At 35.5% G+C, this 72,089-nt stretch overlaps 1 protein-coding gene, 1 long non-coding RNA gene and 1 pseudogene across 2 annotated transcripts; 1 reads left to right on the top strand and 2 right to left on the bottom strand.

Moving 5' to 3' along the window:
* Positions 1-14,265: 14,265 nt before the first annotated feature.
* Positions 14,266-17,283, bottom strand: LOC109171385 (putative receptor-like protein kinase At4g00960). Its single transcript, XM_019320469.1, has 8 exons — positions 16,925-17,283; positions 16,850-16,888; positions 16,561-16,704; positions 16,309-16,433; positions 16,002-16,212; positions 15,644-15,881; positions 15,316-15,469; positions 14,266-14,983 (listed from the first exon to the last, which is right to left on the bottom strand). Exons 1-8 carry the CDS (start codon positions 17,193-17,195, stop codon positions 14,663-14,665), a joined length of 1,503 nt encoding a protein of 500 aa, XP_019176014.1. The 5' UTR covers positions 17,196-17,283; the 3' UTR covers positions 14,266-14,662.
* Positions 17,284-26,277: 8,994 nt separating this feature from the next.
* LOC109166141 lies at positions 26,278-49,559 on the bottom strand (annotated as a pseudogene).
* A 115-nt stretch (positions 49,560-49,674) lies between these two features.
* LOC109171387 lies at positions 49,675-63,652 on the top strand. The gene is made up of 3 exons (XR_002052596.1): positions 49,675-49,797; positions 57,222-57,227; positions 63,643-63,652. It is a non-coding gene; the product is annotated as an uncharacterized LOC109171387 (long non-coding RNA).
* Positions 63,653-72,089: the final 8,437 nt, after the last annotated feature.

Here is a 72,089-nt window from a genome sequence, read left to right as displayed (position 1 = left end):
ACTTTAATTATATCAACTCTAAGTAACAAGCATCATCAAGATAAACAACTTAGAGTGTGCAGCGGAATAGGTAGCGGTATAGTGTTATGCTTAATAGTGTGGTGCTCAAAGAGAGATTCTAAACATGCAATACGTTAGAAACACTTAATGTGGTTCAAATATAATGTACGCAAAGTTTGGCTCGCATGCAAACGTGGGAACTATCAAACCCAGACAGATAAAGATACGCGATAAATCGTAATCGGGTTAGATCGTAGTTAGAATAAGCATGCACAAAATGTATGAGCAGTAAGTAAATAGAGAGAGAGATTTATAGTGGTTCAGAGGTGGTGTAATCCTCCTAGTCCACTCTTCTCCTTTCACTTCAAGGAGGAAATTCACTATTCTTCGATCACCCAGATACAATAGTGAATAAGTGTCCACCGACACTTCTCCGAGTGCTTCGCACAAAGCTACACTCCTCCAAGGTTTTTCGCAAGCTCCTCTTGTTACTCCGCCTTCCCGAGTACTTCGCACCAAGCTGTACTCCTACACCACGAGAACTACGCACAAAGCTACGTCCTCCAAGGGTTTTCACAAACTCCTCTTGTTACTCTGCCCTTCACCACGAGTGCTACGCACAAAGCTACACTCAACCAGGGTTTTTCACTCTCTCTAGCTACTCCGCCCTCTTTCTACACTCAGTAGAGAATATTACAAAGAAATAAAATTTCTCTCTCACTCAGACTTGAATTCTATCGTGTATAGCTCAATATATTGCTTCTAGGCTGATATAAATATTGCTTGCTTTTCTCTTGCTTGTATATCTCAATTTTCAGCCATGTTCAAGTCCCCTTTGTCTTCAAGTCTGCTTGGGCATTTTATAGCCAAAGAAAGCTAATTGCCCGTTGATCAACTTTCGATCTTGATCGTCCATTTTGAATTGTAGTTGATCTGATAATTTTGTCAACTTGATCTGCAATTGTAGGTAGATGTCATTTCTCCTTTTTGTCAGATGATTTGAATAAATTGCCCGTTGCCGTGTCTTGAATTTTGTAGCCTCCAAAATTTGAATAAGTTCGGCGCGGCGTGCTTGATTTTCTTCTCCTTCATAAATGCTCTGACATGTCAAGTTGATCAAATAATTTAACTGCTGATTCTTGCTTGAGTATAAAATTATTTCTCCGCAAATCAGCCTTCTTTGAGCGTCTCCGGTTCCACCGTAAAAACTTGATGTTCAGATGAAAATATATCAGATATTTTCTCCTTCATGATCCTTGTAAAATAATATACTGGAACCTCTGTAAAAACTTCACTGTTGTTCATGGTGAGATGCTCTGTTTCGAATTTCAAGCTTAGTCCACCATACTTGGTATGTTTCTCCATATGGTGCATGGCTTCTGTGAGACTTGTGCATTTCTCTTAGCTAGTCTCCACTCTAGCTAGTCTCCTTTTTAGCTAGTCTCTCCTTAGCTAGTCTCCATTTAGCTAGTCTCCTTTTCAAGCTAGTCTCCATACGGTTTTGTATACTTTGAGCTAGTCTCTCATACTTCTTCAAGCTAGTCTCCCGTACGGTTATACGGTCCAAGCTAGTCTCCCATACGATCTTCGTATACATTGAGCTAGTCTCTCATACGGTTATACGGTTCAAGCTAGTCTCCCATACGATCCAAGCTAGTCTCCAATACAGTGAAGCTAGTCTCCCATACGGTGGAGTTAGTCTCTCATACGGTCCAAGCTAGTCTCCAAAGCAAGCTTAAAAATTGCTTCACTAGAGATTTGAACTAAGGATCACTTGGTTTAGCTCACACGCATTTCTTCCAACTCCTCTAGCATGGTTCTTGGTGATTTCTCCGCAACATAATTATGTTAAGCTATAATCCCGCTTAACATCGAAAATCAAAATATGATTTTCCAGACTTGTACATGGGTTGCATGATATAGGTGCACCATACTCCGTAGACAAGGACTGACTCAAATAGAATAAAATTGGGGACTACTTGATTTTTCAAAAATACATTCGGCTCATCAAAATTTACAATATATTCCTAACAGGGATAGTACATCAAAAGTCATGTGCTTATACACCACAGCAAAATGGTGTTGTAGAGAGAAAACATCAGCATATTCTGAATGTGGCTAGAGCCTTAAGGTTTCAGTCTGGTTTACCTGTGGAATTCTGGGGGCATTGTGTGTTGCATGCCACATATTTGATCAATAGGCTGCCTACTTCTAAAATAGGTGATAAAACTCCCTTTGAAATGATCATGAGAAAAACAGTGGATTATGATCAAATCAAGACTTTTGGGTGCTTATGCTATGGCCCCACTGTGGCAAAAGGAAGAAACAAAATGGGAGCCAGAGCTAGGAAGTGCATTTTCTTAGGGGTTCCTGCCAACATTAAGGGATACATTCTTTATGACATGGCTAATCATCATGTTTTTGTTTCCAGGGATGTTCAATTCCATGAGCACATCTACCCTTTTGCACAAAATCAGTCTCCAGAAACTGATGAAGTTGAGTCTTTCAATCCTACTTTGCCTAATATATAGACTACGTACGTACATATATGCATTTTAATATATATATTAATGTCAAATGTAGTTTGGTCCAACGGAGATGCATGCAAAATGATGGTAAATATTGTTTTAGAAGAAATATTCAATTCATGCGAAGCAAATGGTGGAAGCTGACTTCGGACGTGCGGAGGAAAATTAGGAATTGTGTGGTAGAGAATAGCTTAGGTTATTTTTAGAATGCTATAAATAGAAGAAGTTTCCTATTGTAAAATGTTCATTCTTCCCTCCTCTATAGTATTCGTTGAAGTTGTTATCAATGTCCATTTGTGGCTAATTTCTAGTTGGTTTAGTGAATTGAAGCCCCGGAGTTCATAACGCTGTAAGGTTATTTATTTAACTTTATTATATATATGTTTTTATGCATTTTGAGTATTAAATATTCTTCTAAATTATTTGAATAGTTGTATCATTTAATTGCTAGGGAGGCCTACTACTTATTTATTTGATATAATTATTTGCTATATTAGATAATGTTGTGCTACAAATTATTCTAATATTCAGTAGCAACTGAGGTTAATTATTGACGGCTTAGTGATAATTGGTCTCGGGTAGAATATTTTTCTAAATTAAATGCAACCGCTTGTGCTTGTGTTATTTAGTTTGTCGGTTTTCCTAGTTCCTATTGCTGCTATTAAATTAAATCTATAGCGCTTGTCTTAGATTATTTAGTAGTTAGGGGTAATTAAACCGCTTGTGCTTTATTTACCTACAACTAAGGGAAAACAGAAATGAAATAATTTCACGACAAATATTCAATTGCATATTAATTACTTTATTAATCAATGATCAGTGTTAAATTCCGGTGGTGGATCTTTACTAACCAAGGTTTTCTACTATAAGTGTTTCAATATATTATTCGTTCAGTTAAATTACTTGTTTATCTAAATTCTCTTTTATTTTATCTTTATTCTCGATATATTCCAAACCCCCCTCTCTCCTTTAATTTCAGCACATATATTAAACTAGTTACTCCTCGTGGGATCGATCCTTACTCCCGCTACTACGTTTGTAAGGTTTTAATTTGGGAGCCTACGACAGCTCACCAACTGGGGAGAGGCCCGATCACCGGCTTGGACTCGGAACTCATCGGAGGTCTTTTCCCAAAAGCTTTTTGGTTCTGGGTTTCGTGCCGAAAGGTGGGAAAGATGGAGGCTTTTATGCAAATGATGAAGCAAAAACAAAAAGCAGCAGCCACGACGAGTGTCGTACGGTATTTTAAAGGACTAACAGCGATGGCGGCGGCGGCGTGCGACGGGGGCGGCGAGAGGAAGACGAGCCTTGAAGTGGAAAATCTTGCCGGGAAGGAGAATTGGTGAAGACAGTGCTGTATGTGAGTTCAACCCAACTTAATACCCATCACTCTCAACTTAAAACCAACGCACCACATTTAACTTTTTAAGGAATCCCAACATGATCTCATAGGTATATTGTGATGGAATGGATGCTGATGATGAGGATGAATTTATAAGGCTAACATTATCCCTGTACATTAAAAAATAGGTCCCACTTCTACATCATCGCATGTACATGTATGGTGCACAACATCGTTTGGACTAAAAATGCGCGTCTCACTTTAAAAAAAAAAAAATCCAGGTTCGATTCCCGGCAATAGCATTTTTTTGTGCATAATTTGAATTATATATCCACAAATTCATAACTATATATCCACAGTGAATGAATAACACAAAATCCAGAATGAATGAACTAAATATCCACAATGAATGAACTAAAAATCCACAATGAATGAACAACATAATGTTGTTGAGGGGAATCGAAACTGATTTTTTTTTTAATGGAACACGCGTTTTTAGTCAAAACGATGTCGTTTTGCAACCGTGTGCACCATGCATGGTGCACACAGTTGCACAGCATAACTATTGTCATCTACTATTTACACTACCTCCCTACAAATCTAATCAACTTTCAAAAGTATGCTCAACATATTAAAATAATATTATTAATTATAATAAAATATTAAAAAGTAAAGAAATCAAAATAATTTTTTTTTTTTTTTAAAAAGTACAAAAACTGCCGCAACTTGCAAATTTGTAAACTCCTTTCAATTAAAAAAAAAAAGGAAAATAATGATGTGGCTAAGCCACATTGTCTTGCCAATCTAAAATTGGCTGGGATAATCCCAACCTAATGGTCGCATACTCACATGCTACATTTTGAACAGTATGAAATGCCATTGTTGTTATGATTGTATTATTTATTTATTTATTTAATTATTTTGATGGTTTATTAATCATGAATTTGATTAGTTCTGAATGTCGTTGCATCCACGCGTCGTGTGGACCTTGGTGCTCGATCGTGTGCACTTTGATATGTTTGAACGACTGCACACCATTACTTGTGTGCACATGCGTTGTTTAATTTGTAACTATGAAAGCTTTAAAAATATTAATTATTATGCATCTGTGCATCTCTAGGTGTGAGTGTGTGCACATTTCTTATTTTAAATGTGCATATATGTTTGGCCAGAGATTTTGCTTTAGTTATATGTGTGCACTGTCCCCTTTTTATTCTATGTCGTAAGCATTAATCGAATTGAATGTGTACACTTATGTAGACTGTTTTGTGCACTTAGTACCATACGAGTGAACATACCCACTACACCGTGTGCACAACTGTGATACGTGATGTGCACTGCTTGACAACGATAAAAAACTAACAGCCCATGGGCATAAGCAAAAGTTCGATCACATGTATATTTATCATTATAAGGTTAGTAGGGTCATTTCCTCATACTTTACCTTTGAGTAATTACAAAATGAGTTAATTATCGAAATGGTCCTTTGACTATAGCGAAATTACCAATTTGGTCATTGACTATTTTTTTTTGACCAATTAAGTCCCTCAACTTTAAAAATCTTAACCAATTTGGTCCTCCGTTTGTTTGACCGTTAGTCAACCGTTAACTTGGGACCAAATTGGTCACTCGCTATAGTCAAGGGACCATTTTGGTAATTAACTTTAAGGGTCGGCAATTCGATTCAGTTTTCTCGAACCAAACCGTACCAAACTAGTTAGATTCGGTAATATACCGAACAACCGAACGGTAATAGATTCTTGTATACTGAACGGTTCGGTAAAAACTCGAACCGAACTGAATTGTTCGGTACAAACTGAACCGAACCGAATACCGTTTGAACTTTGGATTGCTATTTTGTTATATATTAGACTTTGGATATGGACTATGTAAACATCATAACACATAATATAGAACTTTTGATAACAAACCATAAAGAAATCAAATAATACATTTATGAGAGATACCCGTGAGAATATGAGCTGAACGGCAGAGCAAGCAGCAAGTGACTTGGATTTATTTATTTATTTATTTATTTATTATTATTATTATTATTATTATTATTATTATTATTATTATTATTGTTATTATTATTATATTTTTTAAAAATCAAACGGTATTATTCAGTTTAATTTTTTTTTATCGAATAATTCGGGTCGGGTTGAGTTTTTTTATCGAACTGTTCGGTATACAAGAATCCAATATCGTTCGGTTGTTCGGTATATTACTTCGGTACGGTTCGATTCGAGAAAACTAAACCGAATTGCCCATTCCTAAAGTTAATTACCAAAATGGTCCCTTGACTATAGCGAAATTACCAATTTGGTCCCAAGTTAACGGTTGACTAACGGTCAAACTAACGGAGGACCAAATTGGTTAAAAATTTTAAAGTTGAGGGACTTAATTGGTTAAAAAAATAGTCAAGGACCAAATTGGTAATTTCGCTATAGTCAAGGGACCATTTTAGTAATTAACTCTTACAAAATTAATGGTCCCTTGACTATATTGATTCGACAGATTTAGTTCTTTGACTATCATTTGTTTAACCAATTTGGTCCTCATATCATCAAATACAAGGACCGAATTGGTTAAATAAATGATATTCAAATAATTCGATCAATAGGGATGTGGCCATTATATCTCTTAAAATATGTTGTCTCATGCATAGGACCACATTAATTTTAAAAAATGATAGTTAAAAGACTAAATTAGACGCTTTTTAAACCCAAAGATCAAATCAATCAAATGGATACAGTCAAGAGACCATTTTAATAACTTACTCCATGAAATTATAAAGGAACGGTAACTCTTGACCATAAAAATACTCCGGCTTCAAATACTTGTTTCAAGCCACACTTATTCAGTATTATACCATAAATCAATTTTTTTCTTAACATTGAATTGAAAGTGAAGAAAACATTTGTCAAGGTTAATTTTTTGCTAAAGAGAAAAATCAAAAAATACAAAAAGTAAGAAGGTAAGAAAGTTAGAAGAGATAATAAAGGAAGGACAGAAGAGAAGATCAGAGACAAAAACATGGTTCGAGTACAGCACTTTTTCATGACTTTAATGCATGATGTTAGGGTTAGGGCATCACCATTCACCAATAGGAGACTTTGAAGGTTTTTTACACGGAAAATCATGTAAGGTGGAGGTGAGAAATTGATGAAAGAGTAAAAAAAAAAAACCTCATGCAAGCCATGGGTATTTTACAGAAAGTGGGTCTCATTGCCCTTTCAAAAATGTCTCCAATGCACGCGTGGAGAGCAAACCATGCGCCCAGCTGGGTGCGTTAATACTCTTCACAGGTTTTTTTTTTTAATCACACATACAAAAACAATTCTATATCAAAAAAAAAAAAAAATCTTAAAAAATCACACAAAAATCGTTAGTATTGAGGATGTCCTTACAAGGTGTTTGGTTTGAGGGAATTTAAATTTCATTCCCACTTAATTCCCACCTAATTTCAAAGGTCACTAAATTCTTTAGTTTGGTTGGAAGGAATTGCAATTCCACGGAATTGCAATTCCCTCTTTTTCATGGAATTAAAATCTCATGCACCCCCCCCCCCCCCCCCCCCCGGGATTTTAATGCCATGGATTTTAGGAAGAAAAAAAAATAATGATGAGACAAAATTACCCCTCCCTTTTTTAACCTAAAATTGATGCCCGACAATAACAATGGGCATTTTGAACTTTATACTACTTATTCCCTTTCAATTCCCATGTATACCAAACATTGTAATTGAAATTTCAAGTAATTTTATTCTTGTAAACCAAACACTGGAATTTAAGTTCCCACTTTATTCCCAATAATTCATATCCCATGAAATTACAATTCCTTTCCCACGTAATTCTCTACCTCTAACCAAACGCCCCGTTAGGGTTTGTCTGGCGGCAGAGCTTTTTAATTTTTTGTTTTTAGAAATTACAGTGTAAAGATGAGTACAAAATTGTAATGAAAGGTGGATTGAGGGTAAATTATTGTGTGGACCATAGTCTACATATTTGTGTGGACTAGGAATATAAAGTACATTTTTAATATATTAAAAATACAATTATTTTTGTACCAAATGTACATTATTTAATAGTATATAAAATAATGTACTTTACTTACACAAATAATGTACTTCTTTTAAAAACAAAAATAATATACTTTTAATATATTAAAAATGTACTTTTTATTTATTGTCCACGCAACTGTATGGACAATGATTCATGTAATATTAATTTGTCAAATAAAAAAAAAAATCCTTACCAAAAAAAATTTGTCAAATAAAATATTAAAAAATGTGAATTAACAAAATTAAACTCAGAATTGAAGGACCAAATAAATTTTATATTGTAGAGTCTACTTTTATTCAACACAAATTAAAGATTTGAAACAAGATAAGGAGTTTGTGGGGAGAACGAAGTTGATTTTGCATATATAAAATGATGAAAGTTACGTTATTGTAGATGTTAATATTGTACGTGTCGCACAAGATCGATCAGAGCTGCACGGCCGGCCTAGGTTAGATATGAGTAGGCAACTGGAAACCGAACAATCATTAATTTCTCCTCTTCAACCATCTAACAATCCTCCCAAGCATATCGAGCACGTCTCTTTTAGTTTAAGCTTCACCTTCTCTAGCGCCGCCACCGACGACCTGACCGCCGGGACTGGCTTATCCTCGTCCTCGTCCATATCCCATTCCTGGAACATCATCAGCTAGGATGGTCGTCCAACATCATCGTAGTGGTGCACCCAGTCGTTGGTGGCTCTCGAGAAATAGTAGACCATTCTTCTTGGTTCTGATGATGTTCCAACGTTTCTGTCTCTCAAGGAGGCGTTTTGGAAACCCCCATCCCCATGATGATGTCATGCCGGACAGAAACGTTGTATTCGTGCTTCAAAAGGACTGGAACTGGAAGTGAAACCATCCTGATATGATCGTGCTGCTGGTCCTTCCATGTTGGAAGAGAGAAATTTTTTGTTCCATGGTTACTCGTGGTTAACCGAAAGAGTACTGAAGTCGCAATGATTGATATGCATTTGAGCTACTCAGGGGGGTGATTTTCTTGGTGTCACGTACTGCTAAAGTAATTGATATGCCTCACGGCTTCATGCATCTCTTCCCGGGGGAAATATAAAGAGAGGAAGCTCTTTCCTTTTCTCATTTATAAATATGGAATTAATAATTGGAGGGGATGGCACTCAAAAAGGTGCTGCTGCAATTGGGGAACAATTTGCCCCCACTTGTACTCTCTGGGAAGGATTTCAAGTAGCTTTTCTAAACATGTGTTATCAATAAAAGAAAATATTTTTTGTTGAGTATAGATTGAACTATGATTTACCCTCCACAGAGCTAATCTATAGTCATAGTAGCACATATATACTTGTGATGAATGTGAGGCAGCTCTAGTTCGACAAGTACTTCACGCACAATTTTACAAAGTATGTATGTATATCTGATGCATATATAGTGTGCTATGCATGCACGTACAGATAGTGTTTGCAGTGACAGTGACGACATAGTTTGTGACTTGAAATTCATTGTTCCGGAAGATGGAGTTACAGGGGATCGCTGAAGCCGCGGGGCTTGCTTAGGAGCCGTGACTTGTGCCGCCATTATTGCCTGGTTTTCCAGTGCTCGTAGCAGAGTCGCCCGTTGCCGTTGCCACTTTCTCCTATGGCATAAAATTTTCCGGTAGAGAATGAATACAAGGAAATGGAGAAAGACTGTTGAATTATACTCTAGCAGATGAATTGACTACTTTACCCCTCAAACTAATGTCCACTTAACCTTCAACTAACGGAAGGACCAACATTGGAAAGATTTCGAAAGTCAAGTGTCTACATTGTCCAAATTAAAAGTCAGGGATCAATTGTGGAAAATCAACATAGTCGGAAGACCATTGCTGGAATTAACTCCACATATTAATTGCATTTTTATATGAAAAATTTTATTTGTTATTTACACCACCCATTTAATAGGTGTAATAACTTTATAGGTGGTGCAAATAGAAAAGTGTTATTTGCACCACCTCATTAAATATAGTCAAACATTAATCTTTATTATTTATTTTTATTTAATAATCAATCTAATAATTAATTAAAAAAAAAAAAAAAAAAACGAAGAAACTGACCTTCTCCCGTGAGAAGGCGAGGGGTTGCCTTCTCTGATCCGGTGAGAAGGCAGTCCAGTGGGTCGCCTTCTCCGGCAGGTAGCCTTCTACCTAGGTTTCCTTCTCTTGTGAGAAGGCAACCCATCGGGAGAAGGCTACCTGGGTTTCTTAGTTTTTTTTTTTTTTTTTTTTTTTTTTTTTTTTTTTTTTAATGTTTTTATTAATTAAATTTTGAATTAAAAAAATTATTAATTACACTTGAAACATATGGAGTTATGAACTGATAAATCACAATTCAAATTACACATGTTAATTAATTACATTTCTTTCTTTATATATATTTTTTGTTGTATCCTTTTATATTATCAATTGACTTTGAAATGGTTATTAATGGGTACCTAAGCCAATTGAAACATTTCTAATTGCTTTATCCTTTCCTCTGATCTTTGGAGAGACTACAATTGTAACATCCTTTATGCTTCATGCATGTGCAGTTTATGAGAGTAATTCCGCATTTCCACCGCAAAAAGAAAGAAAACGAAAAATCGAAGATCATTTAACTAAATAGGTAATTTTACGTCTAATTTTGACTATGGTATATATTCTGAATAAGATCTTAAAAAACACAAAATATGAAAACTATGAATTTTTTATTTTTACATTTTATAGAGTCATGAATTACTTTAAACTAACTTTGTATGAGATTATATGACTAAAATATTAAAACATATGCAAATTGTTCACTGTTGCGGCTAAGTAAAGATTATATTGAAGGAGCTAGGAAGCTTACATCGAAATCTTGAAACCTCTAAGCTAGCTTGGTCTTGAACTCTCAAGAGAAGAAATGAAGAAGAGGCAAATGGACGGATAGAGGAAGAACAATGGAATAATGCTGTTTATATAGGTGGGCTCAAAACCGTAGGGAAGAATAAAACACATGGCTAGGTAGTTCCAAATGGAGAAATTTGGGTTTGTTAAAACTTTGGATTATAATTTTAGGTCCAAAGTTGGATCAAGTTCGGGTGCGTGAGTTGTTGAAACTTAAAGTGTGTCGTTTTAAAATCTAAGATGCGTGATTTGTGTACTTAAGGTGCGTCATTTTTATGCTTAAGGTTAAGTTGCTTGGTCTCACATAAGTGTTTTTTTTTTTTTAATTCTCATTGATTTGAACCGTTTATCTAGATTTGATCAATGGCTCAGATTAAACTGCACCCGAACTTATCCCAACTTTGGACCCAATAACCGCACCAGAACCCCTCCATCTCTCTCTCTCTCTCTCTCTCTCTCTCTCTCTATATATATATATATATATATATATATATATATATATATATATATATATATATATATATATATATATATATAATTTTAATATATCTTAGAAAGAATATCAAGAATAAAATACTTATTTATTATATTTATTTAATTAAAACTAGCATTTTCACCGGTGCGTTGCACGGAATGGATTTGTTATAATATTTTAAGAATATTTGGAACGATATATAATTATATAATTATATAAATATACAACAAATATAAATTATAACAACGAATATTATACAGTGCAATTGATGAAATGGGTTGGATCGATTATATTTTCTGATATTATCATTTCTTAAATTCGAGTAAATAATTGTTCAATTACCCGTGCGATACATGTGTGATGCACATGCTATGCATGAATGATGCAAGTGCTATGCACGGATGAAATTTTTTATTATATATTTAGATAATAAAATTAAAGATGAGAATATAAATAATTCTAATATTTGAAAGTGTACAATTATTTGATTATAAGATTAGTGCAAAAGTATCACTCAATTAATTAAATAATATATGACTCGTTTGTCTGCAATTATCTTTAAAAAATTTGATATATAATATGATTTATTAATTATATTATTACTAAAATAACTGAGTGGCTTGATCCCCTCCAACGATCTCGTTACAACCTTCACATCCTTACCAAGCTCCGTGGGAGTGGTGGGAGAAGCGGGAGAAGGGGCGGGGGAGCCTTGCTCCCACAGCAGCTCGGCTTTCTCCCTAGCTTCTCCGCATACCCATGCTTTGCATCCACCCGAATCAAATGCACTCCCTACACTTTCAGCAGCATCTGTTTCAACTTCTTTTCGCAACCATTGCAGTGAATTTTCAGCTTCAGAGCAAAGGTTGTTGGAAAAACTAGAGAGAGACATTTCTGAGATGCTTCAAGAACTATGATGGTAAGCTTTTCTAGATATTCTTACACAGTTATTTGTTACACTTATAAGATGTTAATTTGGGTATTTTAGACAGATATATCAGAGACCAATTCTACCATCTTTATAAGTTAATATAATAAGCCTTAAAATAATCTTATAGTCTTCACCTAAATCCGCGGCCGGTATGGGTTTTGAGAAAGTCACATGAAACTTATTAGAGTTTCAAATGTAAAACATTCTCTTTAAATAAATATTCAGGATCAATTATGTTTTATGATATTACCATTGCTTGAATTTGACCAAATAATTACCCAATTACCCATGCAATACACGTTCGATGCACGCACAATACACGTGCTATGCAAAAGTATCACTCAATTAATTAAATAATATATGACTCGTTTTTCTGAAATTCTCTTAAAAAATCGATATGTAATATGATTTATGAAATTATATTATTACAAAAATAAATATATAAAAAAAGGAAAAATAATTAATTGTAATTATTATAAAAATAAATATAACGACTCATGTTTAGCTTAATTAACATAATAATTATTAGAAAATTATAATAATATCTGTGCAATTATTCTTTTATATCTTAAGTATATTCATTTCCACCATATCACATTTACCTTTTTCATCCTCCTTCATATTTGAATGAATTAATTGTAATTATTAGAAAAAAATCTAACAGCTCATGCTTAATTGTAATTATATTAATTCACACACAAGTTTCCTTCTTGACAAACGTGAAAGATGTCACACCGGGCCTAATTTGCCCCATGATGGCCTTACAATTAACAATAAGCTAAGGGTATTGACCTCTGGACGTGACTCATACACATTTTAATGTAATGGTAAAAGTTTGATCATAGTAATACCAATAAAAATTTAAAATTTTATATAGCTACCGAAGCGAAGCTTCAAGATAGAGGTTAGAAGATCCTAGTGTCCCCATCGATAGTGCTAATGATTTGGAGAGATAGTGTTGGCCATGTGGACCAATGTGTGTTGCTCAACATGAAAATTAAAACTTTATTTACTATCTCATGATTTGTTATAAAGTAATATCTGTTCTATTTTTCAATTTTTTTTCAGTCTAAAAAATCAATGTCTCATCACCGGTATTATTCTTATCACTAAAATTTGATCATAACCAACTACTTGGAATGATAACAAGGTATCATCAAAATACATAGTAATTGATCCAATTGTATTTAATTAGCATGTTTTACCGTTTAATTACAAACGAAGACTTGAAGAGACTACAAGTCTACGAGTGACGTTACATTGCTCGTCCTTTGTGGTGGAATTGAAAGCAACGACCTCTGACAACGCATTTTGTTGTATGGGGATTTTCAAATTCTTCTTCACCAATTATATTTCATGTTGTGGCAAGCATGCATAGATAGGACATTTTTATTTTGTGGGTCTAGGAAATATTATCTACATCCAAGATTTATAAGGAGTACTAGTAATATTTTCCTTGTTCAAAAGCGTGGCAAAATTTAATTTTCTACCAAATTTTATGACAGCGACTTTGTCCAACATTGTTATTTTTTTAAAGTATGGTACTTTACAGTACTAAATTTTTTGAGTTATAACGAGCACTAAATCCTCTATCTAACGCTAACAAGACGAGTATATAACGAGATAGTGTGTGTCTGTGTATGGGGGCAAATTATGTTGTGCAACTGTGTGCGTCATGTATGGTGCACACGGTTGCAAAAACGGCGTCGTTTTACTTTTTAAAAAAATCATTTTTGATTGCCGTTAGTTATGTAAACATTTTTTTTTTTTTGCTCTTTTGGTGGGACTGGGGTAATATTATTCATTTTTTTTATTATTATTATAAGGGAACGAGATACCCACATATACAAGCTAGATTTTCACCAAGGCTCAAACCCAACACCTTCCACATAGGAGAGCAACTTGGTACCATTGGACCACAAGGTCCTTGGTGGGGTAATATTCATTTGTGCTTTGCATTTATATATGAGTTCAAATAGTTTTAAAAGCATTCAAGTTTAGATTTGTAAATGACTAACAACACACTACTCATCCCAAAGGTGGGATTATCTATATAGTAACGGAGCCAAAAATATTGACAAGTAGAAGAAAATAATACATTTTGAAACACAGTAAAAAAAAAAATTCATGACACGATACAAAACGCCATTAATTGGACCAAACAATTTGAATGCCAAATACATTATTAATCAAAATACATTCTGAGTTCTACTATATGGGACTTCCAAATTTTACTCCATCAATTATACTCTCTGATGTGACAAGCATGGATATGACATTTTCATCTTGTGGTTCCAGGAAAAATTGTTTATATCCAAGATTTGTTAAAGAGAGTAAAAGTTAGAAATAAAATTTGGAAGTACTAGTATTTTCCATAAATTTTACTTGGGTTTGATTAACTCTGAAAATCCTTATGATGCCATAATCCTTTGACAAAATAAATTTCCCACCTTATCTTGGACAAAGTTTACCAATTGTTGACGCTTCATCACTCACCGTCACAGACAGTTCCAACGATATTTCTCTCATCGGCACCTTCCCACTTCCATTACGATAAAATGCAGGTTCACGAGGTGTTGACCAGTTATTAGTAGAATAACTACTAAGCATCAATACCACATCTTCCATTGTAGGTCTTTCATCTGCATCTTCTTGAACACATAACAGACCAATGTGCACACATTGGATGACTTCATTTACAGTATAAGACGACTTTGCGAGAACTGGATCTAGTATTTCTATTGGTGTTCCATCCCTCCATTGTTCCCATGCCTACAACATTATCACTTTGAAGTTCATAAGTTGGCAATGACATGATATTATGAAGGATTATTTCAAGCAAAAATATAAACATATTTAATCTTGTATGATGAAATTGTTAACGAAATATTACTACAAAAATAATATTTCTGAAAAAAATACATAGGAAGGTTTTGGAGGAAGTCGAGCCGAGTGGGAAAAATACACAGGAAGGTTATAAAGCTATTAAGAAGGAGCCTCTATGTTAACGATATAACCACTTTCCACGTCATTTTATACTATTTTTCCAACAAAAACAAACTTAAAACATAGAATATATATTATAAATGAAAGCTTTTACTCACATAGCTAAGAAGGTCTTGTGCTCTATTTGTGGTTTGGTAAGTGTTACGATTTTTCTTTCCAGAAATAATCTCTAAAAGCATAACACCGAAACTGAAAACGTCTGACTTCACAGAGAACTCTCCTTGCATTGCATACTCTGGAGACATATAACCACTACAAAGCAATATATCATCAGTGCAACAACTTAGTATAAGAAATATAATTAGAAGTAGTACAGTGTTTCAAATAAAGGCCTTTTCTACCGTGATGAATTTAACACCTAAATATAATGTAAATACTACTGTCAACTAAGGATGAAAATGCATGTGGTTAAAATGCATGGCTTACTATGTTCCAACAATTCTGCTTGTATTTCCTTGAGTTTGATCAATACCAAATATTTTTGCCATTCCAAAATCAGCTATTTTTGGATCCATATTTACATCCAATAGTATATTGCTTGTTTTCAGATCACGATGTATGATTCTAAGACGAGAATCTTCATGAAGGTAAAGTAGTCCCCGTGCTATTCCTCTTATAATTTTGTAGCGTTTTGACCACTCCAATACATGTTGTCTCTCAGAATCTGAATATATATATCAAAATATTTGCCCATATTACACCAAGTGTTGGGTAATGACCTTTTGGGTTAAGTATAATAGTAATGGAACTTTGAAGAAATGAAAATTTTGAAGTTTAAATTTACCAAATAAAAAGTAGTCAAGGCTTCCATTGGGCACAAATTCATAGATAAGTATCTTTTCTTCTCTTTTGGAGCAATATCCCAATAGTCTAACTAAATTTTTGTGTTGAAGCTTGGCAACTACTTCAACTTCGTTCTTGAATTCTTTTTCTCCTTGTCCTGAGCTCCTGGATAGCCTTTTTATAGCTATTTCTTGTCCGCTGGGAAGCATTCCCTAAGTATTAATTGGTTATCAAGAAACAATTAGGATGGACTAGTAAAATGAGCATATGTATATTGATGTTGTATAGATCTGAGTCAAATATTTTACCTTATATACAGAACCATATCCACCTTCACCAATCTTATTGTCAGGAGAGAACACATTGGTAATAAGTTGAATAGTAGCAAAATCATATTGCAAGGACTCCTCATTTGAAATCTCCCCAGTCACATCTAGAGGGAAAAAATGGGGATTATTACAAAACTATACAATGCAAATATTGTAACACACAAGATCGAATACAGAAATTAACTTTTTAGATCATATATATCCCAATCAATCTGGTTCTTTAATCTTTACCTGTTGTCTGTAGTTTAGTATTTTGTTTCTTAGAATTTCTAATTCTCAGAAAATAAAGGACTGCAATGAAGAGTAGTATAGTAATCCCAATGACTGGAACTACAACGGCAATAATCACTTTTGCAGAAGAACTTCCATGGCTTCCTGCATCATATATATCACTGAATCAAGTTAATGCTGGAAGATATATGGTAACTAAACTTTCAAACCAGAAAACATGGTAAACCACTCCACTCAAACACTGAATCAGGCTGGAAAAAGAAAAAAAAAAAAAAAAAAAAAAAATTACCTGGAGGAGCCGAAAGCGAATAATCAGCAGAAAAAGTTGATGAATGAACATGAATATCCGCCGGACTGATAGTTGGTGGAGCCTCAGGCGAATAAACAGAAGAATAAGTTGGTGAAGGAGCAGGAATATCAGCAGAACGGATAGTTGGTGGAGCCGGAGGAGAATAAACCGAGCTGTAAGTTGGTGAAGCAGCTGGAGAAGAAAAAGGAGGATAAGAATAGCGACCAAGGAGCTCACGATGAGAAGAAATAGAAGAGATAGTGGGTGGAGCAGGAGGAGAAGAAATAGGAGTGATAGTTGGTGGAGAGGGAGGAGAAGAAGAAGAAGTAAGACTGATAGTAGCCATTACCGGAGAGATTGCTCCGAGCTAGGCAGCTCTGCAATAACGTTTTTAAAGAACGTCTACGGAGTATTATTATTTCCATTATTGGTCTCGGGAGTATTAAGGGTGGCTTATTTTGTGAGAATCAAATATTTGGTAATGGTAATGAATTTTCTTGAAAGTATTTTTTATATTTGGTAGTAGGGTGGAATTGGGATGTTTGGTTGTGTATGACCTTGTAACGAGAATAATTTTTTTTTTTTTTTTTTTAAATAAAGAAGCTAATTGCATGTTTTTTGAATTGTTCAGGGACACAATTGCATGTTTTTTGAGTTTAATGGCCTAATTGTATTTTGGTGTGTAGTTCAATTGTTTATTTGACCCTTATTCTTTTTAATTAATAATGTGATTTTATTTAGAAAAGAGTTTGGTGCACAGATATATAGGACGGCACGCAAGTACTAGGTCAAGATATATGGTAAGTGCGAATGAGGTTGTGGTCTAGTAATATGAAGTGACTATCCTAAATTGGAAGTGACTTGAGCCTTAGTGAGGACGGTATTGATTCTTTGTGTTTGAATAGGTTGAGAAAGTAGATATGAACATATATTACATTGTAACAACGTCAGTAGTACTCAAAAAAAAAAAAAAAAACACATGGTAAGTGATAATAATTCATGAGACGGTCTCTCATGACATTCACTCATCCTATATATAATAAAGCCATATGGTCTTGTGAAAATTAAATGGTGATTATCAACATTTAATTTTCACAAGACCATAATAATATTGTTAATTATAATAACAATAACAATAATAATAATAATTGCAATAATAATAATGATAATAATTTTCACGGACAGTTTCTAATATATATATATATATATATATATATATATATATATTTATTTATTTATTTATTTATTTATTTATTTATTTATTTATTTATTTATTATATATATTTATATTTCAATTTCTATTGGCAAATGATTGTGTGAATGATGATCCACATAATTGTATGAATCATGAATATCGAATACATTTTTAATATATTAAAAATATATTATTTTTATATTGAAAGTACCTTACATACATATATAATGTACCCTTAGTATATTTAAAATATACTTTTTATTGCATGCAACCCCAAAGTTCATAAGTTTGAAATTAATATATGACATAGCTAGGAGGCCTAATATTTAAGATTGTTGATGTGCATATTGAGGACTACGGAGACAAAGATGCGTTATTCGTGGATTCATCGGATACTATCCAACTTAATTGACGTGAAGTAGACTTAGTAACATTAAGATTATATTCTCGAATTATTAGTTCTCATCTTTTATTGATTACACACTTAATTCGATAGTATTTGAAAGAAAAAATCAATGTTCGAACTAAGATTGTGATTTTGGTCTTTAAAGGTCAATTGTATGTTGCTACATCTAGAGTTAGAAATCTCAAAGGTCTAAAAATTTTGATCCGTGGTGACTCTAAAATTGTAATTCAATTACTATTGTAGTTTACTAAGTTCTTAAAAATTTGTAATATTAAATACTATGTACTAAATTTTTAATATAGTTTAAGATTTGTAGTAATCACCCACCTTAAGTATTATTTTAATTGTAAATATATTTATGTTCATAATTTTATCATAGGAATTCACACATATAATTATTAAATAACAAAAATTTTATATATGAATAAACCTTATATAGGGTATATTTTTATAACATATTTTCCGTGCATCGCATGGGACAAATACTAGTTTATTATAAATATAACTAGTATTTGTCCCGTGCGATGCACAGACAAAAATTTATAGGTATTGTTGTAATGTTATGATACTAAGCATAATTAGTTTTATTAAAAATATAATATAACTATACAATGTAATATTTAATATTTTTAAAAGTTTAATTATGTTATTATTATGTTAATTTTAAAGTTTATTGTTACTTGTATTATTATTTGTATGCAATATTTACATATGTGGCTTTAAAAAGAACCATTATATATATTTTTTGAATGTTACTGACTCTATTTGGCCGAGTCCGTGTGCTCTCGTGTGAACCTGCACCCCAACGGTCTGAAACCCGAAAGTTCAGCCTGTTGTACAGATTAAACTCATCTGTTACGGAATTAATACTGTTTTAATTCCAATTTTTAAATTCTGAGTTTAATCCTACTTAGTGGTGACCGTTACAGGTGTTATACAATTGGTTTAATACCAATTAAAGGCCATGTTGAATGCTATCCCTTCCAACATCCCTATATAAAGAGAGGTAGAGCAGTAGCATTTTTACATAGTGAGAAAAAAAAAAAAAGGAAATTCCAGTAGCTTTTCATCTCAAAACTCTGTTTCTACTCTCTTCTTTTAGCCAACAAGTGTTCTAAGCTTTGCTTTGTTTGCCGGGTTCCTTGTTTAGGTGCTTAAACAAGGAATCGTAGCACGTTTTATCCTGGGAAACCTAGGCTACAACGCTCCTAGCACTTGTGGGAGGTAGCAAATAAGGTTTTAAGGAAAAGAGCTTTCTGTTCGAACTCGTGCTAAACCTATACCCAAACACTCAACCTTTTCCTTCCCAGATTTTCTTTTTCCCATATAATATTAATCTTTTCGTAGGATTATTATTTTTGGAAATTTTTGCAACCATATTACCCAACAATACCTCCCATATAATAGAGTAACTTGATGCCATTAGACCACAAGGTCCTTGGCTGCAATATTTACATAAAATGTTTAAGGTTGAAGGTTGAATGAGCCACATATAATGCAAATTATATGTAATGACTTTCCGTGCAAATGAATATATACAAATTTATTAAGGTTATTAGTTATGTATGCAAATTATATATATGTAATGATTCTATATACCAAATTTATTTATATATAACCAGTTATGAGTTATGTATACAAATTTAACACACTATTTTTCGTGCAATTAAGGTTGGATGTTGAATCAGTAATGACTTTATTTGGTAAGCTTTATATATATATATATATATATATATATATATATATATATATATATATATACAAGTATCGAATTTAAAGTATTCACTTAAATATGATTTAATTTTGTTAAGTATTGTAATCTTATATTGATTAATTTCAAACTAATTTTTTTTTTTTGTCTAAAATGAGCGACAAAATGACACTTTTGTTTTAATATGTATATAGATAGACTGGAGGGTTGTTTCCCCATATATACATGATGGACACTCTTTTTTTTTTAAGATGAGGGAAATTAAAACGCACAGTTACTATTTGAAAGTGTGAATTTTGTAAATTTTACTTTTATATAATAATCTGTAAATCATATACGAAAGGTAAATGACAATAGTCCTCTCACATGCTCTGTTGGGTCGGAGTGTGGGGAGCCCTTAGAGTTGGGGATTCAACTTTTGGGACAAGGTAAATGGCAATAGAAAAGTTTAGTACATACGACTAATTAAATAAAAGAATATGGTAAAAATTAAACTCATGCCGTTGTGCAATATAGAAGACTTTTGATATTATGCATGGTTGACTCATTCACCAAGTGGTCAAAAATATTTAATAAACAATAGTACAATACTGGATAAGAATGGTGATCTGGATGGATTGAAGAACGATGTTGAGAGGCTGGAAGACTTCATAGTCATGACTCATGAGTCAACGGTAGTTTTTTTTTTTTTTTATACAGTTGTGAAATTAATTGAAAATTGCCTATAGTGAATCGTTACACCAACGACCAGGATTTACATTGTACTATGGATCTTGATTCATGTGTTTGTGTTTTGTGTTATATGATTTTTTGTATCTTGCGTTATGAAATTTAGTACTTTGAACAAATTAGAAATTGTGTCTTATGTTATGAATTTATGTGTTTTGTGTTGTAAAATTTTGTGTCTATGAACACAAATTATGTACCTAAATCAAATTTTAAAATTAAATAAGTATATAACATGTGTATGTGTCTTGTGTTATGAAATTATGTATCTTACGAGTACGGATTTTGTATCTTTTTTTTTAATCCAGCTGGGTGCATAATGTTATGTTATGTGTCTTGTGTTGTGATTTTTTGTACTTTGTGTTATGAAATTATGTACCTTACGCGTATGAATTCTATACCTCGTTGTTTCAATCCATGATCCATAATGCTATGTGGACCCTAGTCTATAATATAAATTGTCATAGCGGTAGACATAGGCCTGTTCAAGACAGAACCAGCCCTGAATCAACCCAAAAAAATCGGGCATGAACTTCACTAGGTTTAGATCGGACCTAGCCTGAATTGGGACCGCCTTGTACATGACCGGTCCAGGTCGGCAATTTATATCCTACACCACGGCGCGCATTGCAATATGCGCCCAGATGCAAAACGACGTCGTTTTAATTTTTTTTTTTTTTTTTTTTTTTGAAATTTCCCGCCCCAGTGAATGACAGTAGTTTTTTCTTTAAAAAAAAAACTCGCTGTTCAAGAATGTACATAATGTTATACTAGAATACACATAATTGTATACATGAATGTACATAATTATATAACAAAATATACATACTCTTTTTAAAAGATAATACACATAATCTAACATAATACATAATAAACATAAACTTTTAACATAATACACATCAACTATTAACATAATACACACAAATTTTCTGATTCGGATGTACATAATTGTATAAAAAATGTACATAACTGTATGAACCAATACACATAACTGTATGAACAAATACACATAACTGTGTGAACAAATACACATAATCCTAGCAACTTCCTACCGCGCCTCCCAAAACGACGTCGTTTTGGGAGACGCGCGGCGCACAGTGCTATGTGCACCGTGGTGTAGGGTATAACGATTGGTCTAGGTCCTATTAAAAAAAAAAAAATAGTCTGGGCCTAACTCGAAACCGACCCAGGATCGGGTTCATGCACAGCCTAAAGACTAACAAATAACAATGGCCTGGGACTCTGGAAGGCAGCAATATTGAATATTGAGTGTATAATATTGAATGAAAATGTAGTTATATAGAAATGAAACTGTAGTTATGTTGAAATGAAACTGCAATGGCTCTGTTTGGCAGAGCTTATTTAGGAGCTTATAGCTTATTTTAAGCTACTAATAAGCTATAAGCTCTGTTTGGTAATGTTCCCAAAATAAGCTCCTAGCTTAAAATAAGAGCTTATTTTGGAACGCTACCTAACTTTCTAACTTTCAAAATAAGGTAGCGTTTCAAAATAAGCTCCTAGCTTTCTAACTTTTTTTCCATCTTTATCCTTATTATTTTAAAGAAATGACATAATTTACCATTCTCAATTAAAACCATTTTCTCTCCTCATTTATCTGCAACTTTCACCGCAAATATTATTACTATTATTATTATTATTATTATTATTATTATAATTATTCTTATTATTTTTGAAGAGATTATTATTATTATTATTATTATTATTATTATTATTATTATTATTATTATTATTATTATTATTAGATTTGCAACAATATTGCTGCTTCATTATGAGATGCTAGACCATGATCATGCTAATAGTTTTATTTCAAAATGTTAAATTTTAATATGTAAACAAACTAATTTAAATTTTATGAAGATGCCCTTTTTAGTCTTTTACATTTATCAGCTTGTCAAAAAGCTAATTTTACCAAACACTTTCAACCATAACATCACTTCAGTTTTCAGCTCCGAGCTTATAGCTTTTCAGCTTTCAGCTCCTTTTCAGCTTTCAGCTCCTAGCTTATAGCATTTCAGCTAGGTTTGCCAAACAAAGCCAATGTATACAAAATGAAACTGAATATGTTATACAATCAATGTTACTTTTTGCGAACGGCGCGGAACGACGCGAAACAGGTGTCATTTTTTTTCATTAAAAGAAAATGACACCGTTTTGATGTCTGGACTACAATGCATTGTGAATTGCGGTCCATAGTATCATTTGCCCTCTGGGAGGCTAGGAGACTTCCTAGTCGGTCAACGGTATTTATTTTTTTATTTTTCGGAATAATTGATGGGGTTTCATTGTTTCAATTATATTATCGGAGAGACAGCAAATTGGTTGGTATAGATATTCAATTTCCAACGACTTTTAGGACATTAAAAATGGTTGGTAAATTTAGGTGTTAAGTTATAAATGTAGAAATACAAAAGAACATCTTTTTCTTTTTTTTTTTCCTTTTTTTTTCAATAGAACATCTTATTAATTGACAAAGGATTCACTAACACAACATATATTATTTTGTTCCAAAATGAATAACTTAGAGGGTAAAACGACATGCATGATTCTTGTACCAGAAGATTATGAGTTTGATTTTTATTAACATTCTTTCGATTCAACCTGTTATGTATAGATTGTGTACCTCGTCTTTTTAATTCAATTGGGTCTATAATATTACGCAATGTGTTTAGTTTTTTATTATTATTATTATTATTATTTTTTAAATGTTTTGTGTTATGAAATTCTGTACCTTACGATTATGAATTGTGTACCTCGTTGTTCCAATATAATCCATTGTCCATAATGCTATGTGGACCCTGATCTATGATATAAATTGTCATAGAGGTGACCACGAGCCTGTTCAGGACCAAACCAGCCCTGAATCGACCCAAAAGAACAACAAATTATTGTGTAGACCATTGTTCACACATTGTTACGTGGACCATAAATAATAGTATATTTTAATATACTAAATGTACATTATATTTGTACTGAATGTACATAATAAAATTTAATGTACACACCGTACAAAAATAATGTACATCCCCTGATTACAATGTACATTATTTTTGTACTGAATAAACATTATTTTACAGTATGTAAAATATGGTCCACACAACTTGTATGGACCCTGGTCCACACAATAATGATTGCAAAAGAACCGAGCATGGGCTTCACTAGGTTTAGGTCAGGCCTAGCCCGGATCGGGACCGGCTAGTACATGGCCGATCCAGGTCCTATTAAAAAATAGCCTAGGGCCAAGCTCGAAACTTACCCTGGATCAGGTTCAGGCACGACCTAGGCCCGGACTTTGGCCCGTATGAATTTGAATTAAAAAATAAAGTGTTTTTAATTTCTTTAGATAATGCTTCTTCCAATACTAGATTTATATATTTTTTTACTTGAAATATACATTTACCTATTAATTTTTTTATTGCAATATATTATATATTGTACCCATATTCTAAGTTTATGTGTTCAAGAACTTTAAAGTTTGGGTGATTTTGTTAAACTGATTAATGTGTTAAATGACTTAGATACAATTGAAACAAAAACAAACAAAAAAAAATTGACTCTAAAATATTGTGTGCACAAACATAAAATAACATGATTTAAAAAAAAAAAAAAAGACATTTTAGTTATTTTTTTTTTTAAAAGACATTTTAAGTTAGCAGAAAATCTGCCAAGCACTTTGTGCTTATATGGAATGTAATGACTTCTCTTATATGGGAGGTCATGAGATCAAGCCTCATTGAGATGTTGTTGACTTTTTGTGCTTCAATAGGTTGATACTAAAATGTAGAAAATATTATTAAGTTTTAATTTTGAAGTATATATATATAATAAAAATTTTGAGCCTATCCCTGGACTAGCCCACGAAAAGCTCGGGCATAGGCACGGGACCCGCAAATTATGCTGTGGACTCGTGTCCACAATGCATTGTGGACACGAGTCCAAAACGACGTCGTTTTCAGGAAAAACGCGGTATTTCAGTTAAAAAAATTGATTTTGTCTCGCCGTTAACGGCGTTATTCGTTTGTGGCATTATGAATGTACAGTTATGGAATTATGAATGTACAGTTATGGAATTATGAATGTACAGTTATGGAATTATGAATGTACAGTTATGGAATTATGAACACAGAGCTCTGACATTATGAACTACAATTATGAACATATAGTGATAAAATTATGAACATAGAGCTTCAAAAATTATGAATGTACAGTTAGGGAATTATGAATATACAGTTATAGAATTATGAATGTACAGTTATGGAATTATGAATGTACAGTTATAGAATTATGAACACAGAGCTATGACGTTATGAACTTACAATATGAACATATAGTGATAAAATTATGAACATAGAGCTCTAAAATTGTGAACATAGACCTTCGAAAATTATGAATTTACAGTTATTGAATTATGAACGTACAGTTACGGAATTATGAATGTACAGTTATGCAATTATGAATGTACAGTTATGAAATTATGAACACAGAGCTCTGACATTATGAACTTATAATTATGAACTTATAATTATGAACATATAGTGATAAAATTATGAACATATACTCCTATAACGAAGCGGTCTGAAATTTTTTTTTTTTAAAAAAAAGTGGAAGATAACGGTGCCACTAACGGCACCGTTACTGTGTCCACAATGCATGCTGGACACGGATCCATAGCATAACGATTGCACGGGACCATCCCAGGCTTGGCCCGACACGAGACGACCTACCTAGGTAATTTAGGGCCAGACCGGCCAATCCAATTCCGTGCTAGCCTGCTAGGCCCAGGACTGGTCCAGACCCTCTCGACCTACCTAGGTAATTTAGGGCAGACCGGCCAATCCAATTCCATGCTAGCCTGCTAGGCCCGGGACCGGTTCAGACCCGGACTTTAACCACCTTTAAGCCTAGAAGAGGGAAATGTTTGCCCAATGGTTATATCCCTTAAAATATGTTATCTCATGTGTAGGAAGACCAAATTGATTAAAAAAATGATAGTTAAAAATTAAATTAGACACTTTTTAAATACGAGGATCAAATAAGTCAAATCGATATAGTAGAGGCCATTTTGATAATTTACTCCATAAAATTATAAAGGAACTCTAGACCACAAATATACTCCGGCTTCAAATACTTGTTTCAAGCCACACTTATTCAGTATTATACCATAAATCATTTTTTTTCAAACATTGAAAGTGAAGATAGAAAACATTTGTCAACGTTAATTTTTTGCTAAAGAGACAAAATCAGAAAATACAAAAAGTAAGAAGGTATAAAAGTTAGAAGAGATAACAAAGGCCAGAAGAGAAGATCAGTGACAAAATTCAAAAGAGTTCCCTACATAATTTTTCTACCAAACTTCTTCAAGAAAATTTCATTTCTTTTATACATAAGGACATAACCCAATAAATAATGGACATCTCCTTATCTTGGACAGAGTTCAGAAATTGATACTTCATTTACCGTTGTAGATAGTGCTAACTCTATCTCTTTCGGAATCCTCTTACTTTCACTACGGTAAAATGCAGGTTCACGAGGTGTTGGCCAACTGTTAGCAAAATAACTATTGAGCATTAACATCACCTTTGTCATTGTAGGTCTTTCATCTGCATTTTCTTGAACACATAACAAAGCAATATGCATGCATGGGATGACTTCATTTACTGTATAAGACTCTACGAGAGTTGGATCAAGTATTTTGATTTGACAACCATCCCTCCAGTGTTCCCAAGCCTACAACATTATTACATAAATGTTCATAAGTTGGTCATGATGACATAATATATATCATGAAGGATTATTTCTAAACCTAACACATAAAAGTAGATTATTATATTTAAAATGAAAGTTTATGCTCACATAGCTTAGAAGGTCCATTCCTCTATTTCTTTTGCAAAAATCGTGATTTTTCTTTCCAGTAATGATCTCTAAGAGTATAACACCGAAGCTGAAAATATCAGACTTCACCGAAAATTCTCCACACTTTATATATTCGGGGGACATGTAACCACTACAAAAGAATATAATCATTAGTGCAACAACATAGGATAAGGAATAAGTTCAATTAAAAATAATGTTCCAAATAATGGCATTTTCTTCAATGATGAATTGAAAACCAAAATTTAAGTACAATTGTCATCTAAGAATACAGATAATAAAGGCATAGCTTACTAAGTCCCGACAATTCTGTTTGTATTTTCTTGAATCTGATCAACTCCAAAAATTCTTGCCAAGCCAAAATCAGCAATTTTTGAATTCATATTTGCGTCTAATAATATATTGCTTGTTTTGAGGTCTCGGTGTATGATTTTTAGGCGTGAATCTTCATGAAGGTAGAGTAGCCCCCGTGCAATTCCTCTTATTATGTTGTAACGCATTGACCACTCCAATAGATATTGTTTCTCACGATCTAAATATATCAAAATAGGAAAATGGTTAAATACACTCTTAAACTTTATGTAAAAATGCAATTAAGCACCTGAACTTCAAAAATGTGCAATTAAACACTTGAACTTGTTAAAATTAGTCAAATAAATCATATTTACCGGTAAAGAAGTATCTGAGGATGACCAGGCCACTATTAACAATTGTTGACCACCGGAATTTAAAAAAATCCACTGAAATTAACCATCGTGACTGGTGCCTTCTCCAGTTGGAGAAAGCGACGGCCTGGTTGCCTTTTCCAATTGGAGAATGTGCCTTTCCGGATGCCTTCTCTAATAAGAGAAGGTGACCGGCGGCTTCTCCAACTAGAGAACTGGAGAATGTGTCGCCGACTTGCCTTTTTCAATTGTAATTACAGCCGGTGACCATTCACCGGCTGCTAGAATAGTTCATCGACTGCCAATATGATCGTCTGAACTCTAATGACCATGGATAACCGGCTATTAGGTTTAGATGCACCAAAATGATAAATTTAAGTGTTTAATTGAATTTTTTTAAAGTTTAATGACTCAATTGCACTTTCATATAAAGTTTAATGACTTATTTGACTCTTTTACCATCAAAATATATGCCCATATTACACAGAAGTGTTGGGGAATTACCATTATATTCAAGCTGCGTACAATGGAAGAATAAAAATTTTGAGGTCTGGAACTAACCAAATAAAAAGTAGTCAAGACTTTTGTTGGGCACAAATTCATAGATGAGTATCTTTTCTTCTTGTTACGAGCAAAATCCAAACAGCTTGACTAAATTTCTGTGTTGAAGCTTAGCAACTACTTCAACTTCATTCTTGAACTCACGAGTTCCTTGTACTGAGCTTCTCGAAAGTCGTTTTATAGCTACTTCTTGTTGAGTAGGAAGCATTCCCTAAGTATTAATTATAAACAAACAATTAGAATAGACTAATAAAACTAGCATTTATAATGATGCTAAAGATCAAGTCAAAGATTTCACCTTGTATACAGAACCATATCCCCCTTGACCAATTTTACTTTTAGTGGAGAAATCATTTGTAATAGCTTGAATAGTAGCAAAATCATATTGTGAGTTGTACTCCTCAGCTGAAACTCCAGTCACATCTGATACTTTACCTGTCGGTATTGTGGTATTTCCTTTCTTAACACCTCTAATTCTCAGAAAATAAAACACAAGGAGTATAATAACCCCAGCCACCGGAACTACAATGGCAATAATCAGTTTTATTGTAGAAGAATTCCCATTGTTTCCTGCGTCACCACACTGAAACTATCAGGCTTATGCTGAAAGCTTTCTGGGCATGTCCCATTAAGCAATGGCCATTTATAGATAAAACACTGATGGAAATTATGAAATTTTCGACCACCTGAAGGTGATCTTAAATTAAGTCGAAAGCCTTGTTCTGACCACTTTTGGTATCCGGAAAAACCTTTGTTGCTATTTCCGACCACTTGTTGCTTTTGACTTGATTTAAGAGGTGGTCGGAAATTCCATAATTTCCAGCAGTAAAAGATGATGAAGCAATTCAAGAAAGTTTTAATTAAATTACCTGATGTAGTGGGAGGCGTCGAAGAGGCAGTAATTTTATTAGTGTAGAAAGGGTATGTCTCATACCTAACATTACAACTTGGGGAGAGCACTCTAGCACCCACTGCTGAATCGCAACATGTGGGCAATAGTTGCACCGCAGTTTTTAGGCACGTCTGGCAATCCCACTCAGAAAGATCCGGCGTGCACTGCCCAAGACTGTACACCCACTTAGATTCAGAGATGATAGCTGCTTCATGAGTCACAAATCTCTTGCCGCTCTGTTCACTGATCATCTTCTCCAACGTCTGTACTACCCCCTTCTTGAAACCCGGTCGAGAATCCTTCTCCATAGCACTCATATTCAACTGGGGTAACTTGTCCAGTCTCTGGAATATATACTCGTCCGAGAAACGCAGCATACAGTGATCGTACCAGATAACGGCGGTCTTTTGGTCGGGACATTCCCGCAGGATGTCTGAGGAAGCTTGGTTTAAGCAGGTGGCGCAGTCGTCGGTTGAGACATCGCCCTGGCACATGAACATGCCGTACACGGTGTCGCGGCCGCCGCCGCCGGCGGTGAAGTTGTATAAACCATTTTCGATGTTGCCGTTGGAAGAGAGGTTGGAGAGGACAAAGTTACGATTGGTTAGAAATGTTCTGGTAAGAGTAGTATAGGTGGGGATACTGTGACAAACGTATCTGTAATTGTATTGGGAGGCAGCCCCCATGAATAGGGTGATCAGCATGCAGAAGCCGAGCAACATCGGAGGATAATGCATGATAATATATGCTGTAGTTTTGGTTTAATTTGTTTTTAATGATCTTAAATAGGAGATTAAGCTTGGAGGAGTTTTGAAGAGAAGAAAGAGTATCCCTAGCTGGTAAACTCTAATCAACTTGGTTACTGTGAGACCAACTGGTCGAACAGAGACGAAAGTCAGCCATAGTGATCCGAGAGTCCCGTGTGGAAGGGAGTTTGACTTTTAGATTGAGCAGTCTATTAGTTTTCTTTGTTTGAACATGTGAAATATGGAAAAACTAAGTTGGTTTATCTTCTTGTAATTTTTGTTTGCACTAGGGTTACAATATGAGATTTACTGCACACTTTTTGTAGGAATTGCTAGTGTACCTTATCAAAAAAGAGTATCACTAACTACCATAGTTCAAAAACATCAACAACAAATTCAAGAAGTAGGTTGTGTACTATCTTTACATATTTAGCTTGTTGATTATAATGATGAACTTGTTTAAGTAGGTTGTGTATCCGGCGCAGGCTCAAAAAAATTGTGAGACGTGAGCGCATTCAGTTTGTTTCAATTCTTGAACCGATGGTCTCCCAAGATCGGTTGAATAATTTTGTTCGTGAGCTCAGCTTTGACGATGGCTATGCATCCTTGACATCGAAAATTTGGCTGTTTTGGTCTGATTCTTGCGTGGTTGATGTGCTTCTTGACACTGAGCAGTTTCTTCTTTGCAAAGTTCAGTACCTACCTTGGAATTTCTCCTTCAGATTCTGTGCAATCTATGCGAAGCACACTCGTGCGGAAAGGGCACGATTGTGGGAACAACTGGCTTCCTGGTTGGATAGTCCTGATCCGATCCTATTAGGTGGTGACTTCAACGTCATCGCTAGCATTTATGAATACCGGGGTGAGGCTGTACCGGATATGAATAATATCGCGGACTTTTCAGATTTTACAAATGATAATTCCTTGATTGGTCTACCAGTATTAGGGAACCAGTACACCTGGCACGGTGTTCGCAGTTCGGGGGCAGTGTGGAAACGACTTGATCGCTTCTTGCTGAATGCTTCTATGCGGGACTATTTTACAAACATTACAATTAATATTCTGCCACGAACTACCTCGGATCATGCACCAATTCTTCTACAAGGGGCGAATGCAGCTCTGTCTGTGCCAAAGCAATTCAGATTCCAGAACATGTGGCTATCACACTCGGACTTTAACTCTCTTGTTACAGCTAATTGGTATCTCCCAGCAGCCGGGGGAGGCATGCGAGCTCTGGCTTACAAGCTTAAGCGTCTCAAATCAGCTCTTCGGGTCTGGAATAAGGAATCCTTTGGGAATATTTTTGACCGTGTCAGAGATCTTGAAGCTAGAGTGGCAGAGGCAAAGATCATCCATGCAAACAGCCCATCAAGTGAAGCAAGATCAGTGCTCCACAATCTTCAAGCCAATCTCCTCCTTGCCTTAAAACGTGAAGAATGTTTTTGGAAACAGAAGACGCGGGTCAAATGGCTTAAGGAGGGCGATTCAAACACATTTTTTTCATGTTGTGGTAAAGGACAAGCATCGCAGGCAAAGGATCTGTGCTATCAAAAGGCAAGATGGCGCTCTAGTAACCTCGCAATCTGATATTCAGGCTGAGGCAGTTGCATCCTATTCTAATTTGTTCTCCAGTGAGGCCTGTTCAGATTTGGATTCTCTTTTGCAGTGCCTCCCAAGTGACCTTGTCACTTCGGAGACGGGGCCCCTGTTAGCGCTGCTTACACAAGACGAGGTTAAAAGCGCAGTTTGGAAATTGGATCCTGACAGTGCGGCAGGTCTTGATGGGTTTTCGGGGTCCTTCTTCCGTCACTGCTGGGATATTGTCAAGGGGGATGTTTATAATGCAGCTATAGATTTTCTTACAGGGGTGCCGCTGCCGAAGGCCATGGCAAGTGCTCAAATCGTACTGATTCCCAAAAAGTCCAACCCGGATTCCTTTGCAGACTTTAGACCAATCTGCCTTTACACGTTCATGAGCAAAGTGTTTACCAGGATCATTACTTCTTGCCTCAGTCCGATTCTCCCAAAGATAATCTCCAGGGAACAAGCGGGGTTTGTGGAAGGCCGGAGCATCCAGGATAATGTTCTTTTGGCCTTCGAGTTGTTGCAATTCTTGAATAAAAGGTGTCGGGGCTCGAATGTCATAATTAAGCTGGACATGATTATGCAGAACCTGGAGGCAACCAGGTTGTTAACATCATTATGCAGAACCTGGAGGCAACCAGGTTGTTCGTCTTAGTAAATGGGATCAGTTGTGGCTTCTTCCAGCCCACAAGAGGGGTCAAACAAGGGGATCCTTTATCTCCACTGCTCTTTATTTTGGTCTCGGAAGCTTTGTCCCGCTCTCTCATTTTGAAGATGGGAACTGGCTTGCTCTCGCCATATTCTTCGTCGGTGGGATGCCCCACGATCACTCATTTAGCTTTCGCCGATGACATCATTATCTTTGCTAATGGGGCGTTGAGATCTTTGAAAGCCCTGGTAGAGGTGCTCACGCAATACCAAGCCGGATCAGGTCAGAAGATTAACTTCCGGAAAAGCATCTTTGTTACTTCCAGGCACTGCTCAGACCGCCGGGCTTCCGCTATGGCACGGTTACTCGGCATGCAGAGATCGGTCTTGCCTTTTCGCTACTTGGGTGTAAACTTATTCGTGGGCAGAAATCGCCCGCTGTATTACCAACATTTGCTGGAGAAGGTTGACAGTAAACTACTCGGCTGGCAGCGAAAGCTTCTATCATCGGGCGGCAGGCTGACGCTAATCAAACACGTGCTGGCTATGATTCCCCTATACACAGTGGCTTCAACCATGCTTCCACGCCAAACAGAAAAATCCCTTGAATCCAGGTTTGCTAAATTTTTCTGGGGTACTGTGAATGGGCAGCAAAAGAGACATTGGGCGGCTTGGGACAAGGTTTGTTACCCTTCTGAAGAAGGCGGTATGCGTGTCCGGTCGCTCAACACCATACAACACGCTTTCTCAGCGAAGCTGCAATTCAATTTTTTACGAGAGAATTCCTTGTGGACTGATTTCCTTAGGGCCAACTACCCGGATGACAGATTCCGCAGGACTGCTTCGATCACCTGGAGGCGCATGCAACAACAGAAAGATTTTGTGGAGGATAACATGGTGGTGAGTTCTACAGGAATTCCAGTTTGGACGCCATCTACTTACGGAGACTTCACGCTCTCTACCGCTTATGACCTCCTTCGCCCGAAGCAAGGTCGCAGCCTGTCCTCATCTTGCATCTGGGGTGGTGGTTTGCCGTCAAAAGTCTCTATATTCATGTGGCGGCTACTCAGACGTTTACTACCTTTTCCGGACATTATCCAAGCTTTCGGTTTCTGCCTGCCCTCAATTTGTCCTCTCTGCAAGGCCCATTCGGCATATCTAAATCACTGCTTATATGATTGTCACTTGGCTCGGGAGATTTGGGTGCATTTTTGGGGGTTTTTTTGGCTTGTCTACTGCAGGGTCTATCCGCGCCCAGTGTCATGCTTGGTGGCTATTGGCGCCGGCGGGATCGGCGCTTGACTCCTTTGCTAAATTAGTTCCCTGTATGATTTTATGGTTCTTATGGAGGGCGTACAACGACTGTATTTATGGCGATGCACCTTTCTCAACCGCGAAATTGTCGCTAACATCAAGCGAGAGTTGGTTTTACTCTCTTTGGCACATCCCATTCGCTGCTCAACCACTCTGGATTCTGTTCTTGTAGCTGCTGGATTGGTGGCGCGTTTTGCTGCTCCCCCCCAGGACTGTATCTCTGTGGGTGAAGTGGCTCGCGCCGCCAACGGGAAGATTGAAACTCAACACGGATGCCATTTTCACAGGGGGCGGTGTCGCGGGAGGAGCCTGCTTAAGGAACTCGCGTGGCCAACTTCTTGTGGGGCTCTGCTTTCGCTTTGAAGCGTCATCGGTGCTAGAAGCTGAGGCTTGGGTGCTTCGTCTTGCCATCCAATGGTGTGAAGCCTTTGCTAGAAGGCTGCTCGAGGTGGAGGTGGATTCGCTAGCTCTTACTGTCCTAATCTCTTCTGGAACATCGCGTCTGCCATGGAGGATAAGTGAGGCCATCCTCTTCATTCGATCCTGTCTCGACTCTTGGGGCTCATCAATTCGCCATGTTTACCGAGAGGCCAATCGGCTAGCCGACGCTCTTGCAGCAGTAGGACTTAGTTATACTGTATCGCAGATTTTTGCTAGTGCTGATTCCTTACCTGTATCGGCCAAAGTGGCTTTTCTGTATGATCTTGGAGGCTTTGCCTCGCGGCGGGCTATTCGGCATCAATAAAGACCTTTTATTAAAAAAAAAAAAAGTAGGTTGTGTATTTTATCAATTATTATTGCGTGGACCATGGTCCACACAAAAACCATATTTTGTATACTGTAAAATAATGTACATTTCATACAAAAATAATGTACATTCAGTAAAAAAATATTGTACATTGTATTCAGGGGATGTATGTTATTTGTGTACTGAGTGTACATTATATTATATAATGTATATTCAGTACAAAAATAATATACATTTAGTATATTAAAAATGTACTTTTTGTTATGGTCTACATAACACTGTGTGGACCATGACCCACACATTAATTTGCCGTATTTTATGGAGTTTCATATGGCATAATATTATTATTATTATTATTATTATTATTATTATTATTATTATTATTACACCCGGGCATTTCAATCTTTATATTGTTTATTTCCTTTTAATTCCTAATAATTTCATTCCTTTCTACCAAATAATATAATTTAAATTCATACTTTATTGTCATCTTATTCTTTCTCACAAAATTACAATTCTTTTCACCTTAATTCTTTTATTTCAACCAAACGCTCTGTAATTGTTTGTTTGGAGAACACGTACGTACATATAAGTTTCACTTCCTACATGGCTATATGCTTGTCAACGGATTCGTTTATTCCATGGGTTTTATTTCTTAAAAAAAAATAATAATGAATCTTTGAATAGATTATGTGTGGAATTTTGAGGGAGCTTGAAATTTGAATGCATGATAGAGATTCCAAACTATAAAATTTAGTGTAAAGACCCTACACATTTATATCATGTATTCATGTGACACTTATAATTATTAGACTTTTTCTTAGATTGAAAATTATAATCATTATAAACTACAAATGTTTGGTATTAATTTTTCAAATGGTAAAGGTTTAAATATAATTTCTATGCATAATTAGGAATAATTTTCACAAAAAATATATAGGAAAAACTGCAATTTTGATCCTTCAGTTATACCAGTGGTACAAACTTATTACTCCATGAGCTATATGCGTAACAATCTTTAACTCCTAAGTTATGCATGAAGTGACAATTTTAGTCTCTCGTGGACTATTTGTACCACCAATTTGTCACGTAATAAAATGGTTGATTTGGTCATTCAAGGATTAAAATCGCTACTCAATTATGCATAACTTAGGGGTTAAAGAGGATCATGCATTTAACTCAGGAACGAAATTTGTATCATCGTGTATAACTGGAGGACAAAAATTTCACTTTGATTTTTTTATCCAAAGATTTAAAAGTTTAGATACAATTGTCATAAGGTAAAAAGGCTTTAATTATTGTTCATAGTTTTTTATTTATTTATTTATTTTTCTAAAAGGAGTTTGACTTATGGATTGTATACTAATTAATATCCATGATAGATGATAGATATGATAGGAGATGTGAGTAAACTTAAACTCATGATGAGATAGACTTTGTTATTTTTAAAGCTTAACTAGTAGTTGCCCCGTGCGTTGCACGGCCATAATATTATGATGCAATATGTAAAGATTGTTATATTGAAGATATAGGACCAATAAGGTTTTAGATGTAATAAATAACAGAAATAGAATTGGTCTTAATTGATGACTGGTTAAGGAAACTTCAAGGAACTTTTCATACAATATTATACGAATGGGACAATATTATATATTTATAGACGAATGATGATGTGGATGGACTGAAAATTGATCAATTTTGATAGGTTGGAAGCCATGGCCATAAGTCAACGATATATTTTATATACAATTTTGAAAGTTACTGAAGATGATAGGTAAAGTCAAATGTTACTTCAAGATGCCGGCCTACTACTCCTGCCTCTTATAATAAATGATATGGTCTAATCCTTTTAACATTATTCAATATAAACATTATTTCAATATTCAATCCTTTACCGACGACTAATGGTACAATCCTATGCATATCTGCTAAAACATCATTATCATATAACCATTTTCTCATTTTTTTTATTTTTTTCATTGATGATGCTTAGCACCTTTCTGATGAGGAGGTTTCCTATGAGAACACTTATTTAGATGAGATTGTGAGATCAAATCTTGTGCATCAATCTAATAAAATTTAATGGTGTAGATCAATCACGTTCGCATTATTATATAATCCACATTATTGTATAATCCAAATTATTTCCATCGCTGCAAAGGAATTAATGGCTCCGCCGTCGTTGCTGGATACTTGGAGGTGGCGGTTTCCGGTCGTCACTGCAAAAGAAGAAGAAGAACGAAGAAGAAGGGAGGAAAAGGAAGAAGAAGAGCCAGAAATGACTGTTTTGCCCCCACTTATATTTAATTAATAATGGGTTACGTTTTTCCGGCCAAATTTCGCCGTTGATTTTGCCGGAGGACCAAATGTGTTAGAAATTGCATAGTTACAGGACTAAATTGTTAGTTTTTAATGCCAAGTACTGAAATTAACAATCCCCCTATAGTCATAGGATCAAAAGTGTAATTTGCTCAAATTAATTGCAATTTGGGTCCTATAACTATTGGGGTCTTGTTAATTACAATCTCCCACTTTTAAAACTGTTAATTTAGTACATTAACTATTAAATTTTTATCAATTTTGGTCCCTCCAATCAAATTGACTGTCAAATCACACCGAAAAATATTAATAAGTAAAATAATGAAGATATTTTAGTCATTTTTGAAAAAATAATATAAGTGTCAACGCGACATGGTCATTGGACTATCAATTAGTCCAAAGCTCCATTATCATGGCAACTTGGCTAAATGAGATTGATAAGTCATAAAGTGGCTTATATTTGTGCTTCTTATATGCTTATTTTCATAAATGTTAGGGGAAGGATGGTGGAACAATGCTTAATTTAGTGTAAATTTTGTGTAGACTCTTGTACACCGCATTACACACTGTACAAAGTCTAAAATGAACCGCGGCTGCCGACGGTATGTATAGTAGTAACCATTGTTATCTCGGGTGGTATGAGAGGAAGAGTGGAGAGAAGAGAATATAATAAAGGATGGCTTTATAGGTGCTGTTAGGAGTGTAAGTATTATACTCTGAATTTTCATAAGATGTTCTCCGATCCGCGTTGGTTAAGTACAAGTTCCTTGGCTCAAGCGCTGCAACAGAGAGAGGGTCGGTATCAGTATTTCATATACTTCTATGTTGCCCTTTTGCTTAGAGACGGTCGGGTCCGACTGGTCGAGTTACCTCCCGACCAGTGTTCTGCACGACCGACGTACCTTTGTTCCATGAAGAGGCAGTGTCGTTGGAGAGGGGTACGTGGCGACGCTAGGCGTTGACAGAGAGTACTCACCAGGTTGGGGCACGTGGATGTTACGTGGACTACATGCCGATAGGCCAAAGGATTGTTCCGGCTAAAGACTATAAATATCTACGTCGGCTGAGGCAAAGGGGACTTTTGGAACGATCAATAGGCTACTTACAGAGCTGCCCGACCACAGTCAGTCGGCCCTCGGAGTAGTCATTTAGATTGTATTAGGTCACCCTTTTATATATGAAATAACCTCTTTTCGTTCATATTATTGTCTTACATACAGTACGTAGACCACATACACGTGGACATTAGTACTATCAATATTATTAGGGAAAATCTTACATTCTCTCACTTGGTGCAAGTACTAGCACAACCTTCATCAAAGAACAAAACACACGAATTATAGTGACATGTCGTCTATTTAATCAGAGTAGTATCCATTATGATCACATGCATTTTAATTCTCCAACTTAGGTCCTTAATGAACAAACCCTATGTTTATTCTCGGTACCTTAAGGGATGTTTCTCAAAATACATTATGTGCACAACTGAAGGAGAAAACACATCCAAATTGGACAAAAGAGTACATTGTATGATCTCTAAAACTTTATAAGCATGCCTTAAGTAGAGATCTCTTCATGCATGTTAGCATAATGCTAACTATATTCCATGACTTCTTTATAAGTTAACTTTAAGTACTATCTCTAACAGCTAAGAGCTTGGAGTTGACACATCTGTCACTCCCACTCATCAAAAATAGCCAAAAGATAGTCAAGTCATAGAAGCATTCCAAAAACTTAGACAATAAACCAAATATCTAAGTCTATAAATTTGGAATCTTAATCATACACCATAACTTCCCAAATAACTTCAATGTTCACTTTAAATGAACTGAACATAATGAGTCATACTTATATGTCTCACAAAATTGTTTTGAGCCTTACAAACCAAAATGGCCCAGGATCAATTTTGAAGAAATTAAAGACTCTATTAATCATTGAAGAATTTATTAAATGACAATGTACCACAAGTTAAATGCTTTTGTTCTAATAAATTCCTTAATATTGTCGCAACATTTTCATAAATATGGTGCACAACCAAATGTTCAATAATTTGAACTTATGGATTTATCAAAACAGATACAAGATTGATACTTGTGGAATCTTTTAGACTTATTGTTTAACATACAATCCAATTTGAAATGTATGAAGCCAATAATTAAATCCATAATTTTAATGGAGCATCTTAATGATCTGTTTCTAAACGATCACTCCCACTGATTAAAATATTCTTCAGCGAAACTTAATAAAATGAACTTAATAATATACATACTCATAATTGATTATTTGACCAACTAACAAATGAAGACATAATTCCCCACCATTAGTTGGACATACTAAATAATCAATTTTTGGTTCCAATTATAGTCCAACTAAATAATGAAGATATAATTCCCCACCATAGTTGGACATACTAAAAAAAAAAAAAAACAAAATACACATTCCAAAACCAAGTTAGAATTTGGCTCAAAAGATACATTTTATTATTATTGAAATCCAAAAGTCGTATATGTCAAATCACGTAACTTACTACAGTTAGTCTGATGAACCGAGCAAGATTCGTGGATCAATTAATAAAAGTTGCTAAATTTTGGGAAGTGACTGAAAACATGTTTTGCCAATGCAAACCATGAAACTTAGAATTATAATTGAACTAAATTTATAAATTCTAAGAATTGTGATGAAATTATTATCTAATGGGTGGAGGGATTTATTGACATAAAACATGCATGTAGGCTAAAGTTTTATTTCTATTAAATCCAATTAAGAAACCCTTATGATAATATTTTTCACAATTATTAAATAGCCAGAAGAATCTAGTGACATAAAACTTACCTATGGGCTAAAGTTTTACTCAATTATATCCAACTGGAAATTTTTATTTATGATGCAACTTTTATCAAATGAGTTGAAGAATCAAGTGACATAAAACTTGCATGTGGGCTAAAGTTTTACTCAATTAGATTCATTACAACCATTATGATAAAAAAAAAAAACTTAAGAGATCATGTTCCTTTTCTTAATCCCTGTGGGCAAATTAAGAAATATGATCTAAAGTTTACATCATAAAACTAAACTTCATGATAGAATTGGAAATTATTTACAAATAACCATAAAATAATAAATAAATTTATTTCTATCATCACTGATAAAACTACTAAACTACATTATGATACATAATTGCCTGTGGGCAAAATTATGACCGTAGTCTAGTATTTTATCCTGATTAATCATACAAATATAACGAAATTGCCTGTGGGGTAAATTCCATCATATTACATACAATTAATCACAAATGATATGTCCAAAACTTTATGTGATCAAAATAAATCAACAGCTTAATATATAATTTTAACAGATTAAGGATGTTGTGGCTACTCCCTAACCAAATTAAAATTATAAGATCACTAGACAGTTATCAATTCCTTGCCTGGACTTTATGTGATTAAAACTTAAGGAAAAAGTGTCACATTAGCCCCCTAAGTCGAGTGGATAGTGCAATTGGGTCCCCCAAGTGAAAAAAGCTCCATTCAGGTCCCCTAAACCTGTAAAATTGTTCAATTAAGTCCAAGTTAACTTGTTTATCATGTTAAATGCATACGGTGTTGACACGTGTCCTTATTTTATTTTATATTTTATTAAAAATATTTTTTATTATAAATTAATTAAAATAATAATAATAATAATAATAATAATAATTAAAAAATTTAAGGGAAAAAAAAAAAACAGCCACCGGCTGTCCACGCCGGACAGCCGGTGGCTGTCTTCCTTCTTTAAGGACAGTTGTGGCCGTCCGGCCACGACTGTTTTTTTTTTTTTTTTTTTTTTTTTTTTAATTATTATTACTATTATTTTAATTAATTTATAATAAATAATATTTTTAATAAAAAAATAAAAATAAAATAAGGACACGTGTCAACACTGTATGCATTTAACCTGATAAACAAGTCAAATTGGACTTAATTGAACAATTTTACAGGTTTAGGGGACATGAATGGAGCTTTTTTCAATTAGGGACCCAATTGCACTATCCACTCGACTTAGGGGGCCAATTTGACAATTTTTCCAAAACTTAATAATCTTAGGTAGCTGAATATGCTGTAGCTATTCCTTAATTAACCAAGATTAAAAACTTAAGAGACTTCAGTAAATTAAAGATGCTTTGGCTATTCTTTAATGAACCGAAACCAAATCACATTGGCAAGGAATACTTAAAATTTTGACAAACGGATTATACCAGATTGTGATGGGAAAATCTAAATACACTCCAAAGGAAAGGCGATTAGAAACTAAGTCTCACTGAAAACCAATTCCTTAAATAGAGTATCAAGTTAAGGAGACTAGTGGCTCAAGATGTCCTTAACTCATGGCCATTAAAACTAGTATGTCTCCCTGATTCATATATACTTAATGTATAACTGTTTGGGGGTATGAACCTAAAACTGTAGGGTATACACCAGAAAACTGTATGGTTCACATATGATTAAAGCTTAAATGGTGAACTAAAAATAGCGGACTAAACGTGCTTAAATTCAGGCACTACCGCGACTAAAGTTTATGCGTAAGTCCAACTTAAATAGGAACTAATATAATTTCATCTTAAAGTATGCATTGCTAAAGGCATAATAAAATTGCATAATTTAAAACAGAATATTATGCTTAGGACAAATATGCATAAAATTAAACATTATAATCAACTATATATCTATTGAGGAAGAATACATGCTACCGGTCAAGATCACAGAGCAAGGTTCGTTTATCACGTACACACTTTCAGCTTTCTCTAATCACTAAAAAAAAATGAATATATGCTTAATGAAGGAAGCTTGAAGGAAAGGACTCAGTTACAATATTTATATCGTGCACCAGGGCGCACCCTGTCTAAAATGACGTCGTTTTGTATGTTCAGATTTTATGTGTATTCTGTTAAGAGTTTATGTGTATTTTATTTGTATATTATGTTAAGAGTTTGTGTATTCTGTTCAGAGTTTGTGTGTATTCTATTAAGAGTTTATGTGTATTATGTATTATGTTAGATTATGTATATTCTGTTATGAGTTTATGTATATTCGAAACAATGAATTTATTTATTTATTTTAAAGTTAACGGTAGGAACGTGAAACAAAATTTCAAAAAAAAAAAAAAAAACCAAAACGACGTCGTTTTGACCGTGGCGCCCTGGTGCAAAATATAATTTGCCACTTAGTTACTATTTTAGGAAGAATTTTAAGTGTATGGACAAAAGTGTGACAGTTTAAGAAGTGTGTACTGTTGTGGGAACTTAGTTGAGGTTCGTTGGTCAAATTTTATAATTATTATTTATTAGTCTAATAATGACTTAATTATTATAATTATTATTTATTAGTCTAATAATGACTTAATTATTAATGTGATGTTGTTCTTTTTGGATTTTCGAGGCCCCACTCCTGACATTGGTGAGTATGTGGGTAAACACTCACCCTGCGACCCTTGGCGAAGGTTTGAACCCAGGACCTCTCAATCCATGGCGCAACCTCCTTACCACTTGAGCAGCCCTTACGGGCATGTTGTTCTTTTTTCTATATATGAGATAGTGATATGAAGTAGACTAGCAAATAAGGATAATATATATATATATATATATATATATATATATATATATATATATATATATATATATATATATATATATATAATTGTACTCTGGTGCGAATGGAGCGTGCAGGTGCGAAACTCATGCACATTAAGCACAAAACTCATGCACTTTAAAGTTTCAAGAACAACTCACATTAAGTACACACTCACGCACATTAAGCACACAGCTCACTCACCTTAGGCACAAGATTCACATACCTTAAGTACAAAACTCACGCACATTAAGCACTACACACTCACGCACATTAAGCACAAACCTCACGCACCTTAAGCACAAGACTCACGCACATTAAGTACAAGACTCACGCACATTAATCACCCGCACTGGAACTTAAACATATATATATATATATATATATATATATATATATATATATATATATATATATATATAGAGAGAGAGAGAGAGAGAGAGAGAGAGAATTGCACTCAGGTGCGAATGGCTTGTCCAGGAGAGGTGTGCGAATGCATCCCATCCGTCCACGTGTCCAGATCTAATGAATGCAAAACACTGATTTTTTTAAAAAAATGCGGTGGTATTTTCATAAATAATTGAACATCGAAGTACAAGTAAAATGTATTACAAGTGCAAATAGATTTTCATATAATGCACCTCAGTGCAAGTAAAATGTATTACAAGTACATGTAAAATGTATTATAAGTGCAAGTAAAATTTACACTGAATATCAATTTTAAGTGCAACGGACGTTATAACTATGTGCATCTATAGTTATAAGTATTTGCACCTAGGTGCACGAATGTTAACAAGGAAAAATTACTTGCACTTGTAAGTGAAAATTGGTGCACTTGTAAGTGATTTTATTTGCACCACGAATGTTAACAAGGAAAACTTGCACTTGTATGTGATTTTACTTGCACTTTTTACTTGCAAAGATGTTAGATATATTAAATATAATATATTTAATATAATGTATATTAAATATAATATAATATATCTATAATATATATTAAATATAATATATCAATATATTATATTTATATATTGAGAGAGAAGAGAGAGGAATGAATAATGTTATTTGAAGGGATGATTAACAAATGAATACAAACCACATATTTATACTAAATGAAAGCTACTAATCAGGAAGCTAATGCTCCATGTACTAATGCTATAATTTATGCCACTCTTCACATACAATGCATGACCCACACCCATTATTTCCAACAAATTAACTAATTGTTAATTACTTGCTTGGTTTAATAATTATAATAATAATATTATTATAACAAAAGATGCACCAACTACTTGCACTTATAGCACATTTTACTTGCATCAAAGTTCGAATTATTTAATTTACAAAAGTACCACCGCGTCGTTTTTTTTAAAATTGCATCTAATTCGTTGATCTGGACACGTGAACGGATGACATTCATTCGCATTTCTCTCCTGGGCACCTATTCGCACAAGAGTGCAACCCTATATATATATATATATATATATATATATATATATATATATATATATATATATATATATATATATATATATATATGGTATTTGGTATAACTAAACAAACTCATCACTATAATGGGGAGTGGATTTGCAATAATTTTTCTAAGGGGGTGGGAATAGCAACTAGTATCACAACTGAACTTCGGGGGATATATGAAAGCGGCTAAGGCTCTATTTGACAAGTTCTTTTAGGAGCTTATAGCTTATCTTAAGCTACTAATAAGCTATAAGCTTTGTTTGATAATGTTGCCAAAATAAGCGCGTAGTTAAAAATAAGAGCTTATTTTGGAACGCTACTTTAAATAGCGTTTCAAAATAAGTTAATAGCATCTTAACTTTATTTCCATCTTTGTCGTTATTATTTAAAGAAAAGACATCCTTTACCCTTTCTAATTAAAATCTTTTTCTTTTCTTCTTTATCTGCATCTTTTATTATTATTATTATTATTATTATTATTATTATTATTATTATTATTATTATTATTAGATGAAGGAGATTCGCAACACTATTGCTACTTCATTATGGGATGCTAGATCATGATTATGCTATTAATTTTATTTCAAAATGTTATTTTTTTTTTTAAGACAAAATGTTAAATTTTAATATGTAAACAAACTAATTTAAATTTTATGAAGATGTCGTTTTTTGTCTTTTTACATTTATCAAAAAACTAATTTTACCAAACACTTTCAAGCATTATAGCTAGCTTAACAGCTCTTCAATTTTCAGCTCCTAACTTATAGCTTTACAACTTTCAACTAGGTTTGCCAAACATAGCCTAAGTTTGACATAGCTTATTTAGGTGCTTATGGCTTAGTTTAAGTTGTTCCTAAAATAAGCTAGTAGCTTAAAATAAGAGTTTATTTTGAAAAATTACCTTAGGTAGCATTTAGAAATTAAGTTAGTAGCTTCCTAACTTTTTTTTTCCATCTTTATCCTTATTTTTTAAAAATAAATGACATCATTTACTCTTCCCAATTAAAACATTTGTGGCATTTTCTCTTCTCCTGTATTTTTATTCATCATTTTTCGCAACTTTTCATAACTCTTTAAAGTTCTAACTCTAATCGTCCGTTCATAAATAAATGACCTCCTTTACCCTTTTCAATTAATTTTTTTTCTTTTGTTTTAATTTAATATATATCTCATATATATTATAAAAATAAAAAAAAATAACTAAAGATATCTTTTATATATATATATATATATATATATATATATATATATATATATATATATATATATAAACAATATAATAATCACATCGTTTTTGTTCCAAAAAAAATCACATCATTTAAATTTTATGAAAATGTCATTTTTTAATCTTTTTAGTCTTGGCTGAAGAACATGCTAGAAAGTTAATTTTACCAAACACTTTTAAGTATAATAAACTAGTTAACAGCTCTTCCGTTTTCAACATCTAGCTTTTAGCTACCTTTTGAGCTAATTTGTCAAACATAGTCATCCATCGTCTTGTTATGTTGGCAAAGGAGTTGTGCTAGTGTGGAATTGAACTTGAAAGTGACTCATATGTAATAATCTATATGATCAAGAATCCTTCGAGTCCGCCCACACAGGCTTAACTCAATAGTTCAGTGGGCAATATTTGAAAGAAGAGACCAAGGTTCGAACCTGCGCACCGGCATTTGGCCATGTTTCCGTGATCATTGAGTCACGGTAATTTACATCCTTCCAAGGAATAATAAAAAAATGTGACTATATATATATATATATATATATATATATATATATAATAAAGTTATGTAGTCTTCAATTCGTTGTGAGTTATACCTTTTGGTGTAGTAATTAACACTTTATCCTCATAGAAATTAGTTAGACAATTGATGATATTTTGATAAAAGTTCTGCAACTGTTATTCGAAGATATATATATATATATATATATATATATATATATATATATATATATTTTGTATGAAGTCCATCTTGAAGCTCCCCAAAGATTTTCTTTACCCTAGCTTCTTTGCCTGTAAAAGCCAAATTGGCTTTGCTGTATGATTTTCGGGGCTTTGTTTTTCATCGGGCTATTTGCCATCAACAAAGCCTCCCTTGATTAAAAAAAAAAAAAAGAAAAAAAAGTCCATCTTGTAGTAAAATTAGCTCAACCAGTTGATGACACTCTAGTATTATATTGCCATAGTGGAATCAAATTAGCAAGATTTTTACTAGTGCTCTACCACTTGTAGTTTGATTTGGTGTTTGTATTCCAGAATTATTTAAATAACATTCCAACAAAAGCTAACAAAACTATGCTACGTGGCATTGTGGCCTATAAAAACTGACTACTGATAACAGTTTAAGAATCTAAATGCATTTGTCTCCACAATGTTACTTTTATAAATGTACCTGTAGCTGACTTTGAAAGGAACCCCCAAAAAATACATGCACTTTGCATATTTGTTTTCCAAGCATGTATAAACTCCAGCCATTTTTGTATGCTTGAACTCCACTCTTCTTTATCATGGACAGAGTTCAGAAATTGACACTTCATTTCCGGTCATAGTTTGGTCCAAATCTATCTCTCTTGGTATCTTCTTACTTCCACAATAAAATGCAGGTTCACGAGGTACTGACCAATTATTAGCAGAATAACTAGTGAGCATCGACATCACTTCCACCATTGTAAGTCTTTCATCTGCATTTTCTTGAACACATAACAAACCAATGTGTATACATCGGATGACTTCATCTATTGTATAAGACTCTCCGAGTGTTGAATCTAGTAGTTTTAATGGACAACCATCCCTCCATTGTTCCCAAGCCTACAACATTATCACTTTCATGTTCATAAGTTGGCCATGATGACATAATATTATGAAGGAACCCAAACAAATATAATATGATAATTGATACAATGTAAGAAATTTAACATAGATAAAATAGAGATGTATTTAATATGAAGGTTTCGACTCACATAGCTGAGAAGGTCTTGTGCTTTATTTGATTCGCAGAAGGTATGATTTTTCTTTCCAGTAATACTTTCTAAAAGTATGACACCAAAACTGAAAATATCATACTTTGTAGAGAATTTTCCGCGCATTGCATACTCTGGTGACATATAACCACTGCAAAGCAATATAAGCATCAGTGCAATAGCTAAAAATAGTGTTTCAAATAATTAATGACATAAATTGAGCAAACCTAGCTAAATGTATAGGTTGATGTATATCAACTAGGAATGCAAATAATAAATGTGGCTAAGACGCATAACTTACTATGTTCCAACAATTCTATTTGTCTTTTCATGAGTTTGAAACTCCAAAAATTCTTGCCATACCAAAATCAGCTATTTTTGGATCCATATTTACATCCAATAGTATATTGCTTGTTTTGAGATCTCGATGTATGATTCTAAGACGAGAATCTTCATGAAGGTAGAGTAGACCTCGTGCTATTCCTCTTATAATTTTATAACGTCTTGACCACTCCAATAGATATTGTTCATCATGACCTGAAAATATTGAAATCCCAAATTTCACAGAGTGTTGATGAGGAATGACTATTCAAGCTTTGTATGTACAAAGGAAGTATATATATATATATATATATATATATATATATATATATATATATATATATATATATATATATATATATATAGAGTTGCACTCGGGTGCGAACGGCTCGCCCAGGCGCGAAATAGGAATGAATTCTGTTCGTTCACGTGTCCAGATCTAATGGATGAGAAACACTGATTTTAAAAAAAAATGCGGTGGCATTTTCGTAAATAATTGAACATCGAAGTGCAAGTAAAATGTATTACAAGTGCATGTAAAATGTATTATAGGTGCAAGTAAAAATTTACACTGAGCATCAATACTTAGTTGCACTTATAGTTCTAGGTAGTTGCACCTATAGTTCTAAGTAGTTGCACAAATAGGTATAAGTAGTTGCATCTAGGTGTATGAATGTTTGCGAGTGGTTTTCAGGAGTATTACTACCTGCTGAACTCAGATCAATGAATGTTAACAAGACAAAATTACATGCACTTATAGGTGAAAGTAGGTGCACATATAGTTATAAGTAGTTGCACCTATAGTTATAAATAGTTGCACATATAGTTATAAGCACACCCAGGTGCATGAATGGTTGCGGAAAGTGAATGCCAACAAGGCAAAATTACATGCACTTATAGGTGAAAATAGGTGCACTTATAAGAGATTTTACTTGCACTTCGATGTTCAATTATTTACGAAAATGCCACCGCGTTTTTTTTAAGTTATTAGATCTGGACACGTGTCACACGCTGATTCGTTCGCATTTCCTTCCTGGGCACTTATTCGCACCTGAGTGCGTCCCTATATATATATGAAATTTTTTATGTGAGTAACTAACCAAATAAAAAGTAGTCAAGGCTTTTGTTTGGCACATACTGATAAATAAGTATCTTTTCTTCTCCTTCAGAGATCCCAGTAGCCTTACTAAATTTCTGTGTTGGAGCTTGGCGACTACTTCAACCTCATTCTTAAACTCTTGGGCTCCTTGTTCTGACTCTCTAGAAAGCCTTTTTACCGCTACTTCTTGACTGTTGGGAAGTATTCCCTAGCATCAATTATAAATAAATCATTAAAATATATGTATTAAAATGAGCATATTGATGTTATAGAGTCAAAGACTTTACCTTATATACAGGACCATATCCACCTTCACCAATTTTATTTTTATGGGAGAAATCATTTCTAATAGCTTTAACAGTAGCAAAATTATATTGCAAGGACTCCTCAGTTGAAATTCCAGTCACATCTGCCAGAGTACAAAATTAATATACACTGCAAAAATTGTAAGACTCAAGAGTAGAGAAACTTAAACCCAATCAGTCTGTTAATTACCTGTTGTCTGCAGTTTAGTATTTCGTTTCTTAAAATTTTTAATTCTTGGTAAATAAAAGATTGCAATGAAGAGTATAATCCCAATGAACAGAATTACAATGGCAATCACCAGTTTTGCAGAAGAAATTCCATTGTTTCCTGCATCAACCGAAATACACCACTACACTTTATTAGGATCAAAAAGCTTATCATTATAGGAAAAACTTAGCCAAGTTGATCAGGTTATTGACTTTTTAAGCATAAGATTACAAGTTCAATTCCCAACAACAACAGCTTATTAGCCTTCTTAGTTTGAGCTTGTTGGGCGGTGGCTTAGAGCTGAGAGTCGAATTCAACATCCTATTATCGAAACGTAGGGATGACGGTTATGTACATATAAGGAAATAAAGTGAATAGAGCTAAGGCACTGGGACATTGTAAGTCAAGCACTAACCACATAATTATTTGACTATCTAGCTGTCATATCCTACTTAAAACTAATTAGTGACAAGCACTAACCACATAGTTATCCTACTTAAAACTAATTAGTGACAAGCACTAACCACATAGTTCTTTTGCTATCTAGTTGTATTATTCTACTTAAAACCAATTAGTTCTAAGTAGGTGGACATTAACCGTCACGTCTTGAATCGAGCACGCCTAAAACCAATTAGTGATAAGTAGGTGGACATTAATCTTGAATCGAGCATGGGCTAAACTCAACCTACCCTAACAGTCGCTACTTTATTTCTTTATACTTGTGTGATGCTTTATCCTGATAAAGTGATCAACTATAGATAACCTGATCCTTTGCCAGCTAGGATGACAATGTGAGGTTTACCCAGTACTACTAGTGGCTACTTTATTTCTTTATATTTGCATAGCAATCAGCGTAGCATTCAGTACAAAAAGTTTTACCAGAAGTGGGAGACGCGTTGGGTGGAGGAGGAGGCGGCGGTGCGGGTGCTGCCACGGCGGCGAGATCATAGAAAGGGTAGCGCTCATACCTAATGTTACAGCTTGGGAACGCAGCTCTACCACCCACGGCTCCATAGCAGCAATGGCGCAGCATCGGAATCAAATTTCTGAAGCATATCCGACAGTCAACGTTAGAAAGGTCCGGCGTACACTGCCCAAGAGCGTACACCCTCTCCGACGCACTAAAATTAGCCTGTAACACCGCAAATTTCTTCTCCAAACCACTAGACGCTCGAGCGATAATCTGATCCAACGTTTTCCCCACCGTCTCCATGTACGCAATTGGCCGAGTATCATTCTTCTGGTTCTTCGCCGTTAACCAGTTCGACTGGTCCACGATCCCCAGCATGGAGTTCTTCCTGTAATAGCGCAGCATGCAATAATCGTACCAAATCATAGCCGTCGTTCCATTGTTGCAAAGCTCCGATATCGTTTTGCCCGCACCTCCGACGCAGTTGCGGCAGTCGTCCTTGGAGACGTCGCCTCGGCAGAGGAACAGGCCGTACACGGCGTCGTCGGAACCGCGGCTGCCGACGGTGGTCTGGTAGAAACCGTTGTTGTCTCGGGTGGTGTGGGAGGAAAGAGTGGAGAGAAGAGAATGAAGGTTGGCTTTATAGGTGCTGTTAGGAGTGTAAGTATTATACTCTGAATTTTCACAGTGATATCGCATGGCAATATCAGAGCTACCTTTGGTGATGAAGCTCATCAACAAGCAAAATCAAATCATGATGATCATCATCATATTGTGGTGTATATCACAGCAACATATAATGATCACTGTACTATTATAATCAACTATATATCTAGGGAGGAAGATATATATACATATTACCGGTCAGGATTGGGTCACAAGATAATGTTTATGCAGTACACACTTTCAAATAGTGACTTTAGGTTTTTTGAGTTGCTGAAAAGAAAAGAAGAAAATGCATGCTTAATGAAGAAGATTGGAAGAAGGGAGTCATTTACTATTGTAGGAAGAAGAATTTAAGTGTATGGACAAAAGTGTGACAGTTTGGGAAGTGTACTATTATATTGTGGGAACTAGAAGAGAGTAGTTGAGGTTCGTTGGTCGAATTTTATAATTGTTACTAGTCTAATAATGACTTAAAATATACTCTCTTGATGGGTGATGTTGTTCTTTTTTCTATATATATATATATATATATATATATATATATATATATATATATGAGATAGCGATATGAAGTAGACTAGCAAATAAGGATATGGGTTGTTTGATAAAGATAAACCATTAAGTCTAGGATCACATCCTGACATCCTTTCATCAGAGTTGATATCTTCATGGTTGTTTGAAATTTTGAGTTATTAGAAAACTCTCTCAACCAATATATTCACAACGAGGTAAACATTTATACAAATTGAATTGTAAATCATCATAATTCTTATCTTTTTGGGCTTAATGTTTTTGAGCATCGGTTAATTATAGTACCTAGACTATGCAATTTTTATCAATTTTGGTCACTCTTATCAAATTGTCGGTCAAATTTCGCCGAAAAAACTTAATTCATAAATTAGTGTTTAATCTGAGGGGCAAATTTGTCTTTCGAATTGTGGTCCGAATTAAGAAAAGTCAGTTTTTAACCTGGTTTTTCCGGCGAAATGTGGCCGGTAATTTGGCCGAAGTGACCAAAATTGATAAAAATTGTATAGTCAATGTACTAAATTAACACTTTTGAAAGTCGTGGACTGCAATTAACAGAACCCCTATAATCACAGGACCAAAATTGAAATTTATTCTAGATTTATTTATCATTTTTCTTCCTTTAAATCCAGAAGAAAACAAACTAAACAACCTCACCTACGTTATTTTTTTTCCAAACCTCTAGCGTATTCAAACTTGTACCAAAAAACTTCATTAATATATATTATAATTTCTTTTTATGAGTTCTACTATATATACTACTAAATCTCTCTTTAAATTTTACTCCCAGATATAACAGACACTAATAAGCTAATTTTTTATTTGAGTTCCAATGCAAATATCTACATCAAGATTTTATGTGTAAGCCTAAAAATTAGGAGTAGAAAATGAAAGTACACATAATATTTTTATTTTTTTAAATTTATACAATAAAGACTTACATGAGTCTCTCTAGTTGACTGTATTTGCGTGTTTTATGGCTTAACAAAAGAAGACTCAAAGAGACTGAGGTTGTTAAGTTATTTGTTCGTTTGAGGAGTTATGTCAACAGCCGACAGCTGACAGGAGCGGAACCTCTAATATTGGTACGGTAAAAATCCAATAAAATTGGGAAGAAAATTGATGATACTTTGATTTACGAAAAAACGAAAATATCCAGTTAATTAACAGATTCAGGTTTTAATAATTTGATAGTCTAATCCATTTGCCCATCCCCTAGCAAATTATATCGTGCACCGCGCGGTGCATAATTGATTATGCACCGAATTTTAAAGCGACGTCGTTTTGTTCAATGAAAAGAAACGGCATCCATTTCGCGACGTTCCACACCCTTCCGCAAAAAGTAACTCTGTTATTCAGTTTCATTTTGTATACACCGCAGTTCCAATTCAACATAACTACAGTTTCATTTTGATATAATTACAGTTTCATTCGGTATTTATAGACTCAAATATGTGAAAATGTTATTTAATTTTATTTTATATACACTATAGTTTCACTAAAACACAACTACATGATCATTTCGATATAATTACAGCTTCATTGCACAATATACACTCAAATATGTGAAATGTTATTCAGTTTCATTTTATATACACTGCAGTTTCATTTCACCACAACTGCAGTATCATTTTGATATAACTACAGTTTCATTTGATAATATAAAAATAATACGTGAGGCAGTGTCAGTTTAGATACACTGTAGTGTCCATTTAGATACACTGTAATTTCAATTGGTAATTAACACACCAAAATATGCGTGCTCCGTTAACAGTAACGGCGTGCCGTTTCTTTACTTAAAGAAACGTCGCCGTTTTAACCACAGTGCACATGCACCGCAATCCACGATATAACGACTGCCATCGGCTATAGGCATGCTAAAAATGACCTATTTATACACTTTTGCGAGTTAGTTAGTTTGGGCAAGTAACGAGAGTGAGGAGTCTGGCGAATAGGACTGTATGCATTCAAATGTTTCCACTGTTAGACTTGAAGGATCGATTTCAATATCATGTCATTAAAGTGTAGCATTGATTGCTGCACAAGTATAAAAAAAAAAAGTTACGTTTTCTATATTAATTATAATTTTTGACATAGTGAAAAATATTTGATCCTAACAATTAATATTGGGAAAAGGGTCAAATAGGTACTCGAACTTTAGTTAAAGTCAATTAGGCCCCTAAACTTTTTAAAGGTGCAATTACACCCATCAAAAATTCAGTTCCACAAGTATAACTTTTGATATAGTAGTAAACATTTAATTTTGAGAACCCTATTTAGTGTCATACCAAAATTCTCCAGTCGTTATACCCTGCACCACGGCGCGCGCAGAAATGTGCGCCCACGCCTCCCAAAACAATGTCATTTTGGGAGGCGCGGAAGGGAGTCGACGTGATTATGTGTATTTGTTTATATCATTATGTGTATTTATTCATACAATTATGTGTATTTTTTTATATAATTATGTGTGTTTGTTTATACAATTATGTGTATTTAATTATATAATTATGTATATTTTTTTATACAGTTATCTAAAACGACATCGTTTTGATCAGGGCGCACAATGCAATGCGCGCCCTGGTGCACGATATAAATTCTCGTCACGCAACTTATCACGTTTTGCGGTGAACGTTTTTTTCTTTTTTTTTGGTTTCATTTTATTCCTGGGCTTGAATTTCTTAGATGGGTTAAACGAAACACATCTTAAATGGGCTTTGTGATTGGGCCATTGGGCTTAGGCATATCCCTCACAAAGCTAAGGAATAAAAACATGGACAAATTATTGTGTGGAACATGGTTCAAAACGACGTTGTTGAATTTTATGAGTTAGAATAATATACTTTTGGGATTAGAATAATGTACTTTATGTGTTAGAATAATATACATTATGTGTTAAAATAATGTATTTTATGCATTAGAATAATGTACATTATGTGTTAGAATAATGAAACTTCTGATGTAAGATAATGTATTTTATGAGTTAGAATAATGTACTTTATGAGTTAGAATAATGTACATTATGCTATAAAATAATGTACATTATGATTTATAAAAAATGTATATTGCACCAGGTCACGTGAAAAAAAAATTACACTAAACGATATCATTTTTAGACCGTAGTCCACACAGCTGTGTGGACCACGGTCCACGCAATAACAGTTGAAAAACATCATAGCAACATAAATTTGGACATTAAAACACTTTATAGTGGCAAAGAGCATCTTTTTACGTGCTAACACTAACATCGTTGTTATATTTTTAAAATTAGTGGTTTATTGATAGTATTATTTTTAATTTTAATTTTTACTAATTTTTAAAAGGGATATTAAATTGACCAAAACTAAATTAAAATAACTAAGTTGAATATGACATAATAGAAGGATTTTCTAAATAATTTGACCAACATAACAAAATATTAAATGAATAAATTTATATATCCTCACACATAATTGTCAACCATAAACTTGCAAAAACTATGTATAATAATCATCCAAATTAAAAAATGGGTTGAAGCATTAGAGACCATGCTTTAAGAGCTTAGTTTTTTCTTTTCTTTTCTTTTTTTCTTTTGTGGATATGTGATGTGTCGACATCCATCAAGTAATAAGTAGATATCAAAATTAATAAAAAATATTAAAAAGTCAAATTTATTTTTCAATAATGAAACTAATCTAATTTTTTTAATACAAAGGGAGCAATGTGAAAAAAATAAAATAAAATAAAATAAAATTGTACGAGTTTAGATTAAGAAACACTATTATTAGGCAGAGGCTCGAAAAGTCGAATCCAGTATCTTGTCATTGAAACGTGACACTAACTACTACACAAGTATAAGAAAATAATGCATTAATGATACGCTGAGTATATAACTTGAACTAAACATACTAATGGACTATATATAAATCAAAGGGTAGGGAAGTAACCAAGCACACAAACAAACTAATCCACGGTGGCCGGAGACTCAACAAGGTGATGGAATGTCAATTAAGTCCTCCCAAAGAATCTGTTGAAGCGGGAAAAGACTTTTAACACCTTTAAAGTCTCGAAAATGCATGGATGATGAAAGCCTTAATTAGCAAGAAATTCACCCAGTCAACCACTTTGTTATGCTCACAAATTGAAAATTGTGAATTGACTAGAAAATATATTATTATCACATTTAATTTTGCCCATTGGATAGATAATAAGAGAACATCTTACGTAAGTGGCAAGCAATTACCTACGTGTTGGGGTATATTGTTTGAAAGTTCATGGCCAACAAACAGCATATATATGACATCAAACCGTGTTTGAAATTCGAATCTTTTACCTTACCCAAAATAACTCAATCAAATGACTGTAAAACACAATTAACTAACAAATTTTAAATTAGTAATAAACGGTGATCTATCTTAATTAATTACAACAAATAGTCATATCATTGACCAAACCATTAAATAAAACAAATTAAAACAAGGGAATATACTATATATGCATAGAATTACATAAATAATGAAATAGACATGGATGGAAATTCCTCAATTTTGTGAAATAGCTTAACTGCAAAATTATATTTAAACTTGTGATCATGATAATCATGTTTTATCCACTCAAAACACTCCTTCCCATGCATTCTCCTCTTCTTGTTATCAATAAGAGAAGCCAAAGTTAAAAAATTAATTGTGTTTGTCAAAAGTGTAGGGAAGGACCCGGAGAAGCCAAAGTTAAAAATTTAATTGTGTTTGTCAAAAGTGTAGGGAAGTACCCAAGCACACAAACAAAACTAATTCACAGTGGCCGGAGACTCCACAAGGCAATAGAATGCCCATGAAGTCCTCCCAAAGAATCTGTTCAAATGAAAAAAAAAAAAAAAAAAAAAAAAAAAAAAAAAAACTCATAACACCTCTCAATGAGTTTTTTGCACTTTTTGTCCCACGATTATAGTAGCACTATCAGGATTGATCCGCGACTTTCAAATCTTGCAATTTTGGTGCACAATTATTGTTTTTGTTGCAAAAATGGTCCTTCCGACCAATTTTCCGTCAATTTTTCACCGGAGAAAAAATTCTCCATTTCAAGCAGGAATAAAATAGATATTTACATTGCCCTTGCGGTCGTAAAGTATGAATTTTTCGACTCCGATTCTGGAATGGTACATAACCCATTCTTTTAAGTTTTTGGCAACGTTATAGACCATTGTGGCGGCGCAGAGCTTGGACTTTCGGTTATCTGGTTTGGCTAGGTGGAGTGGCGGGTTGTAAAACGCCATGGTCAGGACGATGATCGGATTGGGTCCCACAAATTCCAAGGAGACTTTGATAAGCTGTTTTCCGGTGGGGAATTCCAGGTGATTACAGCGAAAGACCTCTTGTATTGAGCTAGTGACATCCGTTTTGACGGCGTTAATTGTTTCATCTCTAGGGAAGAAAACGCAACGGAATTCCATTGGATTCCAGTTGATACCTTGACGATTGTTGACGCCCTTCACGAACAAAATGACGTCGTCCACCGTCATGATAAAGTCGTGCACTAAAAAATTCCACTGGAGCAAAGGCGGTTGCGAATTTTTTGAGATAGAAGTGAAATTGATTGATCAAAATCGGTTGCTTCGTCAGCTTTCTCCGGTGAGAGCTTCTCGGATATTCGCACTTGAACAATGACCGATCAGGAAACGGCAACACTCCGACGGGGATCGCCGGCGAGGTTTCTCCCTGCTCGAAGAGGCAGACATAGGGGTCATCTTCATCCCAAGACAGCGGATCAGAATAAGAGGTCAATAGCGGTCTGAGATTGCAAGGGCAATGAAAATGTCTATTTTATCCCTACTTGAAATTAGAATTTTTTTTCTTTGGTGAAAAATTGGCCGGAAGGACCATTTTTGCAACAAAAAACAATAGTCGTGGACCGAAATTACAAGGTTTAAAAGTCGCGGATCAATCCTGATAGTGTCACTATAATCGTGGGACCAAAAGTGTAAAAAACTCACCTCTCAAGCCTAAAAAATGCATGGAGGATAAAAGCCTTAGCAAGAAAGTCACACAGTCAACCACTTTGTTATGCTCACGAACTGAAAAAATGTGAATTGACTAAGGGTGTGTTTGGTTCGCACATGAAAATCGGAATCGGAATGAGTCTCAAATACTTGGTAATGGTAATGGGTTTTTGTGAAAGTATTTTGCATGTTTGGTAGTATGGTGGAATGAGAATGATTATCAATAATGATGTTTGGTTATGTATGATATGATTCAATAATGGGAATACATATGATGAATGTCTAAAACTAATGCTTTTTCCTTGTGCATTTTAGTGTTTTTGCTTGTTACTCATTATATTATAGAGTCATTTTGGTCACTTATGAATTTATTGCGTGTGTTAGGTGATTTGACAAAGAAATGATGTTTTGAAGCATTCTATGAAGTATTTGATCCAAGTTTTTGGTGTCACCTTAGCACGAAGATACATTTGGTTAACCAAAGTGATGATGTTTAGAGTTTAACACGTTTTTGGGATGGATAATGGCGTGACCTGAGGCTGAGGAGAGCACCAAAGTGATCACCGACACAATCGAAGGCGTACCCAGCTAGCCGCGACGTGCCCGCACCCGTAGTTACCAGGCAAAATTCACTGCCTGGTGGCCACAGGTGTGGCCACATCCGTGGCCACATCCGTGGCCACTGGGCAGATGTTTCTGCCTGGTGGCCACGGGCGTGGCCAGCTCCCTGTTTTTTCTAGCAGTGCGATTTGGCTCTTTTTAAAGGGAACTTTTCCACTCTTTAAGACACTTTTTCATTTCTCTTTCACTCGATAGCTAGGGTTAACTTTAGAATATATAGCTTAGATAGGTGTAGATTGGTTGTTTCTTTCCATTTCCAAGCTCAAGAACATTGCAAATCTTGGATTTCAAGGCTTCAATAGAGAAGTGTTCTTTTTATCTCTTCTCTTTACTTTTCATCTATGCTTTCAATTACTCTTTCAACATTATGTATCTTTTGTTATATTATGAGTAGCTAAGTGTTTTGGGACTAGGATTTGGTTTGATTTCTTGCTATTGATGCCTATTTGAGTTGTATTGCATAAAGGGGATTATTTAGGTGATCTAGGGTTGTTGTGTGAAATGGGTTTGTTGAGAAATTTGTGTATGATTGTTGGATCCCAATTATATGCTTCATTTGGAGTGTGTTTGTTGCTACGAGAGTAGAGCTTGTACTCTAGCCACACATTCACACACTTAATGCCCAATACGAGAGTATTTCAGGTATTATGGAGAATTTAGGCCTTGTGTTCTTGCTTGGGCAACCTTGGGTTGAATTGCCACGAGAGTGGAGTTTAAGGTTAGGTTGCAAGTCCAAATAGCAACGAGAGTGGTATTTGGACACTTTTGTGCATCTCACTTACCCTATGCCTTGTTTAATTCCCTAATCTTGAGTATAATATTTGGCATCTTAGCTTGAATCAACCAAGTCCCCGTCCTTTGTTTTACTTGTCTTATTTGTTATTAGCTTAATCATATCAAACCAACTCCTTATCGATAGGTCTAGCTTCTAAAAGGGTAGTTTTAGCTTGTGCTTAACTCCACTTTACATCAATTCCTAACATTACAAGAGCCATCTCCAGTGGAACGATATCTAAACTCTATACTGTAATTTGATATTTGATGGATGCGTGAAAAACGTCCTCATCAAATTTGGCGCCGTTGCCGGGGATGGCTTGGTTTTGATTGTTTTGTGGTAGTTAACATTAGTGAATGACTATTCTAGGAGACTAGACCATTTTATTTTCTTTGTTTTTATTTTACTCTTCTTACCTTTTGCTATAGTTTTCTTTGCTTGAAGGGACATCTTTGAACTTATATGCACACAAGATCCAAAGGAGTTGGAGGTTTGCAACCACTTGACTTGGAAATTGAGAGAGGTGTCAAGCAAAGGCGAAGAGAGCACCGTTCCATTATTCAACAACAAAGAGTAGCCATGGAGAGCACAAGCCAAGGAGTTACCCGTGATACTCCGGAACAAGAAGGGGAACACCATGTTCCAAATCCTCAAAATGATCCTAGGAGGGTTCCGGTTCAAAATGACTATCAACAAGTCCCTATTGAAGAACAGGCTCATATCCCTCCTCAAGTGCCTAGTCCTCGACATCAAGGGATGCCTCAACAAGGTTTTCAACCTCATGAAATTCCACCTCTTGGAGATGCACCACAAGGGAATCATCCTCATGCTCCACCGCCATACCATTATCCATATCCACCTCCCCCTCCTTATCACTATGGATACTATTATCCACCGGGACCACCACTACAACCTCAAGTGCCCCGAGCTCCAATGCCACAACCTAGAGGTCCCCAACAAAGGAGGAGATTGCTTGATTATGTTGCGGGGGATATTGATGAGGATGATAGTATCTACTATCTGGGAGTGGAAGCGAACAACTTTGAAATAAAGCCGGCAATGATTTCCTTGATTTCTAATAATCAATTTGGAGGCTCAAAGAGTGAAGATCCTACAAGTCACATGAGGCAATTTCTAAGGGTTTGCAAGACCTTGAAGATTAATGGAGTTTCAGTTGATGCCATCCGATTGAGGTTGTTCCCATTCTCACTTAGAGATTATGCACAAGTGTGGCTTGATTCTCATCCTGCCGATAATTTCCAAACTTGGGATCAACTTCATCATGAGTTTATGAGAGAGTTTTATCCACCATCAAAAGCTTCAAGGTTGAAGAAACAAATCCAATAGTTTAGACAAATGCCTTCTGAATCTTTGTATGAAGCATGGAAGAGATACAAAGATCTACAAAGACAATGCCCTCATCATAATATGTCTACTGGGGATTTGATTGTTTCTTTCTATGAGGGTCTTTCTGATAACTCCAAGGTCATTGTGGATTCTTCTTCAAATGGTGCTTTCATGGAGCTAGAGCCCGATGATGCCAAAAATTTTCTTGACAAGATTTGCCCTAATAGTGCTTATTGGTATAGTGAGAGGTCTAATCAAAAGCTTCGAGCCGGGATTTATGAGATTGATCAAAGTTCTGCTTTGGCTGCCAAGTTAGATTCTGTGGTGCACATGGTTCAGAAGATTGCTCAGAATCAAACTCAACCACCGGTAGTCACCACCCCTCCGGTTCATACTCATGTGCCAGTTTCTACCTCCACACCCTCACCGGTATCACCTTATCCCACTTATGTTTCTACTATATGTTGTGAGATATGTGGGGGTGGTCATGCTTCAGTTGATTGCTATATTATTGAGACCGGTTCACAAAGCTCACAGGGTTCACATGGTACTACGATGGAGCATGTTGATCATGTTGGCTATGGGAGATCTTCAGGGCCCTATCAAAGGAATTTCCAACATCAAGGAAATACTCATCCTGGTTTTTCTTGGAGCAACCCATCAGGGGCTACTAATCCTATGGGTGTTGCTAGAGGGTCACCTCCCGGGTTTCAAGGTCAACAAGGTTACAAAGGGAATTATCAAGGGACTCAGCAACAGTGGAAACCGAATCAAGGATATCATGGTCAAGCAAGTTATCAAGGCCATCAAGGAGGGCCTAGTCAATTTGGGTATCATGGAAATCAATCTCATCCACCAAGACCAACAATTGAGGCACCTAAGGGGCGAAGTTTGGAGGATTTGTTTCAAGCTATTCAAAATTTGAATGCCAAAGTTGATCAAGTGGCAGCTCATAACAAAATGCTTGAAAACCAAATTGCAAACCAAGCTTCACCATCAAGCAACAAGGCTATTGGAAAGTTACCGGCATATTCTGAAAATCCCAAGGATCAAGTGAATTCCATTACAACTAGGAGTGGAGAACAACTTCAAGATCCACCCTTAGTACTTGAGAAGAAACTAGAAGAAGTGGTGGAGGAAAGAGAGCCCGGGGAGAAAGTGCTAGAGGATGCTCAAGATTTAGAAGGTGAAACACTTCAAAGGGGAAATGGAAACAAGAATAAGGAGGTTGAGAAGTACACTCCCCCTCTACCATTCCTCAACGCTTGAGAAGAGTCAATCTTGATGAAAGGAAAATCAAATTCTTTAATTTGATTAAGCAACTTGACATCTCCATCCCCCTTCTTGATGCCGTGACTCAAATTCCTTCATATGCTAAATTCTTGAAGGAGATTCTATCCAATAGAAGGAAGTTTGAAGGGCAAGCCACCATAGCCATGAGTGAGGAATCAAGTGCCATAATTCAAAGCAAGCTACCTCCAAAGTTAAAAGATCCGGGAAGTTTCTCAATCCCTTGTGTGATTGGAGGTGCGGTGGTGAGTAGGGCATTGTGTGACTTGGGGGCTAGTGTTAGCCTCATTCCTTATTCACTATGCAAGAGGTTAAAGTTGGGCGATCCCAAGACCACTTCCATGACTATACAATTGGCGGATCGTTCAGTCAAGCACCCCATTGGAATCCTAGAAGATATACCGGTAAAAATTGACAAGTATTTCATTCCGGGAGACTTTGTGGTCTTAGAGATGGAGGAGGATGATAGGATTCCAATCATTCTAGGGAGACCTTTCTTAGCTACGGCGGGTGCAGTGATTGATGTGAAGAGGGGCACTTTGGTTATTGAGGTTGGGGATGACAAAGTGGAATTCAATATCTTCAAGATGGCTAAAAATCCTTCTTGTGCCGATGAGTGTTTTAGAATGGATATTATTGAAGATTGTGTACAAGAGTTTGCAAACAATCATGTCAAAGATCCTCTTGAAAAATTCATTGGTGATGCCATAGAGGAAAGTCATGAGATGGAGGGGATCAATGAAAGTGTGAAATTCCTGGATGATGATACTACTTTGACACCACATGAAGTCCCGATCATTGAAGAACTTGCTTTTGAAGTAGGGAAAAATTTGCTTAAGGAGAAGGATGCTCCAAAGGTTGAGCTCAAGGCATTACCATCAAATTTAAAGTATGCCTTCTTTGGTGAAAATTCTACTTACCCCGTAATTGTCAATGCAAGTTTGGAAGATGAGAAACTTGACAAATAGTTGCTTGTTTTGAGAAAGCATAAAAGAGTGATCGGGTATACTATTGATGATATTATTGGGATTAATGCCTCTTATTGTATGCATCGGATTTATCTTGAAGAGGGGCACAAACCTTCGGTTGAGCATCAAAGAAGGTTGAATCCTAATATGAAGGATGTGGTGACAAAGGAAATCATTAAGTTTCTTGATTCGGGAATCATCTATCCGCTCTCCGACAGTAAATGGGTGAGCCCGGTTCATGTGGTGCCTAAAAAAGGGGGCTTCACCGTTGTGCCAAATGAGAACAATAAGCTCATTCCTACACATTTGGTCACGGGGTGGCGCATGTGTGTGGATTATAGGAAACTCAACAAAGCCACGAGAAAAGATCATTTCCCCTTGCCTTTCATTGATCAATTGTTGGAGAGAATGGCTAAGCATAACTACTTTTGCTTCTTGGATGGTTTCTCGGGATACTTTCAAATCATGATTCATCCTGAAGATCAAGAAAATACTACCTTCACATGCCCTTATGGTACATTTGCTTTTAGAAGGATGTCTTTTGGGTTATTCAATGCACCGGGCACTTTTCAACGGTGCATGATGGCTATATTTTCGGATCTTGTTGAAGAAATCATGGAAGTCTTCATGGATGATTTCTCGGTTTATGGCACTACATTTGATGGTTGTTTGGCTAATTTGGATAAAGTATTGGAGAGATGCCAAGAGGCCAATCTTATTCTTAATTGGGAGAAATGCCACTTCATGGTGACCGAGGGAATTGTCTTGGGGCACAAAATCTCCGACAAGGGTATAGAGGTTGATCCGGCAAAAATTGAAGTTATTGAGAAGTTGCCACCACCCACCACTGTAAAGGGTATTAGAAGCTTTTTGGGGCATGCCGGTTTCTACCGCCGGTTTATACAAGACTTTGCAAAAATTGCTAAGCCCCTTACTCACCTTCTTGCTAAAGATGTTGAATTTTATTTCGATGATGCTTGTCTTGATTCTTTTTGTAGGATAAAAAAGGCTCTATGTGAAGCACCGATTATTCAACCACCTGATTGGAGCTTACCCTTTGAACTCATGTGTGATGCAAGTGACTATGCGGTGGGGGCAATGCTCGGGCAAAAGCAAGGCAAGGTGTTGCATGCCATTTATTATGCAAGCCACACCTTAGATGATGCTCAACTAAATTATGCAACCACCGAGAAGGAGCTCCTTGCGGTTGTCTTTGACATTGAGAAATTTCGGTCCTACTTGGTTCGAAGCAAGGTCATTGTTCATACGGACCATGCCGCATTGAAGTTCTTATTTGCTAAGAAGGAGGCCAAACCTAGGTTGATCCGGTGGATTTTGCTTTTACAAGAGTTTGATATTGAGATCCGAGATAAGAAAGGTTCCCAAAATATCATTGCGGATCACTTGTCAAGACTTGAGTCGGGACAAGACAAGAAACATCATGTTAAGGAATTGACGATCAATGATTCATTCATCGGGGAATATTTATATGCCGCTCAGAAATTTTCTCCATGGTATGCCGACAAGGTGAACTACTTGGTTAGTGGCTATGTTCCCCCGGAGTTCTCATATGATCAAAAGAAAGGGTTCATCCACAATGCAAATTCATATTTTTGGGATGAGCCTTTGTTGTTTAAAAGATGTGCTGATGGTGTTGTGAGAAGATGTATACCGGAAGATGAGTTTGAAAGTGTTCTTTATCATTGTCATTCCTCACCATATGGAGGCCATTTTGGAGCTAATAGGACCGCGGGGAAGGTGCTTTAAGCAGGATTTTATTGGCCTACTATCTTCAAGGATGCTCAAATGTTTGTGAAGAAGTGTGATAGGTGCCAACGCACGAGTTCTATGGGGCAAAGACATTAAATGCCACAATCCGGTATTCTTGAGGTTGAACTATTTGATGTTTGGGGTTTGGACTTCATGGGGCCTTTACCAAGCTCATATAGCAATACCTATATTCTCTTGGCGGTGGACTATGTGTCAAAATGGATTGAAGCAATAGCTAGCCCCACCAATGATGCTAAAGTGGTGATCAAGTTTGTCAAGAAATTTATTTTCTCAAGGTTTGGAGTTCCGAGGGCATTTATCACCGACAATGGTACTCACTTTTGTAACAAACCACTTGAAAAGGTCTTGCTCAAATATGGGATTCACCATAAGGTGTCCACACCATACTATGCTCAAACTTGTGGTCAAGTGGAACTCTCAAATAGGGAAATAAAGTCAATCTTGGAGAAAATGGTGAACCCGTCAAGGAAAGATTGGGCGGTGAAGTTAGATGATGCATTGTGGGCCTACCGAACGGCATACAAGACTCCAATTGGTACATCTCCGTTCAAGCTTGTTTACGGGAAATCATGTTATTTGCCCGTAGAGATTGAACATAAAGCTTATTGGGCCATTCAAAGTCTCAATTTTGACCAAAAGCTTGTGGGTGAGAAGCGCCTCCTTCAATTGAATGAACTTGAAGAGTTCCGGTTAGATGCATATGAGAATGCCAAGATTTACAAAGAAAGAACAAAAAAATGGCATGATCGGAAAATTCTAAGAAGGGAGTTTGCATCGGGAGATGATGTCCTTCTTTTCAATTCACGCCTCAAACTCTTCCCGGGCAAATTAAAGTCAAGATGGTCTGGACCATTCAAGGTTGTGGAAGCTTATCCATCGGGAGCGGTGATTCTTACATCAAATGATGGAAAACAATTTACGGTTAATGGACAAAGGTTAAAGAGGTACTTTGAAGGTGATGTAATAGAGGCTAGTGCAAATTTGAGCCTCGATGAGCCATCGGTGACTTGACCACTTGAGGTATCGTCGGGCATACGACGTTAAAAATAGCGCTACTTGGGAGGCACCCCAAGCTTGCATATCATTTTTTTTATGGCATATAACGTTTAGTTTTCCTTGTGTTTTATTTTTGTTTTTACATTTTAAGTGTTTGATTAGTTTTTATACTTAGCGTTATTTTAGTTTTTTTTTTTTTTTTTTTTAAAAAAGGGGTTCTGTTTTGCAGAATGGGTGCAAAATTTGCAGCCACTCTTAGCAGGGCATACTGCCTAGTGGCCACAGTTGTGGCCATGGCCGTGGCCACGAGGCAGTATGCACTGCCCTGTGGCCACAGCTGTGGCCACGCCCCCTGTTCCCCCTTCACAAACCAGCTTCGGCTGGTCTGTTGTTTAAAAAAAAATTAATTTTTTTTTATTTATTCTCTTTTCTTCCCCAATCTCCCAACCCTCTTATTTCCCCTCTTCTCCCAAAACCTAATTTCTTCCCCTCATCTCCCAACTTCTACTCTTTCTTCTTCTTCCTTTGCTTGAAATTTATGTGGGTGTTCAAATTTCTTCATTTTTCCTCCATCTTTGGGCAAGATTAAGTCTTGGGTGTGGTTGCTTGTTGCTATTTGCTTCTTTTGTCAACATATTTTGAATTTCTATTCTCCACCAAGCTTAGGTACGAATTTTTTTTTTTTTTTTTTTTAAGCTTTAATCCTTAAATAGCTTAGGTCTTGATGATCATTTGTATATATTTATGCTCCATTGTGCTTAAATTGTTGAATGTTGAATTTTTTTGGACTCTAATGTTTATATTTTTGGAACCCTCTTGCAAAATCCGAATTTTCTTTTTTATTTTGGATATTTTTGTGATTTTTCATGCTCTTTAGCTTTTGGAAATAGTGTGTTTAGCTCTTTGGTGCTTAATTCTTTAATTGTTGAAGCTTAGATTTTGTCTCTTGATGCACACTTCGGCTTTGCTTGCATTTTTGGCTAACATGATGATGAATGGTTTTTGATTCACGTATATTTTGATGAATGGATTTTGGAGATTTTATTTTTCTTTGAATATTGAATACTTGTGCATAATGAATTCTCTCTTGTTCAAAGTTCCAATTTTTGTTTATGCTTAAATGCTTAACTTCTTTTGAAATTGATCGCATTTGGAATTTGGTGGTATTACTTTTCTTTATATGATGTCTTGGTAGAAACCAAAAAAAAAATGCCACCAAAGAAGAAGTCTGCTCCCCCTAACAAAAAGAAAAGACCAAGAATTGACACGGGGGAGTCTAGTAAAGTACAAGAGGGGAGCACATATATTAAAGCCCGAGATGAGGAATCCCCACATTTTGACAATAAGGAGTTGGAAGAAAAGTATGAAAACTGGAAGAAGAAAGGTTTTGGAGAAGTAAGACATTTGCATCCACCCGTGCTTGTTCAGTTTGGCATTAAGGACATCAAATTCACGGTATTTGGGAAGGAATTCCAACTTAGTGCAGATGACTTGGCTATCCACTTGGGTTTTTACACGAGAGAGGAGTTCGACGAGCATAACTCCATGAAATCGTTGACCGATGTCCCCGATCCTCCAGTCCGGTAAGCATTTTGGGACCAAATTTCTCTTCAAGGCTATGATTATGATCCGGGTATTAGCAAGCAAAGTGAACTTCCACCAGAGTTGAGTATCATCCACAATATTTTTGCCCACTCATTTACAGGCCGAAAGTCTTCTCCCAGGGTAGTGAGCAAAATTGATCTTTTATGTCTCTACAGCATTGTCAACAAGGTTCCAATCCATTTGGGTGTTGTTATGGCTAGCATGTTCCACAAGCACAAAAACAAGGATCTAGCAACACCGTACATTGGACCTTTTGTTACAAAGCTACTAAAGAGCTTGGGTTTTGAGAAACAATTGGAGGAATTGCAGCCCATTGCACATATGATCCCTCAATCGGAGCGCTGCCTCTTGAATTTAAAAATCTCACGCCCAGTACCTGACCGTGTGCATGAGCAAGAAGTCCCAGCTTCCCCCCCCCCCCCCCCCCCCCCCCCCCCCCCCGAAGCCGACCCATTCATGTGGCGGACTCCTATGAGTAAATGCAAGCATTTCAGCAACAGTTGTTTGATGGCCTTAGAGCGGACATGAATTCTAGATTTGATGGCTTCCAATCCACAGTGCTCCAGGAACTCCAGTCCTTACGCGCTTCCGTGGGAAATCTTGAAACTCAAGTCACAGAAATGTGGACCCAGTGGCAGGACTTCAGAGCACATCACTACCCCACTCAAGGGCCTCCGGAGCACCGACTCCCTTCTCTTTTATTTTAAATTTGCTTTACTGCACTTTTATTTTATTTTATGCTTTCTTTAGTTGGATTTACTTAGCACATTTTGAGCCCACATAGGTTGCATGAACCCCCTCCTACTCCCCATGAATCATTTCAGGGAACTAGCACTTCTTCTTCCTCGCTTTTGGATTATTTTTGTGAATTGTTCATGCTAGAAGGATGGATTTTGTTTCTTTTGTTTCTTGGTGTTACGTTCCTTGTCCTTTTGATTATTGTTTCTAACTTCTCTAACACCGGGGATGATGTTTTTGTCTAAGTGTGGGGGGTTCACTTTGGGCTTTATTTTTTTGCTTATTCTTGCTCTTGAGCATTGGAAGATAATTGTTCTTTTTAGCATTTAGTTTTCTTTAGGTTATTCTCTTCGCATTTAGTTTCCTCTATTAGTAGTTGTTGAAATCTCCCTTTTTGCTAAAATCATTTAGGATTTCACCTTGTATCTTCTTGTAGTTGTGATTACTCCCCTTTGTTGGTTTGTGGTTTGTCTTGGTGGAACTTGTTACAACTCAACTTGTGATTGATGAGTCAAAGTGTAACGCATGATTGATCTATTCTCTTGCCAATGACCTTGTTAACCCCTTAATAATTGAATAAATTCTTAATCTTGTGTGTTGAGCATTGCTAGTGAAGGCTTATGTGAGATTTCGGTAATGGTTGTTTTGCTAGAACTTGCATCATTACTCCCTAAGTGAAATCTAAGATTTGCATGTTTTGAAATGATTTAGGCCATTTTTGTTTAGCCCAAGCCTTTAAACTTACCCTTGTACATATTTGTTTACCACTAGTTGTCCCCGTTGAGCCTTTTGTGTTTGTTTAATAAGTGCTAAGCATTTAATCTCTTTTGTGTTTGTTTTTTTTGTTCTTGTATTAACCCTTGTCATTTAACCCTTAAACCTTAGCCAAAAAAATGTTTCCCCCCACCCTTGAGAGAATAGAACACTTGTTCTTTTTCATGGAAGTGATTCTTTTTCTTTTAGGAGCTTGTTTTGTTAGCAACTCTCTCTATAATTTTGTCTAAGTGTAGAGGTCTTGATTCATTAAAAAAAAAAAGTTGGTTTGTTGTTCTACTATTTTAAAAAATGATGAGAAAATTATAAAAATAAAAACAATAAAAAAAAAAAAGTCATGAAAATGTTGAAAAGAAATGAAGATGTGAAAAAGAAGAAGTTGAATAAAAGTTGGTTAGTTTGCTTTGAAATTTGTTCTCAACCTCCACTACTTTAGAGTGTTGCTTTGTGTTTAGTTGTTAGTTGCTCCTTAGTTCTTTGGTGTCATATCTCTTCCAATCTCAATTGTGAATAAGTGTGAAGTTCTCTCTTTTGTTCGATTTCCTTACCCCTTCTTTGTCAACCATTCACCCTTAGCCCCATTACAAGCCTAATAAAAGTCCTACTTGATCTTAGTATGCAATCTTAGAGTTGAACTAGTGGGAGTATGAAGGGCAAGCTTATGGAAACTCATTCAACGCCTAGTTTTGCATAATCTCAACTTAGTTTTTGTGCACACTTGATCCTCACGTTCTATAATAATTTTGGTGCTTGGTTATTGGCTTGAGAATGGAACTTGTGTAGAATGCTAAGATGATTCTTGAAACAAGTTGTGTTGTGTCGAGTTGGATTGTGGTTTGTTAAGTTGTGCAAAGTGGGAGTATGATCAACTTCAGTGCTATTTTGGTGATTTAGTTCTTGTTTTTGCTCGAGGACAAGCAAAAGTCTAAGTATGGAGGAGTTGATGAATGTCTAAAACTAATGCTTTTTCCTTGTGAATTTTAGTGTTTTTGCTTGTTATTCATTATATTATAGAGTCATTTTGGTCACTTATGAATTTATTGCGTGTGTTAGGTAATTTGACAAAGAAATGATGTTTTGAAGCATTCTATGAAGTATTTGATCAAGTTTTTGGTGTCACCTTAGCACGAAGATACATTTGGTTAACCAAAGTGATGATGTTTAGAGTTTAACACGTTTTTGGGATGGATCATGGCGTGACCTGAGGCTGAGGAGAGCACCAAAGTGATCACCGACACAATCGAAGGCGTACCCGGCTAGCCGCGACGTGCCCGCACCCATAGTTACTAGGTAAAATTCACTGCCTGGTGGCCACAAGTGTGGCCACGGGCGTGGCCAGCTCCCTGTTTTTTCTAGCAGCGCGATTTGGCTCTTTTTAAAGGGAACTTTTCCACTCTTTAAGACACTTTTTCATTTCTCTTTCACTCGATAGCTAGGGTTAACTTTAGAATAGCTTAGATAGGTGTAGATTGGTTGTTTCTTTCCATTTCCAAGCTCAAGAACATTGCAAATCTTGGATTTCAAGGCTTCAATAGAGAAGTGTTCTTTTTATCTCTTCTCTTTACTTTTCATCTATGCTTTCAATTACTCTTTCAACATTGTGTATCTTTTGTTATATTATGAGTAGCTAAGTGTTTTGGGACTAGGATTTGGTTTGATTTCTTGCTATTGATGCCTATTTGAGTTGTATTGCATAAAGGGGATTATTTGGGTGATCTAGGGTTGTTGTGTGAAATGGGTTTGTTGAGAAATTTGTGTATGATTGTTGGATCCCAATTATATGCTTGATTTGGAGTGTGTTTGTTGCTACGAGAGTAGATCTAGTACTCTAGCCACACATTCACACACTTAATGCCCAATACGAGAGTATTTCGGGTATTAAGGAGAATTTATGCCTTGTGTTCTTGCTTGGGCAACCTTGGATTGAATTTGCCACGAGAGTGGAGTTTAAGGTTAGGTTGCAAGTCCAAATAGCTACGAGAGTGGTATTTGGACACTTTTGTGCATCTCACTTACCCTATGCCTTGTTTTTTTTTTTTTTTTTGAAAACAACAACCAGCAAATTTTAATTAGAAATATCCAGCAGAATTACATCAGAAATAGAGGGAGGGGCCGAAACAAACCACTCCCGACAATCAGCATTGAACGCGGCTTCCCTAGCTAATGTATGGGCCGCCATATTCGCAGATCGTTTGACAAACACAAAGCTAATACAATTAAAGTTACAAGCTAGTTTACGAATATCATCAAGAATTAAACCAAAGGATGAGCTAAAGTTAGAATCTTTCAATCCTTGAATGACAAGAAGAGCATCCGTTTCCACAATGACATTGTCAATGTTTCTCTCTATCAACCATTTCAATGCTTCTCTCACGGAGATGGCCTCTGCCAACTTGGACTGGAAACACCCGAACCAGTTTTGACCTCTAGCAGCCACAAAATCCCCCATAGAGTTGCGTAGGATGCAACCCAAACCAATAGCTTTAGAATTTGAATTCATAGCAGCATCTACATTGAGTTTAAGCCAACCTTCAGGGGGTTTTTCCCATCTTGCATGAGCAGAAGACCTCTTTAATGGGTGATTAATTTTCTGCACTCTACTCCAAGCTTCCAAAAAAGATCTTGCACTATCCACCACTACTTGTGGGTGGGTAAAATGATTGTTCCACAGCTTTTGATTCCGAGCTTCCCAGATCTTCCAGCAAATTACAAGAAACTGACAGAAACATGATAGGTCCATAACTTTCATATTGTCATAAATCCAATCCTTTAAGATAGCATCCTCATTTGCTGAGAGAGGTTGAAAATTCCTCCAACAATTCTTGGCAAACTCACAGTGGATCAGCAAATGCTCAACAGTTTCAGGGAATTTAGCACAAAGGTTACAGAGATTAGGACAAGACACCTTCTTATATTGCAGGTTGGCAGCAGTAGGAAGACTCCTAGAGCAAGCTTGCCATATGAAGTTTTTTACTTTGGGAGGTACAGCCAGTTTCCAAATTTTTGTCCATTCAAACCCAGTTTGTTGACCAAGATCCCCACAAAGCAATCTGTAACAACTCTTAACAGAAAAATCTCCCTTTTCCTCACCACTCCAAATAAGCTTATCCTCATGATTGTAGTTGGAAATAGGAATGCTAAGAATCTGATTTCTGTCTTCTTCAATAAAGAGATCATCTAGAATTTCCTTATCCCAATCACTGCCTTGCATATTAAAGAGGGAGCCAACCTTGGCATCATGAATATATTCCAGGATAGGTGTCTTAACGAAATGTGATTCAGAGTTCGGAAGCCAGGGATCCTTCCAAACTGAAATGGTTTTCCCATTACCCACCCTCCACCTGCAATGCTCTTTAAGAACAGCCTTGGACTCCAGAATGCTCCTCCACACAAAGGATGGACTACTGCCCAGATTTGCCTCAAGGAAATGGGAATTTCTATAATACTTTGCCTTGTACACTCTAGCGACTAGAGAATCAGGGTGCTCAATTAATCTCCATGCTTGTTTGCCTAGTAAGGCAGTATTGAACTGCCTTATTCTCTTAAATCCCATACCACCAGCAGACTTCGGTTTGCATAGATCCTTCCAATTTTTCCATCTAATGCCTCTTCCTTCACCATGGTTTCCCCTCCACCAAAACCCATTCATAGCAGTTTCAATCTTATTGCACAAGTCAAGAGGTAACAAGTAGATACTCATAGCATATGACGGAATGGCTTGAAGGACATTCTTAATTAAGATCTCCCTTCCTGCTTTAGATAGAAATCTGGTAGTCCAACTGTGAATTCTCCCCAGAACCTTTTCCTTGATAAATCCCAATATTTCATTCTTCCTTCTGCCAATGAGAGAAGGCAGACCTAGATATTTCCCATTAGTAGAACCTTCAGAGATGTTAAGGACCTCTGTAATAACCTCCTTTGTAACATGATCAACATTTTTGCTAAAAAACAGGGAGGATTTGGAGAGATTGATGGACTGCCCAGATGCTTCTTCAAACTGACCAAGAACATATTTGACAATATTGGCTTCAAGAGAGTTTGCTCTACAGAACAGATAGCAGTCATCTGCAAAAAAGAGATGGGATATACTCGGGGCACCTTTAGCAATCGAAATACCATGAATTTCTCCGTCTTTGACCTCCTTATTAATCATAACACTTAGGCACTCCATAACAAGGATAAAAAGATAAGGGGACAAAGGATCCCCTTGTCTTAGGCCTCTTTTAGGTTGGATAGGGCCCAAGCATTGACTGTCAATAAGGATGGAATACTGCACAGATCTCATACAGACGGAAATCATCTTCACAAAATCCTCATTATCCCCACTTTGGACAAGACCCCTTCCACCAAGTTCCAGCTAACCCTATCGTATGCCTTACTCATATCTATTTTTAGACCCAACACCCCCATCTTCCCCTGGGATTTTCTGTTCATGTAATGGTGAATTTCATGGGCTAAGAGGAGATTATCAGTAATTAATCTCCCTGGAACAAAAGCACATTGAGACTCGGAGATTAGGGTATTCAGGAGGGGCTTCATACGATTTGCAAGGGCTTTAGCTAGGATTTTATACAAGACATTGCAAAGGGCTATAGGTCTAAGGTCATAAACAGAAACAGGGTTAGAGGTTTTAGGGATCAGGGTGATGTGGGTTGAATTGGTGCCTGAAGGGAAAATCTTTGACTTCCTAAACTCTTCACAGAAATCTACCACTTCCCCTCCCACAACATCCCAAAAGTGTTGAAAAAAACCAGGAGGGAGACCATCCGGCCCCGGAGATTTATCTGGCTTCATATCAAAAAGTGCAGCCTTAACTTCCTCATTGGTGAACTTTCTCATGAGGCTAACATTATGCATATTATCAATCTTTTTTTCTAGATTATCCA

The sequence above is a fragment of the Ipomoea nil genome, unplaced genomic scaffold (assembly GCF_001879475.1).
Source record: "Ipomoea nil cultivar Tokyo-kokei standard unplaced genomic scaffold, Asagao_1.1 scaffold0317, whole genome shotgun sequence".
In the NCBI taxonomy this organism is placed as follows: Eukaryota; Viridiplantae; Streptophyta; class Magnoliopsida; order Solanales; family Convolvulaceae; genus Ipomoea; species Ipomoea nil.
The sequence above is the reverse complement of the archived record's forward strand: the minus strand, read 5'-3'. Positions and strand labels throughout refer to the sequence as shown.

What these genes read in the sequence shown, in the direction of transcription:
- LOC109171385 (XM_019320469.1), bottom strand. Translation starts at nt 17,195, where the DNA reads ATGGCTACTATCAGTCTTACTTCTTCTTCTTCTCCTCCCTCTCCACCA. An exon ending in TTCGCTTTCGGCTCCTCCAG is followed by an intron (nt 16,705 to 16,849) that starts GTAATTTTTTTT and finishes TATATGATGCAG; the next exon opens with GAAGCCATGGAAGTTCTTCT. An exon ending in AGCAGAATTGTTGGAACATA is followed by an intron (nt 15,470 to 15,643) that starts GTAAGCCATGCA and finishes ATTGCTTTGTAG; the next exon opens with TGGTTATATGTCTCCAGAGT.